Source organism: Cupressus sempervirens, chromosome 1 (genome assembly GCF_028749045.1).
Source record: "Cupressus sempervirens isolate cs-2001-9-10 chromosome 1, ASM2874904v1, whole genome shotgun sequence".
Lineage (NCBI taxonomy): Eukaryota > Viridiplantae > Streptophyta > Pinopsida > Cupressales > Cupressaceae > Cupressus > Cupressus sempervirens.
Window position 1 is genome coordinate 361305314 of NC_143118.1, and position 72089 is coordinate 361377402.

A 72089-nucleotide genomic window follows, 5' to 3' on the forward strand; every position below is an offset into this window, starting at 1 on the left:
GTGAACCCAGCTGAGGGCCAATTCTATTTTGTAATTGAGCTGTGACTCCAGCTGAGTGCTTGAATGCAAGAGTATTCCATTATTTTGTACTTATGCCTTTAACAAGGAACTTCTTACTTTAATAGTGTGAGAGTATTTGTGAGTACCATCCCCACCAGAGGTTTCCCTTAACCAAGTTGTTTCATCTACATATAATAAATTGGTGCCTTCTCAAACCGATCTTGCGGCAGATAAGTGGGAAAAACAATCTATCTGTATATGGTACTGCCAGTTTTCTAAAAAAGTTCAGCTTAATTGAAATTCGTTGACCAGATTCCATTTCAAAACTTAAACATTAAACTGAAGCTGCATTACAAAATTCAAATGAACCACCTGCCTTTAAAAGTCTCAAAACAAATCTCATTTTTTTATAAAGCTACATGAGACCACAGCCTAATTATGCAGTTGCAACTTCATTGCCATAACATTTACTAACATCATTTTGATTTCTATTTATTCGGCAAATTTATTACCTCAGATTTTTCTGGCACACAAAAAAGAAAATAAACAAAATTGCATGTGTTCTAACAAAAATATGCTCGTCAGCTCACACATATGAAATGGTGCTGTCAAATTACAGCACATGTTGCTTAAAAAGTAGCTCGGAAGACGGAAGAAATGCATAAATGAGGGATGCTGCTCATTTTTTGCTCCATTCCTAAAAAATTAAACTCACATTTTCTTTTAAAGGTACATCACGGAAACTTGACTGGAGCTGGCTGCAGTGCTGTCTCAACAAGTTCTTTCTGCTCTTTAGCATGGACCTGACTAAACCCTGTCGCTGTAGCAGCTGATGGAGCTCGACCAACATACTTAATATCTTCAAGTGTACCTCGATCTACAGCTCTCATAGCAGTTAGCAGTCGAGGAGTAATATAATTAAAAGCTCCCATATTCATAGGCTCTTCTTGGCACCAGACAATTTCTGCATCTGAAATAAGTAAAAAATTTAAGAAAATGCCATTTAGTTGTACAAATTTGTTTTCTGTAGTTTTTTTACATGCTCATTCTGCACATTAAAGATACGAGAGCATCAAAACATATTTATTGTAGTTTCACCATGCAGGGGAACATTTGGTTAAGGCATGCATTCTACTTGTAAGATTAAAACATCAAGACTTACTTGGATACCGCTTTAATTCTCGCTGGGCTAGATCATAGGGAAACGGGCATAGTTGTTCAACTCGACAAATAGCAACATCTTTCCTCCCAGTTCTCTGCCTTTCTTCATCAAGTTCATAGTAGACCTGAAGGAAATAAGGGGGATGGTAAAGTGGCAATCAGCAAAAGTAGGGAGTACAAACAAACATGGGGCCAGCAAAGCAGTATATAATGAACCAGTCACAATATATCAATTAACCACAACCCAAGTCATTCTGCTACCTTTCCAGAACAAAGTATTAGCCGCTGGATGCCTTCCTCTCGATCTGAATGGTCATTTTGATCCTTAATGAGACGCTTAAACCGAGTACCCTGCTTGTCGAACCCTGGATGACCTTGCACATCATCAAATTCTGATAAATTTGACTTACAGTCCTTGTGTCGAAGAAGATTCTTTGGAGACATCACGATCAGAGGTTTACGGAAGTCCCGGTGTAGCTGGAAATATATACAGATCAATCACTTTAGAAAATGAATATATCTATAAAAAAAAGAAACATTAGCCTAAAATGCCACCCAAAACAGAAGTTGTGATGAAAACAATCAGTATAAAAACACTATTTGTAATTGCAAAAATAAATGACTTCTGAAACATGAGATCAGAGGACAAGTTATTTTTAACCTGGCGACGTAGAACATGGAAGTAATTGGCAGGAGTTGTCACATTTACAACTTGCCAATTGCACTGTTGAATTTGAGTGCGTAATGTAGAATCCATTTCAGGAATCACAAAAGGATTGTCATCGCTATTCTGTACAATATGTTAATGGAAAAAGAATCAGTCCAGCTAATTACTATTAAAGTACTGTTAGATATACAAATGCAACAGCCATGACAAGATATCAAGGCATCTCCACACTAAAAAAAACTCAGTATGGCACATTGAAAATTCACACAGATGGTCATTTAATAGCATTTTAAAAAATAGGCTGTGTAGAGGATGGAGAACTTTGTTGAAAAAAAATAGAACCAGCATAATTAGCTAATGTTGTGCTGTCGCCAGCAAGCTACTCTATTTACAACAGATTCTATAACAGCTAAGGCAAAGACTAGTTGCATTGATGTCAAAACATCCTGAGGTAGCAAATAGACCAAAGTTTAAAAAGATTACTCTTTTAATAGGAAGATAGATAACCTCCACTTTAAAATTATGAGGAAGGTAAAGCCGGAAGCTAATTACTCTTAAGTTAAAAGAGGGGTAAAAGACATTTAATTATCTCTTTAAAAAAATTAGAAAAGGTTTTAAAGATGCACAATCATCAGGTGAAAAATAAAGAGTAATTAACTGGACAGAAAATTAGCCAAAATTTTAATCAAATAAATGAAAAAGCATGATGATTTGTAAACCATCCCTGTAAAAACTATGCATATTTTGTAAGAATCTTGTAAATGGCATGTATAACACTTGAAAAAGGTGGTAATACAGTGAGCCAGTTGGAATCAGGGTGTATCCAACCTAGGGTACATGGTACACTTCCCCTGGAGGCCTTGGCTTCCTAAAACAACATGATAGGTGCTTTTAAGAATATTAAGAAGCTTTCAGAAGCATGTGATTCCAAAGATTTTATATTAAGCAGCTGACTTAAAAATTCAAGCTCCAAAATTTCAAGGAACTGGTGGTGTTCTAATTATTATTTTTGGCAAGAAGGAATGCTAAATCTACAACTCATAACAAAATCTAAATATTTATTGAAAATAAACTTAAAATTAAAGCAAAAAATTTAGGAAGTTGATGGAGGCAAACTTTCAGCCCCACCCCAAAGACACACCTTAAAATTTAGAATCTAAAAAGTCAAGGTTCCTATTATTGTCTTGGACAAAATTCTAATTTCTTATGTACAATAATTTTCTTCTTCTCATGGGACACCCTACTCCACAATAGTAGCTCCATGGGGGAGTAGATCCTTTTTCATAAGGAATAAAATGTAAGTGAAAAGGAGAATATATGTAATATCCCCTTTCTGAAATAGGATTTAATAATAAATATATAAATATAATATAATTGACAATAAAATAGGGGTTAAAATATATTCAAATCAGAGAAAAACCAGAACAAGGGCACCAACCAGCCCTATCAAGATCCACCAAGTGGCTAAAATAATGAGACAAATCTGAAGGCAAATGACACTTATCGACAATATTCCAATTTTGCATGTGTTTAGTAGACCAATTAGCAAGACAATCCACTACACCATTCAAAGTAACAGAATCCAAAGAAGCACACAACTTGAGAATCTGATTAACAACCAAAACTAACTGCCAACAACCATTCTCAGAATGTTGTCGAGTCAACAAATGCACCACCACCTGTGAATATGTCTCACAGATCCTTTTCCATCAAGAACACAAGCATGCTCCACAACATAAAAAATAATTGTTGCCTCCATCAAATTGTTAGTATGATGGCCTTTATAAATAGAGAACATAAACTGATCATTCCCCAAACTACATCTACCAACTCTACCAATGCAAGCAAAACCTGGATTTCCCCAAGAAGACCCATCTGTGTTTATTTTTAAGAAAACCTTGTCGAGGCGGACTCCATCTCCCCACCCTGTTAATTTTTTGAAGGCGGCATTGGCATCTATTCCTCAAGGGTGGGCTCTTCTGAGAAGGAATATGAAGACCGGTTATAATAAATGACGTCACTAGGATCCACAGTTTTAGAGAAATAACATTTAGCTAAAACATTTTCTGTGTGTGTATGATATTCCACCACAAGTGGTGAGCCTCCAACCACACATCCTGAAATATATGACAATTCTTCTCCAACCATACATGCCAGATAATAAAAGAAGGGCCAAGAGTCCAAGCAACTTAAAGAAAATAAGTTTTGACGGGAGCCTTATCCCATCGATCAAAAACTCATGCAAAGAAGGCACATGCCAACAAGCTTGAATCCAAACATCCCACTAGAAGTGCCAAATATGTCTAGTGAAGAAGCACACAAAAAAGAGATGAGAGACTTTTTGCGCTATTATAGCACAACACACACCATGAAGGACCCTGAAAAGATTATCCCAAGTCAAGCACCAATTCTAGACCACCAACCACATGAAGAAATTGCACTTGGACCAAGACAACCTATGCCAAACACGTTTCCATCACGGAAATTGTATGTCGACCACCAACCACATGAAGAAATTGCACTTGGACCAAGACAACCTATGCCAAACATGTTTCCATCACGGAAATTGTATGTCCCCAAAAAGTTTGCCGCACTAATTCTGCATAACCTGCAGCAACAGAAAACTTGCCAGACAGATCATTGCTAGCCCAAGAAAGGACATCAGTTCTGCCTAAGTTAGGGCACTCCCTAGACACAAGAATCTAGGCCGGCTCTAGTCTATCAAGCTCAGATCCACCTGGAGGCCATTCAGAAGGAAGTTTCTAGCAGTAACGAACTGTCGAGTCACTATGATAGGCAATCCTATAATGATGAACCAAATACCAGCCAGTCATGGTAAAGATATCATTAAGGACATGGAGGGGATGAGAAGAAAGAATAAAAGGACAACCATCTCAAGAATCCACCCAAAAATGAGCTTGATATCCATAATGACAAATCCAAAAGAGTCCTTAAGTCCCAGATTTCAAAGTATTCCAAATCATAGAACCTCTACCCAACAGAGAAGTCAACGAGCATCAAACTAGTGACCCCAAGAGTATACAAGCCCACAATTGATGTTGACTAGTGCACCAACGCCAATATAACTTGGCAGCAAGAACTTTTCCATTTAGAAAAGCAGATCACAAACCAAGGCCACCCTCATTCTTGGGTCTGTACACAATTTCCCACTTAACAAGACTTATTTTTGAAGTGGATAAGTTCTCATTCCAAAGAAATTGATGAGATAGGGTATCAAATTCTTGAAGAAAATACATAGGAGCAGCTTGAATAAAACATCTATAAATAGGAAGAGCCTGAATAACTGACTTTTGAAAAGTAAAGTGAGCAGCAGAAGATAACTAACAGTAGGTCAAATAATTAACTTTATGCCACAGCTTGTCAAGAAAAACCTGCCAAGAGGACCTAGGATGTCAACCAATAGTAAGAGGAACGCCCAAATAAACAAAGGGGAGAGACCCAATCTAAAATATCAACAATATGCCTAGAGGGGTATTGAAGAAGAAGATGGATGACTTGTGCTATTAATCTTCTGGCCGGAAGCAATAAGGTTGATATTGAAGGCATGCCAGAATGATTCAGCTTCACAAAGATGAGCCAAGCCCATACAAGATGTGTCATCCGCGAACTAAAGATGTGAGAGCAAAGGCAAACCATTGCCCCACTGCCAACCATGAATCAAACCTTGAACAGCATGATATTTAAGGAAACGGCCTAGACCCTTGGCAAAAATACTGAACAAGGGGACAAAGTGGGAATAGAGGATTCCCTTGACGAAGGCCTCATGAAGCACCAAATGGCTCAAAAGAATCTCCATTCAAAATAAATCGAAAGAAGAAGAGGTAATACAACTCATAGCCCAACTCACATATTTTGTGCTAAAACGAAAGGCTAAGAGAACTTTCTAAAGACAACTCCATTTGACCCTATTGTAAGCTTTGTAGTAAACTTTGGTCATATCCAATTTAATAAGCATAGATCTCTCCTTAGAAGCTGCCATGGAGTGCATAAGCTCAAAAGTCATAACCACCCCATCTAAAATTTGTGTATTGGCCACAAAACCCCCTTGTTCCTCAAATATAACTAAAGGAAGACAAATTTTGAAACTTTCTACGATCAATTTAGTGATAATCTTATACACCACATTACAAAAGAGCAATGAGTTGAAAAAACTCAAGTTTGTAACTTTGTATACACCTTCCTTTTAAGGAATGAGATTCAAGTGTAGTGTCTGCCCCTAGGTTGCATTGTTGCTATCATGGTCGAACTCTTTTAGATTGGTTTTATGATGATGGTTAGTAGTATTGTTTTGAAACTATCAGATATTATGTTACAGATTCAGTTGATATATGATGTGATTACTTAGACTCTACATTTCAAATATGCATGATGATTATTACATTATTTTCAGTTATTGATGATGATTAGTTAGATGGTTATTATCACATGTGTTTTCTTATGGATACTTACCCCATACTTGCATGTGTATGGTGTGCGTGTTTGTTTCTTTTGTATGGCGTTTCTGATGTGGTTAAGGAAGGGAGTCGTACTCACCTGCTAGTCGGGATCTACACGATGCACCACTTCCTGCCATTGTCTGTTTAGCTTAGCATATATATATATAAATTGTATGTACATGCATGGATTTTATGCAGGTTGCAGGTACTGGGTATCACTTCCCTGAATTGCTAGGATGAACATACCCTATCGCATTATCTCAATGGTAAGAGAGGGGAGATAAATTCTCAAGTCCAAATCCCAAACCCTCAAACCATTTGTCCTAGAGAGGTAGGACAAGTATCTAAGATGTTTACCTACCGAATGTGTCGGATGACATAATTTGTGATTTTAACCCTTTAGACTAATTTTGTATGGATTGTTCTGTGATGGGTTTTCATATTTTATCTTGGAGGTCTATGGTGAATTTTCTATTAATTAAGTCTTAAATTAAAAGATTTAATTAATAATTTAATTATTTGAAAAAATTAATATAATATCATGATCTTTAGATATTTTGATTTTGATTAATTAAATGGGAAATTAATTGAGAAAAGAATTAAATAAAAGAAATTAAAATTAATAATAATAAAAATAATAATAGATAATAAATAAATAATAATAATAGAAATGATAAAAGAATTAAAATAAAAGTTGTAAGTCTACCTAGGAGTAAATGCACCTCTTGATTGCACATATGTCAACAACACAGGAGTTAGTGCACAAATTAAGCACATAGTGTCTACAACCTTGTGACTCATCTAGAAGGTTGGAAAAGACTCATGCTTAGTTGTCAACAACTTCTGGTTGTTTCTAGGAACATTCTAGGTGCTTCCTGAGAATTCTTTATATTCAAGCACTCCTAGAAGCTTGGAGAGCGTGTTTGGAGGACCCGGGAATGTTGGAGAAGGAAGGAGCTTGCTCTGTGGAATTCTGAGGAGAAGTGATTTAGCATCAGTGTCCAGGTAGACACTTGTGATTTTGACTTATGATATTTCACTTCTTGCACTTCCTGTCTTCTTTGTGTCTTCTGAACGCTTTCTGAGGATTCTATGCGTGAATGTTCTAGTTATATGCAATTTTGTCATGGATACCTAAATTGCCGTATGAGAAACCCCTACATGCGTAGATATGAGAATTCTATGGACTAGGGTTTAAAGGATTGTAGACCAACCTATTAGAAAGATTAATAGGTAGATCTAGAGATCAATCATTATAGGAAGAGGTTTTAAATTATAAAATTAGAAAGCCCTTTTTGTTGAAAAACTATGTATATGTTCTCTTTTAAAAATTTAAAAAAAATACAAATCAACATATATATATTTATTATAAAAAATGTTGTAATGTTTATTAACATCCTGTGTGTGTGTGTGTGTGTGTGTATTTATTTATTGAAACATTGATCATTTAATCACAGTGGAAAACATTTATTAAATCCGAATCCAAATCGCTTTTGAAAAGCATTATTAGAAAAGCATTTGTAAGAGAACAATTATTGAAATCGTTTTATAAATTTATTTATTTTTAAAATAATATATAATAACAATGGGGGGGGCGGAAGTTTACAACCCACCCCCTTTCTATTCATAGTTGGCGGCGGTCTCTGGCGCAGTTGTACTTGCAACTACGGTCGCAGGGCCGACTGCAGCCACAGCCCATTCGCACGGCCTAGTATGAAGTGGCAGTGGCATTAAACGCCTGCGCCCGTATTTCAAATCGCAGGGGGACAGTACATTTGTTATATCATTTATAATATGATATATATGCAATTCAGTTATTAATAGTATTTCGATTTGCAATAATTATTATTGTATAAAGTTTTATTGATAATTATATATATATATATATATATATATCCATTAATTGATTTTAATATTTGCTACTTTATAAATGTTATATGTTGATAATTGTTAAATATGAAATATCGATTTAATAATAATTTGTCAATTATTGTTAATCGAAAAGAGATATTGAATTCATTTAAATTATTAATTTGAATATTAAGGTATTAGAAAATAGTTGATTTTTAATTATTTTTAATTACTAATCAACTATTATCCATTGACCTGTTAACATAGTTATGTAATTATTAATTAATTTAATTAATGCTAGAATTGATTAAATTTAATTGATAATTAGGTTATACAACGAAGTTTTTTTTAATTGATTTGATTTAATTGAAAGTTGATAAGCCTTATCCTAATAATTGAATAAATGAAGAACCTTGTACGCTTGAAGTATCCTTGCAAACAGAAACTGAGATCTCCACACTTAAATCAATTATGCAATTTTAAGCAAACCCAAACATGTACTTGCGTTGTGCTTTCTTTATGCTTCTTGTTTTGGGTTTTTGGGTTGACTAGTTGTTGACCAGGTATAGGACGTCTACCGGAGGCTTGGGGGTTATGATTGTGATGTCATGATGATGTCTTTTGATCTCGATCTCTTAAACTCAATCATGGTTATGCGATGGTATGTTGATTGATATTGTTTTCAATCTTCTTGTTTAGGCGGTGATATATGTAACTTTTTTATGAGTTATCGATCAGTTGTATTTGGATACTTTCCAATCACTTGATGGAATTGAATTATTTATCTGATCTTGATGATGTCATGTTGTGACATGTTTTGACTCGACTTTTTCTGAGTCTTCGATTAGTATTACTTTGAGATGCTTTTGGTTGCTTGTTGACAACCAATGGATATTGTGATTATCAGTGATACCTTCAATTGCCAATAGAGAACCGTTGTGGTCATGATTATCTATGGATGCTTTTTATTTGCTCATGGAGATTTGATGCTCTTATTATGGATTATCTTTTGGTTTTTTTTTTTTCCAGTGGCTTGTATAGGACTATGGTGATTTTGTGATTTATGATTCCATGAGCTTAGGGTAGGTTCTCTACTTGTAGTGTCGGGAAGTGGCTTGCAATGGGGGCTGAGGCCCTAAGATGCTGTCAGGGTAACTCATTGTAAGTTGTTTTAATAAGTGAAAACATTACACCTAATACTGACTTAATGAACCTAATAAGATAATTGTTTGTTCTCGCCCATGCCTCGACTGCTAGTACAGACTAGGATGGAAGTAGAGAGAACGCTTGGTTGCGACCTTGCATTTCATAGTATGCCTCGTCTCTATGAGAGGATACTAGTGGCTGCATAGGGATCACTAGAGGGTCGGGTCTATTGGGAGACTACCAGGGTAACTCTAGCATGATCCGTGCGATGACACTTTCTCGCTTGCATAGTAGGTTTCCTACATGTCTTTATTGTGCCTCTGGGATTAGATGTCGATTTGTGTTGGAACCTTTGAGTTAGTATACTTTTAGGATTCCTAAACTTAGAGACTGTTTGTGCTATGTGGTTTGATATCCTATTTGGGACTTGAGATTATCTCCTCAGCGCGGTGGGAGTGGGCCATTTAGGTTCCACGCGGTCGGGTGGTAGTGCTTTTCACTCTTATCATTTGAGATCCGTTTGAGACACTGTGATTGATGCATTCTTTGTTGGCATCTATCTTCATTCTGTTCATGGATTATGATGGTGGACACGTATCCTTACATTGATGATTTGCATATGATAGATAATGTTATCTTATGTGTTACTTTGCATGTTAGATTTCTTTCTGCATATGATGTATGATTTAGGAGTGACATTCCTACTATGTTAATACCGATGTTCTCTTCGGTGATTTGGAATGTTACGCACGAAGGGATGGCTAGGGCCCACGATGGTCTAATGATGCTATTGACAGTTGGGAAGAACCGTGCACTTAGTTATGTTTGTGATGTATGGATATTTTTTATGATGGATGTTTATATCTTCTATGATGATGTATCATGTATGACCTGTGGTTTCATTTACTTTATTGCATCATGGACTAGAATTAGGATGAAGATGTACTTTATTTTCACATATGTATATTCTTTTAAGCCTTTCATACCCTGTGGCATGTACAGTGGATGATTAAGCATTCAGAAATGTAATGTATGAACGTTGGACTTATCATTATTATTTTATGTGGATGTGGTATTAGATGGAATTAATATTAGTTAATTAAAAGTGATTCAACGTTAAGGGATCCTTGAAGAATGTAACCTGTTATGTATGTTTATGATTACTTTCAGTTGAATGTTGTTATTGCTTTCGCTATTATGTTATGAATGGTTTTACTTCCATGCTTTAAAAAAAAAAATGTTACCAAACTTAGTGAAACTTTAGGTTAATTCTTTGGATCCCTTGGTAGGGCATTACATCAAGAAGGTAAACTTCAAGGCATGAAGCATTTGTTTACTAGAAAGAAATTCCCTAACACCCTCCAGAAGATCTAGCTTAATAATATCCCAAAACTCTTGAAAAAAATCAATAAGGAAATCGTCAAGGCCCAAAACTTTACCTTTGTTAATCCCAAAAACAACCTCTTCCACCTCTAGCATCTAGATCAAACAAATAAGATAAGTGTCCATCACATCGATGACAAGAGAAGGAATACAAGATAGGATCAAATTCTCCTCATCGGTGGCAAAAGGGGAATCATCGGCAAAAAGAGTAGAAAATGAATGTCGAGCCTCACAAGTCATGGCCAACAGAGTCAAAATCAAATTTCCATCTGGCATAACAAGAGGAGAGATACCCCTTTTGACGATGATCTTGGACAAAATGATGACAGAAAGAAGTTTTCCCATCCCCTTCTTGCAGCCAATCAATTCGGGCTTTTTGTTTCCAATAAATTTCATGGCTTGGAACTCAGCTTTCCTAAGAGCTTCTGAAAAACAAAATCCTGAATTTGGGATTTATCCCCACAAGGTGGCCAAGAAAAGCCTCCTTTCTGAAGTGTAGGTTACTGAAATAGGTCTTATTACATCTTCTGAGATGATACTTGACATATTGAAGCTTCTTCATAAAGACAAACATAGTTATGCCATTAGCAGGGCCACCCTCCGTCTACCTATTAGCCACTAAGGCATGTGAGGATGAAGGCCAAAGCCACATAAGCTGAAATTTAACAAGAGAATTATTAGGACAAGAGAGAGGAAAGGCAGATAATTTAATTGGTCAGTGATCAGAACCTCTCCAGTCCAAGATTTCAGAGCTAGTAATCATGCCATCACGGACCCAAGAATAGGACACAAGAAACCAATCCAACTGTTCAAAATTTGCCTCTTGTCCACTTCACCTATTATTTCAGGTAAAAGTCCCATTAGAAGGCTTAACATCCAGTCAAGCGAGAGAGTTAACTTGAGCCTGGAAAAGAATAGAAGTCGGGCCCAACCTAGGTAGCCCCCCTCTTTGCCAAACTAAACACAGAGTTGAAATCACCACCTAAGATCCAAGGAAGGTATGGAGCACATAATCAAAAATATCTGATGTGAGCCCAAAGCTGAGTTTTAGCACGGATGTCAATAGGAGCATAAACATTAGAAATAAGTATAGTCTCACCGAAGTATAAAGATGAAGCAAACATGGAGATAGAAGATCAACTAAAGATTCACTAGAGGGGAGAAATCTTACGAGGTTCCCAAAAAAGAGCCAATCCTCTAGAGTTACCCTGAGAACCGATACACTAACATTGACCAAAATACTACATATGAAAAGAATTGTAAAGCATGTCATCAACAGCAAGCTTAGTCTGCTGGACACAAAATATGTCTAGGGAATGAACCGCCACCAAATCTTGAATAGCCTTTTTGTAAGGAGATGTTATTCAACCCCCTAACATTTCAAGATAGAATAATCATTAAGAGGATTGGAAGAAGTGAACATTATCGGACTGACCACCCCAACAGATTTAGTCGTTTCTTGATCCTTTTTACAACCCCCTCCAGAGAAATTATCAACTGAAGCTTTCTTATGAGGGCATTGTTGTAAACCCAAACCCAAAGATGAACTTGTCCCTTCAATTGCACCTCCTTAGCCAAATCCACTAAGATAATGTCATCCTACATATCATTAAGAGCACAAGGGCCTCCTAGCACAGAGATATGAGAGCCATCTTGTGGTGGACCAACATGCTAACTCAAAGTAGAAAGTGTCATCACCTGCACAACATCCATACTCAACATAGTTGTCCCAGAAGAAACCTCAACTGGAATCCTTTCCTCCATGGCCATGGTATACAACACCTCAAATTGACTAAAGTTTTCCTCTGGTTGTCTATATTTGAAGTATCTCTTTTGGTCATATCCTTTGGCACAAGATTTAGTAGGCACAATACCCTCCTCATTTGGGCCACTTGCCTACATAGGGGTCTTACAATTATCACCCTTATCTGCCTATGAGGTTGAAGGTGGAGGAGAGCCTCCAACAGAAGTATAAGCATTCTTAGTAATGTGAGGGCACTCACGTTTGAGATGGCCATACTCATGATATACCGGACAATGAAAAGGCAAACATTCATAATCAATCTGTTGAATCAATGACCTAGAGCCCAAGCAGATTTCCAACGAATTGGACAAAGGATTATTTAAATCAATCTCAACACACATGCAGGCAAAATAAATTACCTTTTTGTCCAGGGTTTGTTGAGCAATTACAGCAAACTTACCAATCAGAGCAGCAATTTGTTTCAAAATATATTCTTGCAAAAGCTCAAGCGGGAGCTATGGTAAACAGACCCACACAAGAACCCTTGAAGGTATCTCTTCTATTGAATTAAACCCTGCATGTCAGAGTTTGACAAACAGCCCAACATGGTTATACAAATAACACCCTCCCTCAAAAACCTAATTCTTGTCAGCCATATTTGAGAAGATGACAAGAAAATAGATACAACCCACCTATCATTATCTCCACATCACCTTCAACCTGCCATGTGCACCGAATCCATTCCTCAAGTGCCAATAGGGATATACTGATTCATAGAAATTTAAAAATCAATGCATGTCGTCAATGAGCCCTTGGTCTACTAGTGAAGTTGAATGCCTCACAAAGAGCCCACCAGGGATCAAGTTTTGCTGAGTCCAAGGCTGCTTTGCATGCACTCTAGAAGACAACCCTGAAGGCAGTCTAGAGCCTGCAATCACCAAACTCTTTGAAACTCCAAGGTCCCTCATAAAAATTCGACCAGAATTGGTCAACACCCCACCAAAATTCCCCCCATTAAACTTGCACACCCTCAGTCCTGCACAAAACCCCACCCACGCTGCAACACTGATATAAACACCCACCAATTAATACCGTCACTGCTCAGGAAAACTAGTGCAATTGATAGCAAGCTCTACCATGCAATGAAGAGTTATGTCTCCCTCAACATAAGTTATAAAAGGGAGAATAGTTCATTTGAAAGGGGAATTGTGGAGGAAGGAAGAAAGAATGGAGCAAAGAAAATAAGAAAGCATCAACGTTAGAAGACAGAAATCGATAGAAGATAAGGAAGTGACTGTTTCAAAGGGGCAACAATGATGAAGGGTGGTGATCCTTTCGAAGGGTGGTACTTGTGAAAGGTTGTGACAATTATGAACAGGTGCAAGGATAGAAAGGGGAGAAGGTTTCAGTTGAAGATGAGAAAAAAAGGGGAGATCAATTTGGGGAATAATAAATTATTCTCAATGGAAACAATGAAAATGGGTACTCAATTCTTATGAAAAGCAGTGACCCTATCACCAATAACATATAATAAAAAAAGAATTCATTCCAAGCTTTGAAGGGAAAATGATAAATAAAAGCAGGTCAAAGGTAGACTTGGAGAAGAACAGAACAGCAAGTATGAAGTGATATCATTCCCTTAAACATCACAGAAGGCAATTCAATTAGCAGCAGTGCTCATAAAGAGGAGATCACTTCACAAGATATCAGCAATTGGGCACATATATGATAAATCAGATCGGGGATAACTATTAACTGTAGGCAATAGCATTATTGTACATTTGTGGGCAAATTTGAGGGTGCATCCAGATGCAGACATTGCAAAATGATATTCCAGTGGGCCCTGCCAATGTTGGAGTTGCTTGTTGCCTACAAGTTATGGTCCTATGTTATGCTAGTCCTCTGCCATCCAAAAGCAGTTCAATAAGAAAAGAATCTAAATCTGACACACTGGTAATTGTGAGAGGGATGTTATAGCTGTGCAATCCTTAGTCCTTGTGTAATCCTTCTATCACTTAATGAGGTTCATTGTAATATCTATGGTTTTTTATATGATGGGCTGGGGAACTTCTAAAATCCCACTTTAAACCTTAATAAAAATATATAAAATATTTATTAAATTAATGATTATTAATTATTTTCTGTAATATAATAATAAACAAATAAAGTTAATAATTTATTTATAAATTAATAGTTATATACATGATATGTTTTATTATAATTAGTATATTGATATCTCTTGGCATCCTTTAGATACACGTCTACAAGATGCTTTGAGGATTTTTCTTGAACTTTTGAAATTATTCTTGCAAGATATAGCCATAATTTATCAATATTTGAGACTTTAGTTTCAATAGTAAGTTTTTGGTTCAAGACATTAAATATTAGATTAGCACCGTGACAGACTTTGAAATTCAGTTAACTTCAGGTAGATTTGAGGTTCCTAAATGTCCTTGTATCAACAGTTCCAAGCCAGTTCACTTTAGATACTGATATTATTGCAGATTTTTATCTACAGCTAGCACCAGGTTTGTTTACAATAGCTTTCGTTAACTATACAACAAAGACTTATGCATATAAACAAATTACCTGGAGAAAACGCTCCAATCTTGCACTTGAATGTTCTGGGCCCTGTCCATCATAGCCATGAGGAAGAAGAACAACAAGCCCAGATTGACGAAGCCATTTTGATTCACCGCTGCTTATGAATTGATCGAAAATAACTTGGGCACCATTTGCAAAATCACCAAATTGAGCTTCCCACAAGACCAAAGAATTTGGGTTTTCCATTGAATAGCCCAATTCAAAGCCCAGCACACCAAATTCTGAAAGAGAACTGCAAAACACAAGAATCTTAAAGCTTATTCAGGCTCAGAGTAGAGAGCTCTAACTATATTCAACATTTAAAAGAAGTCCACAAAGAATCATTCAGCCATAAACCAAAGCTCATTCTAATGTTGAATACTCCTAGGGTGCTAGCCTACACCTGCAGGTTATTTACAAAGATTTACAATAACAATTCTTGCACTGCTGGAATGATATAACTTATCATGTCACATTCATTACTGTGTTAAGAAAACTACTCTACTTTTAAACAGGAATTTGTTTTCTATCTTGATTTACAGAAAAGTATTCCCTTTTTATATCAAGAAAAGTATTGTGAGAAGGAAACAGAGGTTATTAAGATGAGTTTATAGATTGTTTTGGTCTTGAGTCAGAAAAAGCAGGATGGAAAAATAATCTTGTCTGCCAAAGGAGTAGGTTTTAAAAGACTCAGTCTGTAGATAGAAGATAATGTTCTCATACAAAAAAAAATGAGTTTAAAAATAATCGGACTAAACAAATCCCTGTGCAAACACAATTTTCAATCAACTGATACTGGGTCATTTCGATCACACTAATTTGGGAAAGTTTGCAGTAGATCAGGTTTCACTTAAATACCCTTCTTTAAGACATTTTTTATTTCTCTGCTCCAAGCAATAAAAAGAGAAACAAATTGGTGATGCATGCACAAACATAGATTCATTATGACAAGGTGCCTGATTATCAATGTTTTCAGACATGTAGAAAAATGCAATTATCCAAATGGAGTATTATGTAATATCTGATCAAATAATATTCACTTTACTAATCTCAATGCTTTGTAATTCAATTCTTTTTGTTGCAAATCAGAATTTCTGAAATTAATACTAGATTTCCAAAAATCAGATGCATTGCAGAAATATTATACAAAACCTTTTGAACTATACAATGCAAACCACACAAATTTTATTTTTTGGTTGAATTAATAGCTGCTAAGGAGAAGCACCCAGTCTATTAATCAGGAAATTTTACATTTGCAGAGTAAGTTTATGGAGTCTACCTAGGATAGTCCAGTTATCAAACTCTCTGGCACCAACAGAGTAAAACAAGTAAGGCAGGAGAGGCCACCACAAACCAGTCACTAGAAAAGAAAAAGGTGACAAACTGTATACCATTAAGCAGTATATAAATATATATATATATATATATATATATATGCATGCATATTACCCAGTCACCAGAAAACTAAAAGATGACAGACCCTATACCATCGAGTATTTTCCAAGGTTGCTAGTCTTTTTCAACCTCCTCAGCCAAAGCTCTGGCTCGCTCGAACAATCAGACCACAATTCACATGGGAGGCCAAGTCTGCACTGTCAGACGAGAGCTCAACACCTCCAACCAATATCATCTCCTCCTTGATGATCCCATTCAAAACTGACTCATCCTCCTCATCATTATCGAGGCCTTTGCTTTGCAAATAGCTCATTATTCATTAAGCATGACCTTGAAGAGCTTCTTCACAATGTTTCTGGCAAATGTGGGCTCACTCTTCAAAGCACACGAGCCCAAATATGTGAATAAAGTAAACATCTTTACTTTCCTTCTGCACAAAGTGACATACAATATGATAATCTTGCCAAAGAGGAATCCACCTATCATGGTCAACATTTCTTAAAAAATAATCAAATCCTCCCAAACCTTTTCACATTAAACCCTAGCACCTTTCTTCGGCTCCCGCATTTCTATGATGATTGCTAAAAACCTTGCAACAACAACTACATCCAAATTGCTTAGTGCCTATGATATGCCCTTTTGAACTCCTCTACCAAAATGGTCACCACCGCGAGGATGGCAGTGACAATGCAGCCACGAAAAAAGTCTCTCATACCAAGAAGGAACACTTGTTTTTTTCTAAACAGTTGTAAAAAGTTCATATAAGAAAACCAATTTCGTGGCTGGATAGCCACTACCCCACAAGGACAACCAAACAATGCCCCCTGATTTGAGAATGGATTTAAGCCTCTTCTCAGAGACTTTACCAATAAACATCCATTGATTTTTAGGCAAAAGCATGATTGATGTATCCATATGGCGAGAATTAATTTCAACTTAAAGCATTGTCTACTAGATGAATCAATACTAACCATCTGGGTATTAAATAGCATCTCCCCAAATGTCTTCAACTCACATTCTACATCTTTTGAGTCAGAAGACAAATGATGACTTTGTAATCCTTATTATCCAAATCCTCACAAATCTGCAATAGTATTGGGATTAACATCATGTGTTTATCATTGCACATGCCAATGTATGCAGCTTTTTGTTTTGAGGAGACAACAGTAGGAGAGGGCGACACCTCAATCAAATCTCTCATGTAACCTCCCAATAACAAAATGGCATTGCCTTGTCATCATTACTAGTGCCAAATTGGAACAATCTACCAAGTACCCACCAATGATAATAATGGGACTAACACATTAACAAGACTTGTCTGCCACAAATCTGATGTTATCTACATCACCAACTTTATTTTTGTTTACATCTGATTTTGCTAATGGGTCCACTCTACACACTTGGTAATCCCATCTACCATATTGTTTCCTTCTCAAGAGACATGTGATTTTGAAGTTTGCAAAATTGTCAATGGAGTCCCAATTAGGTTTTAGCTAAGTTGCTGATTCGGGTTCGGGGACGGATTCAGGTTCAGGGTTCGGGTTTGTGGGTTCAGGCAAAAAAAAATTTCCCCATTTTGGTTTGTGGGTGGGTTTGTATGTATATATATATGTACGCAAAAAAAAAAAAAACTCACATAGTTGTAAAAGTAAAACTAAGTCATTCCATAATATGAATATATCAATGTTACTTGATTATTGATCAATGCCAAATGTCAAAGATAAACATTAAATACTCACTCATTAATCTATGCTGATGTTGTAAATAAAATCATACATTGAATTACTAAAATGCAAAATGGAATTTCAAAACATAGACTACTTCATCAGATTGATAGATAATAAATTATGACTTAATAAAGTTTGAAACTGTGAAACATAGTGATAAATCATAAATGACTCAATGAGTCAATGACAAATGTTTAAACATAGTTTATCAAAGATGCAAATGCCCTTCAAGGGTCAAATGGGTCATCAAAATATGAGGGATCAATGGCTTCATCCTCATCTATATCATTGACATTTTCCTCATCATTGGAATCCAAACCGGTTCCACAGCGCCAGATGCAGCCACATCTTCCTCCTCGTCCTCCTCAACATCTAGCAAGGCAATTCTAAATATATCTTGGACAGTCATATCCAAGACAGAAGTCTCAAGTAGTACATCCTACAACTTCTCTAGTCCCTTCTTATATCCTGGATCCTTGCGTGATAGGAGGCGCCAGTTGTTGTGAATAAATACCAAGTCCTCTACTTTCTTCGAACCCAATCGGTTATGCTTCACTGAGTGGATAAAGGAGTATGTACTCCAATTCCGCTCAGCAGCAGAAGAGCTCGCAACCTAAAGAGACAACCAACAAATTTTAAAAAATTAGCTAAGTAATTTTACAATACAATAGGAATTTAAGAGTGCTAATTCGACAAGCTAAGTGGCCACAAGAAAAGGAAAAAAAACTTAAATACATACTTGTGACAAGATCTTAATGGCAAGAGGTTGGAGGTACATGTAACTTTCCAATGGCATCCAATCTACTTTGGTCATTGATTGCATCAGGTTCTGCACTTTTGCTTGAGACAAAATCAACAAACTCTCTCCTAACATTTGATGCCACATCAGGATCACTAAAGAGCCCGTTAAGTGCCCTCTTATACCCAACAGCAACTTCAAGATCTCTATATGGTGCCACCACTCTACCAAGAATAGCAAGTATCTCACTGCTATAATATCTAGGAGAAAGTGCATATGCCAGGAGGTGTAAAGGTGGAGTCATCTTGTTCCAACGATGTAGAACAATTTTCTCCACCTTAGTGTACAAGGTATCAGGATCCTGCTCTCTCCTCTGAATGACCTGGGATGTCAAATGATGTACATGTAAGTTATCTTGATGTAGTGTTAATAACTTAATTAAAATCAAAAATCAAAATCTCTCAATAAACAAGGATAAAGTATTGTATAAAAATTTAAATTTACTGATTTCATTCTTTCTAGCATGGAGTCCATGGCATCATATATGTTCCCCAAACAAGGCTCATCTGTGTCGGCATACTGAAGCATAGACATGATGGGCTCGGTGAGTTCTAATGCATATTCCACCCTATTCCAAAAATCATCACTCAAGATCAAATCCTTTACAGTTTTGGCCTTTTCTGTATTAGCGTGCTTCCATCCACCCCATTTGTTGCTAATAACCATTTGACCCAATGCCTCTTTCACCCTCACAAGTCGTCCAAGGACGATTATGTGTGAAGCAAACCTTGTTTCAGCAACCTATTATCATGTTAATTCAAATTGTAAGTGAATATGATAAGTTGATAACACAAAAATTTAATATGTATTAAATTTTGTAAAGTATGACACAAAAATTAAAATGATAAATGAAGCTAAATAAAGTTTAAAATTTACCTTCAATAATTTCAAGCGAGAGAAAGTTCTGAAAATTGCTTGTGACATATGGTGGTTTGTCACAAACATTTGGATCTGCTCACCCTCCTCATACACATTTTTCATCCATTCAATTTGGCTGCCCATTGTTTTCATCACCAAGTTCAAGGTGTGGACAGTGCATGGTGTCCAAAGGATATGCTCATATCGTGCTTCTACCAAAGCACCTGCAGCCTTACAAACTTTAGCATTGTCCGTTATTACTTGGACAACATTGTCAACTCCCACGGACTCTATGGATTCAATGAGAAGTTGGGCAATAAAATTTGCATCTTTTACTTGCCCTTCACAATCAACCGCCTTCAAAAACATTGCCCCCTTAAGGGCAAACAACAATCACATTTATTAGTGGACAATATTTGCAATCTTTCCATCCATCAAAGACAATGCTCACCCCCGTTTGGATCCAAAAATCTCTTATTGGTTTGAGGAGGTTTTCTACATTCTTTCTCTCCTTATGCAATCTGGTGGTTCTCAACTTTTCATATCCAGGGGATTGGTAACCATGAGGTGCATCATTTATTGCTTTCACTATCTCTCTCCAAGAAGGGGATCTCACAAGTTTGAATGAAACACCATTTGTAATGAGGCAACGCCCAATCTTTATGTCAGCAATTTCTCTCTTGTCATTTTCAAATGTCGTATCTAATGGGCCTCTCTTGCAAGATGCGGGTGTTTCTATTTCATCTTCATCCATAGATGGGGTAGGTAGGAAGGGATGTGGTTTATTGATTGTTTGAGAGGGTGTTGTTGGTTGTTTTTGCTTTGACTTATCTTTTTTTGCCTTTGACACTAACCTATCAGCCTCTTCTTGTTCTTTTAACATGCCTGCTATTTGAGAAGCTGGCAACCCTTTTTTACCTCCCTCTGGGGGCCCCTCACACATGAAAATCCCTTGACCTGGTGGACCTATCAAATGATGTTTAACCCGGTAATAGGAGCTTCTATATTGGTTTTGGCAAAAATTGCATTTCCATATATACCCTCCCCCACCAGCACATTGCTCAATTCTTGTTGTATACTTCCACAAAGGAGAGCCTTTATCAATTTTAAATCTTTGGGATCCCACCCCACCCACTGAACCCTGACTACTCATTCTTGGATTCTTGCAATCTATAAAAACAAATTTAAAAAAACATTTCAAAACTTATACAAAACTTGATAAAAATTTAGAACAATAAATATAAAAAAAACTAAAAACAAACTATGAAAGAAGCAAAAGGAAAAATCAAATGCATACCTGGAGGCTGGAACACTCAGCACTAATTATTTGAAGGATTTGAGACTCCACAAACAAACTCTAAGAACCTTCTCTTCAAACTTGCAAAATGGCCACACCAAAATGAGAGAGCAAAATGACAAAGCAAATGAGAGATTAGATGAATGAAATGCATCTAACAGGCCTTACTTTAGGGTTTGGCAAAAAAAAAATTAAAAAAACATATTTTTTATGCTTTTTTGGGCCACTTTTTGGCCCCACCTGTCGTGGGTCCAGGCAGGGTCCGCGTTTTAGCCTACGAGTCCGCCCAGGTCTATGGGGCGGACCCACGGGCCAAAACACGGACCCTACCCGGACCCGTCGCGGACCCAGGCTCGAATCCAGACTCGGACCTGAGCTCCAAGGTCCGAATCCGGCAACTTAGGGTTTTAGCCATCATCGCAGTTTCTAGTTGGGAGCTGAGCTCCACCATATGGATTTAATAGTAATTGCAGAATCACCTTTGAGATGAATTCAACTAGCTTTCAGTTCCATTCCCAGTTCTAGGTCAAGAAGTTGTTAGTTGTGACTCCTAGGAACTCTGATTTTTCTGCCAGAATATTGCCATTGTGATCACTTGCAATGCATCCTACATCGCTAGGTCCTGAATCACCAGCAGAGGCACCTTCAAATTTTATCTTTACCCACCCTTGCTCAAGTGTCTGCCAAATGGGGGCAGCCCACACAAATTATTACTTTTTCCTTATTCAATGAATTACACAAGCAATTCTGACATCGCAAATCTCCACCAGCATGTTCATAAATAACAGCAAAAATAAATGGCACTGTCCTAGGTGCTAAAGAAGCCGCATAGATCCTCAAGGAAAGATGTTGTAATAATTGCCTAGTGCACAGAAAATAGGTGTTATGGAAGCCTCCAAACAATCAGAATCTCATTTTGATAGCCTCCAAACAATAAGAATATCATCTTGATAGCTGCTCTAAATCTGCAAGGATTAGTGCTGATTAAAGTCACCTAAAACCAGAAATATGGCATTATGAGAGCCACAATAAACCATGATTTCTGCGATGAACAAACTCAATTCTAATTCATAACTTTACAGTTCAACTTCAAATGCAGTCTTTGAGTGGGATTGCACACATGTGAACTAAACAAACTCAATTCTAATTCATAACTTTAGAGTTCAACTTCAAATGCAATCTCTGAGTGGGATTGCACAAATCTGAACTATTGGTTTCCATCCTCTAAACTAGTGATGGAAATCAGGGTGTTTCCATCCTCGAATCTCTAGTGATAGATGAACACGACATCCAATCTATTTTAATTTTATATAGAACCTCAGATGGCCAACTTTTCCTTCCAAAGAAAAACACCTTTTCAAATTCTAAGTGCCTGTTCCAACACCACTTAGGAGGATTAAATGAAAGATAATAGATTTGTTTTACTTACCAGAATCTTCACTCTAGGCATCCACTTTATCCAAACACTTTTTAAGTGAATATATGAACAAGTAAAAACCTAGTTAACACAATCGTGCCCTAAAGACCGGATCCAGATTCGGATCTGGATCCGGATTCTTCCAGATTTTATTTTTATTTTATTTTTCTTACAATCAAAATGGCTTTGATTCATAGATTCATTCTATGAAATGAATTAGTTTTAGAATTATGCATATTATTTTCATTTTTTAGTATGCATGTATGTGCGTGTGTGTATTCACAAATCCTCTGCGAATCCTAATTGGGAAAAAAAATCATGAATCCACAGATCCGATTCATGTGCCCGAATCGGATTCCGTATCCCAAATAAGCAACTAAGCATAAAAATCATAACCAGAAATGGGAAATGAGCTTAAGGATCATTGAAAAAGGGGACATGACAAAAATACCAAAATGAATGGAATAATATGAGAAAATTTAAAAAGGACTTTATATTTTAAAACTTTGGCAAAAGTAATGGCACACTTGTCAAAAGATAGTACCTAATGCAGCAGTATAAACATTGGACTGCTTTTCATATGTAATTATAGCTAGCTTTGTGTGTGAGGACCAGTGAAATGCAGATGTATTCAGATGAGGCGGATTGATGTTAGTAGTCTGTCCTCATGGTTTTTTCCAACCACAATTGAGAATCAATATCTTCAGACTTCAGGTATGTAGATAACAATTGTTTACTGGAAGGTGGTCAATGTAAAGGCTGGAAAAAATATCAATGCAGATGGATGATTGTTTTTCATAACGCATATTTTGCATACTAAGGCAGGCCAGTTAGATTATAGGTTGCCAGATACAAATGATTGTGAAGATGATATCATCAGAGACAATTTCTTTGGTACAAGACATGCATATAGAAATTGTTCAGGTGAATTAGGAATAAGCTGTAAAGTGTTGCCAGTCTGATTACAGCATTGAATGTAGTGCAATAAGAGGCCCAAATAAGCTTGAGACATAGGGAGAATTTGAACAATTTGGCCCTCCACTTAAAGGGCCTTGCAGTCTTGAATTTTGTGTTGATGGGTTGAGTTGTTTCAATCAATCTTAGATTCAGATGTTGACAAATATATCAATGCATGTAATAATAATGTATGCTGGATGCTTATTGTCTTCATGCAAGCACTTGTGATCACAAAGCTTCTCTTTTTTATGAAGATCTAGATTCTAATGCCATAGGATGGTAATAATGTGCCTGAATTAGACATCTCTGCAGGCTATTTGAGCGACAAATTTTTCTTTTTGGTAGGCTTCAAGGATACCTAAAACAATGAGTCAATTATCTGATCACATAAGTGAAACCCAGCCTCAGATTCAAAGTAATATATCTATTATCTGGAGTACATTTTCTACAAGTTATTGATTTAACAAAAGCTAAGAACGAAAGACAAAACTGGCAACTGCATGATCCAATTAAAACATGAACTTTCCTACTTTGCTTTTCTCAACTTGAGACATTTTTAAGGGAGCTAGAAACTGTTTTTTGCAGCTAAGCTCTACAATGGCTGTACATTTGTTATCCCTCCCCATGAACCCCATAGTTTCTCCCAAATGGAACTCCTAATAAGCATCCAAACCATTCTAACCCATTCTACATGGGGTATGTTGCCAGCAAAGTAAACAAATCTACATCCTAAATTATTGTGTGTGTGTGTTTATGTATGTATGTATGTATGTGTGTGTGTGTATATATATATATATATATATATATATAGAGAGAGAGAGAGAGAGAGAGAGAGCTAAGCTCTTTACCCTGCATTGTACACAGTAATGGAAGGAATGTTAAGTTCTCTACAAGTTTGATTAGATGGCTTGTCATCTAAAGGAAAAATAGTAGTCCCCCATACGAAGCCTGACAGAAATTCAAAGTATTATTAATTAAAAGCCAAGCAGGAGGAAAAATAACTCTCTAAACTTTGAGGGAGAAAAAAAAAAGTAAACAATGAACTTTAAGTGTGAGAAAAAGCACTCAAAGGCCATTTGAGTGATGACTTTTTCTTTTTGGTAGGCTTCAAGGATACCTAAAACAATGAGTCAATTATCTGATCGCATAAGTGAAACTAAGCCTCAGATTCAAAATAATATATATTTGTTGTTTGGGAGTACATTTTCTACTAGTCGATGATTTAACAGAAGATAAGAATGAAAGACAAAACTGGCAACTGCAGGATCCAATTAAAACATCAAGAAATTTCCTACTTTGGTTTTCTCAACTTGAGACATTTTAAAAGGAAGCTCGATACTGTTCAGAAAAATTCAGAATACAAAAACTATAAACAGGTACCTGATATGAAAACAAAAATGTTTATCTAGGCAAAAATTGTACTGCTTATAGGCATTTAAGTGAAAACGTTTTACCTTTTTACAAACTCAAGCAATATTCAAAGTACTTTGGTAAGTGACGGTTTCTCATATTTTTATTTGGAAAGCATAAATGCACTTTTTGGTTAAACTTAGTAAATTCCTAGTAGCATCATAACCAGGAAATTTTAGTAATTAGTGACAAAATTTGTCAGAAACAAACTAGTTGGTGTCTCATCAAGGACCTTACACTAAGTAGACATGTCAAACAACAGATGCAGTTGTATATTACAAATTTACAAGGTTACACGGGGACAGGGGTACTTTGGGTACTTTGGGTACCGGTACCGGTACTGGTACTAGTACAGCTATTTTTCATAATAGGGGACGGGGGTACTTGGTTATCAAACTTAATTTTTAATTATACTGTTATATTCATAGAAAATCTGAAATTATGAGCCATGAAAAGGTTTTTTTAAACAAGAACAGTGATAAAGTTTGCTAATCTAATGTATTGCTTTCAGTTTCAAATTGCTGTATGTTCATAATAATAATATATGATAACTATTTAGATGCATAACAGAGAAGGCAGACTTTAAACATGAACAAGATCATAAATCATATGACAATGACATATTGCAAATGATAAACTTCTGACTTGAACAGTGCTAAAGTTTATTGTTAATCAATATTGTATCAAAGTTCCAAACCGATTAGGTATTGAATTAAGCTTGATAAACAACAAGCTGATACGCAAACAAAAAACCAAAAAAAATAATCAGAAATCTTAATGAATGTCCTTAGCTATGATGCTCTCCACCAAGTACCCGGTACTTAGGATACGTGTACCCGCTACTTGGGTATGTGGGTACGAGTACCCATGCAACCTTGCAAATTTATAACCATATCTGTATAACCATAGTTACACCGGCCTGGGGGATGCGGGGATGGGGGACAAGTTTCCGGGATGGGGGGACAAAGGGGGCCTCAATTTGGGGATGGCAGCGGGGGACAAGGGCGGGGGGGGGGGGGGGGGGGGGGGGGGGCGCGGGGGGAGAGACAAGGGATATATAGTATCTACTATACATATGATACTTAAAATGCTAATTATGAAAAGATGTATAACAATATAAGACATAAATATGAAGTATAAGTTCATCAAGACCACTACTGCTAGTTTAGTTTTACATTGAACAATGAACAATAAAAGAGATCCAACTTCTAACTTCTAACTTCTATCAAATAGATTAAATAATCAAAGATTCAAGATTCAAATTCAAAAGTCATAGATATCTATTATCAATTTAGCAAAAGTATGAGTATCACTATCTCATCAATCATTCAATGTCATCATAAACTTAATTACATCAAGTAGCATCAAGCATAATATGATCACAATGTTCAATGGTTCAAATTTCTTGCTGCTGTTGCAAAAATTGGAAAACCATGAAATGAATACAAATAAGAAAACAAAGAGATTTAGTGAGATTTCAACCTCTAAATAGGCCCCACATACCCTAGGGTTAGCAAACAATATAAACTAATATATTAAAACCTTTTAATTTATTTTTGTTTGCACTTTTTTGGGTCCTAAAACAGGGGACGGCTGAAGCTGGGTTGAGGGACGGGTTCCCGTCCCCAAGTCCACAGCGGGAACACGGGGACATCCCCCTCAGGTGCAGCAGGCAAAAATGTCAGGAATGCGTCCCCGTGCTAAAATGTGTGTAACACATTACAAAATGCATGCCACTCTACTCAACTAAACTGCCAAATTGATTCACAAAATACAAGAAAATACATTCATTGACATTTCCTTTGAGAACACTTCTCACATTCACAATTAAGCAAAACCTTCCACAAAAGTTCTATGCAATGTATAACCTAGCACTGAACTTTTGAAATTGAAAAAAAGCAAGTCCAAAAGAGTCAACGATGATGAATTGTTAATCACATTGTAAGTAGTACACAATGACATGATTAGTGTCTTCAAAGTAGTTCAAACCATTTTAACCAGTTCCGGTAAAAAATGTTGCCAACGATTCAACAAAGCTCTCATGCTGAAAGCATTCACATTATTCTAGGATGCATGCAAATGATTATTGTTTAACATTACATAATCATAAAGACCACAAGCAAACAATGTGCTTGACCAAAAATCAAATACATCTTGAATATGAAATAAGCTATATGTGACCCCTTAACAAGGATTATTACAGGCAGATTGCCAAATAGTCAATAACACATGTCAAAAATTATGCCATAAAAGGTGCACTATTAACAATAAAACTTCAATATTGCAGGTAAGATAATAACATCTCAATCTGTCAATGATACAAAGGTTCCAAAATACAACCAAGTTTCCATAAATGCATTCTCTGTTACAGTTTTACACATAATAACTTAAAAGGCATATAGCAGCAAAATAATCATTTCAAGTTCAATTAGAAGAAAAATGAATAAGCACAGACCTTGGTTGAAGATTGTTACATACCTATTGCTCACAGTAAACATCTCTTCATTTTGGTTCATGACAACATGGTCTAGAGGACAATATCTTGCACCTGTTTCTTGGTCATGAACAACTGCATGTCGGTGACTGAAAGTACCTCTTTCAACATCCTGACCACTCAACCTCACATGATTACCCTCTACTAGGAGTGTTGCAAATGCAAGTGCTTCACCAACAGCCCAATCGACACCTTCTTCTTTTTCAATCATTTGTGAACGTTGATCGAAAATCCTTTTTACAGCCCTGTGAGGATTGAACGTTTCTGGAAGAGTAGTTATAGCTTTCCCAACATTTTTCAATATCTCTGGTTTGACCCTACAAAATACACAAATGATCAAAAACCCTAAATAATAGAATGAACCTACAACTCAAAAGAAGGTGTATGACCATCTAAACTTAAGGTATGGAGTCAAATACCCTGTATTGCGTCTACGGGACAATTGTTCTGGTGATTTGAAGCCAGTCCAATATGCTGACAGCCAATCTCGTCGGTTTGGCACGTATTCTTTACTGTTAACAAACTCTTCATTTAAAATAGAATTAACTTTAGAGTGCAAAGCATCAATTTCTTCCTTTGATAACTGCCCTGAAAGGATAAGCTGCTCTTCATACACATCAACTGCTCGTGGATGATTTTTTATCACCTGTAAGAAAAATTTAAAAGCTAAAGTATCAGTGAGAAATTGGACAGAAACCACAGCATAAAAGGGCAATATATGCTGAGACTACTTCACAGATTACCATTGAAGATATTGCTCATAGCAAAAGACCATGATCAACAAAAGGCTCAGGCAGGAAATATTTATAAAGCCTAAAAGAACTTGAATCCATGCCATTTACTGAAACGTGACCTAATTTACAATTAAGATCAAAACAATCTAAAAGCAATGTAAAGTATAATTAAAACCAACAATTATTTATAACAATATGCTTTACCCTCTATTTAACAATGAGATCAATGTATAGATCTGTCTGCATAACTTATTGCATGTATTCAAGCAAAGAAATTTAAAAGTTGGAACTCAACTACCATGTTCAATGATGCAACATCCATATATGCTCTTTATGTGTTACATAATTCAAGTGCTCATCTATTCCTCAAATATTATATTTTCATTCCATAATATTGTTTCATCAGTGAGAATGATAATAGTGCATATTACATGAAACATAAAACCAACAAATGCATACCTTGTACATTTTAGGTTGTGTGAAAGACGGCTCATCAATCTCATTGTGTCCAAATCTACGGTAGCAAACAATATCAACAACAACATCAGAATGAAAAGTCTGACGCCACTCAGCAGCAAGTTCGCATGCATGCACCACAGCTTCCACATCATCACCATTCACATGAAAGATAGGAGCATTCAGTGCTTTTGCAACATCTGTACAATATTGTGAAGATCTACCAGACATGGGATCAGTTGTAAATGCAACCTGATTATTGACTACAATATGAATAGTCCCTCCAGTTGTGTAGTTAGGGAGAGCACTCAAATGTAATGTCTCGTAAACCACACCCTGTCCAGCAAAACTTCCATCTCCATGAATCAAGATAGCCATGTTCTTCGTCCTCTCCTTATCATTTGAATAATACTGTTTTGCTCGTGTTTTCCCAACAACAACAGGATCAACTGCTTCCAAATGACTGGGATTAGCAACCAGTGAAAGATGAATTCTTTTACCACCCCTTGTAGGTCTATCATACGATGTACCCAAATGGTATTTCACATCCCCTGTTCCTGTGTATGATCCAACTTCTTCCACAGGCTTCGTGCCACCACTAAACTCGCTGAAAATCTGTCTCAATGGCTTCCTAACCACATTGCCCAGGACATTCAATCTTCCTCTATGAGACATACCAATCACAATGCTTTCCACACCCATGTCAGATGATCTATCAAACATCTCTTTCATGCCTGGAATCAATGTCTCCGCACCCTCAAGACCAAATCGTTTTGCAGCAGTCCACTTTGTTGCCAAGAAATTCTCGAATTGAGTACTCCAAATAAGCCTGTCAAGTATAACATGCCTTCGTTCAGGACCATACATGCTGGGTACCACAGTCTCAATCTTCTCCCTCAGCCAGTTGCACTGATCGCGGTCTGGTATATGCATGTATTCATACCCAATTGTGCCACAGTAAGCCTGCTCCAACCTATTAAGAATCGATCGCAGTGTCTGCACAGGCCGGTTTTCAGACAAAAACCCAGACATTTTCCATACACCAAGAAAAAATTCTCGATCTAAATCAGCTTCTGTGAATCCATACAAACCCGGTTCCAAATCCAAAGGAATTTCTCTCTGCTCCAAACCGAGGGGATCCAGTTTTGCCTTCATGTGCCCATTCACCTGATACGCCCTCACAAGTAGCAAAAGCCTCATGCTTTCCTGGATTGTTTGGCCTGAAATTCCAGGCGATGTCGCTGCTTGACCGACAAAGTTTCTGAAGAAATTGTCCCATGACTCGTCCACGCTCTGCGGATCCGCCTCCCATGCCCTTTGCAATTCCTCCAAATAAACGCTACTTGTCCCATCCAGAAAATTGTCGGTAAGTCTCGACAGTGGCACAGCCCTCGGCACAGAAGCCGCTTGCTGGAAGTTTTGGGGCGTGGAGTAAAATGATCGGACTTGTGGAAGAGTCCACAGAGATCGTTTGGCATAACTAGTTTGCTGAGCCAAGCGTATTCTCAGGGCTGCTCTGAACATTCCCGAAGAAAGCCTCTGCAAAGACATGGCTGCCAATCCTACGCTTTCTAGGTTTACGAAGATCAAATCTTTAGTATTTAATAGAAGGCCGAAATTTTCCCCGACATCAATTTACGCCTGAGGGTAACAAGCTGTTCAATTTCAGACGAATATAACAAAGGCTCTAAGAAATAAGGGTTTCAAATTCTAGCATTTCAAGGACCAAGCCCCCAAGTCCACAATAAATAGTTTAATTTTCTCTGGGATTATAGAATTCAATCATTGAATTCACAAACGCTGCCACAGCTCCTTTGAAAATCAATTACAAAAACCAACTGGCAAGATGCATTAGCGTCTAAACGAATGGATCCCACGCCACTTTAGCAAGACCTAAATTTATAAAAAACAAACAAAAAAGGAGCAAAATTTAGACTTCATGATTTGCAGAGTTTAGATTGTAGAGTATAATCTAAATCTTTCAACATTTCTAAATTGCTTCTAGAAAGAAAGAATTGAGGATCACTTGCCCTCGATTGATTTATTTGATTCCTTCTCTTTGAGGGGAAGAAGACCGTTCGACGCAGAAGCTATTCAATGCAAGAGGATAAGAAGAGCGTCAATATTTTTACCGTTTCCAATTTGAAGTGCTGTCAGAGCTTTAAACGTTCATGGAATCCAACATGGCGCGTTTTCTCTGATCCGCTTGTGCGGGCGCTTAAGAAAAATTTGCATGCATTGACGTGTATCTGTGAAACGGAAGGCAGAAATTGAAGTTCCAGAAAATGCTGCGTAGAGGCAAGATTTAAAGGGCAGAAAAAACAGGGTAACGGCACAGTGGGACCAGGACATCACACGGGAGCATCACAATGGGACGAGGCAGCAGACACAATACCAAACAGGCTCGTTTCTAAGGGAAAAATGACGAGTGGGCCCAGCCCATAGCAAAATAGTGGTAGGCTTTTAAGTCAGGGGTTTCAAGGTGCGCTTTCCAATTTTTTTAGTTTTATATATTTGCTCTTGTTAGTTTTGTTTCGTCCTTCTTTCCTTTGATCAGTAGAAAAACAAATCGTGGATACACAAACAATGGGAAAACAAACGGTGGATATGCAAGCTATGGGAAAACAAACCATATCATTGGTAAAAAACGGTCAAGAAATTCTGGTGCACTTTGAAACTAACCATTTAGGTCAAGTCAAAATGGCATCACTCGACAAGACAGGGAAATATATTTGGGTCAATGTTAAACAATTCAAGGGCATTTTAAAACATTGACTTGCTCGCTTGAAAGGGTCACATGAAAAGTAGAAACACAGGCAGAGATTGCATAAAGCAGAGAAGAAACAGAAAGATGTTGTCAAAATGTACACTCCTCCACACTTAGATGGTGACAGTCATTTGTGTGGTAGCAACAACTTTGTTGATTCTGTCACTTACAGCCCTACCTCCACACCTCTCGCTTGGTGCCCAGATCTTTATGTGCAAGAACTATTGAGAGCCAAGAGGAGGTTGGAACTCCTAGAGGCTAAGGAACAAGAAAGTTACCATAATATGCAGGTGTTAATTGCAGCAAATAAAACTCTTGCAGATAATAACAACATTTTAAAAGCTCAAATCTCAACGCTGCAAGAAACACTTTTAGCAGGGAAGCTTGAATGGCAGAACATGAAGGATGAATAGAAAAACCTGAATGCTACATTGAAAACAAACAAGGTCACAGCAAATACCGAGTCATCTCATTATAAGGAGAGAACAATTCTTCACACTAATTCGTTGGGAAAGGTAGGGGTTGAAGAGGAGAGGAGAAGTTTTTCAGAAGTCACCAAAACTTGGGACAAAAACAGCAAACACCTTGATATGGCAAGAGAAGAGGCAAAGATTCGTGTGAATACACAAGATGCAGAGGTCAAGGAAAGGTAGCGTAGGGCATCCAATATAATTATCAAAGGGATAAAAGATTATGGAGAAGGCGAACACACCCTGGACTTAACGAGGGATTTTCTTCAAGATGTGTTGTTGTGGAAAGGACAAATCTGTCAAGCTTGGAGGGTTGGCAAACCACGCACTGAGAGAAATAGGCCAATCAAGGTAGTCATGCCCAGCATTAGCGACAAACAAAATCTACTTAACAAAAAATAGCTCTTGAGGGGTTCTCGTTTCATTGTAGAGGAGGATTTAACCATGAGACAGCAAGTAGAAAGAAGAATGGAAATGGAAAAAATCAGAACAGTTAGAAATGAAGGCAAAAGAGCTTGGATGTTCAAGGGAAAAGCAATTATTGCTCATTTTGGCCACCGCTCCAATGAAGGGCAGCAAGAAGGCAACAAAGAGGTGACAACAAACACATTAGCATGCAGCGATACAACAAGATCAGCAATCACGCTTAGCGATAATAACTCAACTTCGAGTCTTTCACATCAAAACAAATAGCAATCAAGCTTAACCCAGGCATCCTTAAGTTTAGTTTGTTGGAATTGCAGAGGTTATCCATGGAGACGTGGGCCTGGGTTAGGACCTATTGCGGAAGGCAAAGACATTATTTGTCTCATAGAAACACATGAGCATGAGGGATGTAAGACTCCATTGTTTGAAGGCTACTGGAAGATGGCAGTGTGGAATGAGGCAGCGGAAAATGGTAAAGGTCATGGAGGTATAATGGTTCTAGTAAAAGAAAGGGAAGGTCGTGCCATCCAGTTGGAAAAGACAGATTATAATAAACAATTTATATGGATCAAAATCGTGAAAAATAACACTCTTATCAGGATTGCAGCATGTTACTTTGCTCCACAAGTATCTAAAACTTATAAAAAGTGTGGCTTAGATCACAATGACCCCTATGCCGCGTTAAAGAAAGATGATGTTATTTTTTCGCAGCGTGGGGATGTTCTTCTTGTTGGAGATTTCAATGCTAGGACAACAAATTGGCAAGCAAGTATTTTCAGCTCCAAAGTAAATGATAACCCTATTTGGCTCACAGAAGAAAGAAATCATCAGTGGGAAAGAATATCCGAAGATGCTAAAGGCTGCAATCATTTTGGGGAAGAATTGATCACTCTATGTGGCACATTTGATCTCATAATTTGTAATGGTATGGTTAGATGGGCTAAGTCAAGCACTTTCACTTGCAATGTGATGTCCCCAGAGTGGGCCCCTAACGGAAGGTGACGTAGGTCTGTCCGTGCGGTTTGTCTCTACCACGTGTCCGGGGTCCTCGCTAGCGATGCTATCCTGGGGTTGCCCCCTTAACGCGAGGAGGTGTCGTTTACTAACAGTCTGGGCTTTTGGTACAACGGTTACTAACTTGGTATCAGAGCCGGAGGTCTCGAGGTCGAGACCCACGGAGCGTGGTGGGATGTGATGTCCCCAGAGTGGGCCCCTAACGGAAGGTGACATAGGTCTGTCTGTGCGGTTTGTCGCTACCACGTGTCCGGGGTCCTCGCTAGCCCGGACTGTTAGTAAACGACACCTCCCCGCGTTAAGGGGGCAACCCCAGGATAGCCCCGCTAGCGAGGACCCCGGACACGTGGTAGCGACAAACCGCACGGACAGACCTACGTCACCTTCCGTTAGGGGCCCACTCTAGGGACATCACAGCCCACCACTCTCCACGGGTCTCGACCTCGAGACCTCCGGCTCTGATACCAAGTTAGTAACCGTTGTACCAAAAGCCCGGACTGTTAGTAAACGGCACCTCCCCGTGTTAAGGGGGCAACCCCAGGATAGCCTCGCTAGCGAGGACCCCGGACACGTGGTAGCGACAAACCGCACGGACAGACCTATGTCACCTTCCGTTAGGGGCCCACTCTGGGGACATCACGTGCAACACATACAACGGGGCAAGTGTGGTAGATTATGTAATTTGTTCGCAGAATTTGTATGAAAATATTGAAGAAGTTGAAATTGGAGAACACATTTGGGATCTCAAATCATATCATAGACCGCTATACGTAAATTTGTATTGGGCAAAGGATAGGCGAACTGGAGCAAAAACCCAAGGCCCTCAATAACCCCCTTCTCAGGGCAAAATTTTGTTAACTTCAGAAAATAGTAACACTTTCAGAGCTACTCTTAAGGAACTTTGTAGGGGACACCCTATGTATAAACATGGTGTTAACAGTTATGATTTATCAAATCTGATTCATGAAGCTCTGTCAAAATGCAAGAGAGCAAAAAATAGAAAATCTGAAACTAATTGTTTTCTAGCCAATGCCTGGTTTGATAAGGAATGCAAGAGGGCTAGGAGAAACCTAAGAGAGTCAAATAAAACTAACCTTGACATTCAGGCCTACAAACAGATCCTAAAGAAGAAGAAAATTGATTTTATGTTCACAAGGAGAGAGGAGCTAATTTTCTTGGGCAGAAATAACCCCAAATGTTTTTGGAAAGAACTCCAATTAAGGAGCAAACAAACTAAAAATAATAATATTACTGCCACCCAATGGTTTGAATATGCTAAGAAACTTTATGAACAAGAGGGTGGAGTGGGACAGCCACCTTTGGTCAATGATGATACAAATCTTTTCACTGTGTAAGAGATAGAGGCAGGGATTAAGAAGTTAGGTGGAGGTAAAGCAAAAGACCTTGGTGCGCTCCAAGCAGAATATCTGAAATGGGGTATGAAAACTCTTGCACCGCACATCACTAAAATTTTCAACAAAATTTGCCAAGAAAGGTTTCCGAAAGATTGGACAATCAGCCTTGCAATACCACTTTTTAAGAGTGGTGATGTTAAAAATCCCTCCAACTACAGGACTATAATGATCAATCCCCTCTTTGCTAAACTTTTTGGCAGCATGATAGAAACTAGGATTAGCAAATGGGCAGAAGAAAACCATAAACGTGCTAAAGGGCAAGCTGGTTTTAGGCCAAAACACTCGACAGTGGATCACTGTGTCACTTTGAGACATATTATTGAAAAAGAGTGGGAGAAAAAGGAAGAGGTATTTTGTTGCTTTGTCAACTTTAAAAAGGCTTTCGACACCGTTCCGAGAGACAAGCTTTGGTTTAGGATGGAAGAATTGGGGATTCCTATGCATCTCAGAGCTGTTGTTCATAGGATGTACGAAGAGGTGAAAGTTAAAATCAGAACTTCAGATGGCATTTCAGAATGTTTTAAGAGCAATATCGGGGTCAAACAGGGCTGCCCTTTATTTCCTACTTTGTTTGGTTTATATATTGACAAACTGGAAGAGTGGTTAAACACGCAAAAGGGTGAAGGCATTCAGCTAGGTGAATTTGTTATAAAGCTGCTCCTATATGCGGACGATCTCATTTTAATTGCCAAATCCGCTTGTGGTTTGCAAGATCATCTATCTTCTCTTGAGCGCTTTTGCGGTATGGTGGGGATGCAGGTCAATATCAGCAAGACTAAAGTTATGATTTTCTCTAATAATAAAAAACAACACCAACATGAATTTTATTACAATGGAAGTGTTCTTGAAGAAGTTGCGGAGTATAAATACCTTGGCATCGATTTCAACAAAAAACTAAGCCGGTCTAGCTGCAGGTATAAAAGGATATTAGGTGGGTGGAAGGCTTTTTATGCTCTTCAGAATAGGTGTCGTGAAGCAGAGTTGTGGGATTGGAAAACTATTCAAACCTTGTTCGGTCTTCTTGTGCTGCCAGTTGTTCTTTACGGGTGTGAATTATGGGCCAGCAACACTACTATAGCACAATGGAAACAAATTGAAAGAATCCAAAAGCGCTTGATCACAAGCAAGTTTAAAATCAAAAGCATTGTTCATATGATATCATGCTAAGTGAAATGGGGGCTGCTCCTATTGAGGCACTTGCTATGGTTCGCCTTCTAAGCTATCTAAAAAAAATAGAAAAAATGGAAGAGGATAGATGGCCTAAAGTGGTCTTTAGTGACACACTATGTAAGCGAAAAAGGACATGGATGCAACAAAACATCAAATGGATGAGTAAATGGAATATTCAATTCAATATGTGCCCCACAAATAATAAATAAATAAAGGTCTTTGTCATGGAGAAATTTTACAAGAGAAATTGGGGAAGCGAGATCGGAAGGAAGAAATTATATTATATAAATGAGTTCAACCCCGCTTGTGATCAACTCCAAAAAGCATACATAGGAGCCAACATTTCTTGGAGGGCTAAAATTCTTATTGCTCAGCTGAGAACCAACTCTCACCAACTTCGTTGTGAGACCGGACGTTGGAAGAGGCCAAAGGAGGCTTGGGAAGAGAGAATTTGCAGATTCTGCAATTCTGGGAAAGTGGAAACTGAACAACACTTTATTTTAGAATGTGAAGCCTACAAAAGTAGTAGAGATCAATTTGCGGACACTATATGTGACAGTTCTTGGCATAACCTATTCAACGAAGAGTACATTAAGCAATTGGGTGGACTCATCATCATCCTGCACAAGCAGCAAACATTGCTACTTAAATCTGCTTGAGTTGTCTTGTTGTCCCATAGGCTATTTTTAGTCTCGTGGACGTTAAAATTTTATCTATCTATCTTATTCGATTGGTGAGATCTAAGTCTAATTTAAGTCGCCAAAATTCGGTCATCTTTAGGGTTCCATGAGATGGCGAGAATCCCTGAAAACCATAGGAAACGTGAGACACAATTAAACATATGGGCAAATGAATGAAAAATGAATAATGAATAAGGATTTAAATAATGTCTTCGAGGCTGAAGCCTATGGGACCTCCCTCCTAACTACAACCTAATCTAGTTATAACTCAAGGGGTGTTGACTTACCTTTGACTCTCTACAGAAAAGGAACTCTAGTTGTGTGTGATCTCATATGATGTGATTGATTCAACATGTGTTACAGAGCGCGCAGTCGAAGGGATTTCCCAGGTAAGGTTTCTCCTGACTCGCATCTTTGAGGCTGTACAGAGCGCGTAGATTGCAGGGCTGTGCTTTTGAGTGAATGTGAACCCTGAAAGGTGCGTGCACATTCTTGAAGCGCCTACCAAGGAGAGTTTTGATCCGCAATCAGCAGACACCTACAAGGCATGGGGTCCACAAGGCACAGGATCAGGACAGGAAATAAGGAGGGAGAGAAGGAAATAGGGACGCAGTCTCTATCAGCGGATTAGTGCAGGGGCAGATTTAAGGGTTTGATCGGTAGTCTTGGCAACTGGTGGGACCAGTCATCCAGTGCTAAAGGCTTTGCTATTACTAGTGGGTCCATATTTGCGAGCTTCCAGATGATGATTTTGTCTGCTATGGTGTTCCTCTCTTTCAGTGGGCTCTAGTTCGGTTCCATTTGAAGACAACATTATATGCCTCTTATAGGCAGACAGGCAGATCCTAGGTATGCCTTTTCCCTTTTTCTTACATCTAATTTTGTACCTATTCAGGCTTCCTTTGTTACTTCTCCTGGCATTGGTAAATTTACAACGGTAAAACACCATAAAGAATCTATAACAAGGCACCAGTGAGAACAATATGGTCCTCATGGAAGGAACAAATGGGGAAATCACAAAAACATCTATAGAGAAGATACTTGTACATGTATCATTGATTGATCACCCAAAGATAAGAGAGGCACAGTCAGAACTAGATGGGTCCACCTTGCAAAACACAAGATCTAAAAGTAATAGGGTGGCAGAGAATCAAATAGTCAGGGCACTCATATTAGCAAAATGGCAAACAAGTATGGGAGAAGCTACAAAACATAATGACATCTCTAGTAACAGTGACTTGGTCCTGACATACGGGGATAGTTTAATGCACAACAACATCATCAAGTGGAATCAAGGGAGCTTCCTCATTCTTCTAGGACCTTCAGTGGGACACACGAGTTCATTCAATCTTGGAGGGACAAATGGTAATTTACCCACAAACACTTTGAGCTTCTCACAAGCCAGCGGACCACCCACAAGAGGAAACTACATCTATTTGAATGCCAAACAATATAAAAGAATAATTAGGTGGAGAAGATACGAAAGTTTAAAAATGCAAAAAGAGAGAAGTTAGCAGCTTTACTTCCAAAACCGATTCCACAAACCCCAGACAACGCAAGGGAGGGAGAACAAAGTCTGAGGCCGACTGAAATCTCTAAAACAATTAAGTGGTTTGATAATATTAGAGATATTAATGGTAAAGGGAAGACAGATAATTCTTAGGTAATAGACACAGTGGAGGATGGGCTGCCAAATAATTACAGCCCCACAAAGACACCTATGACGTGGTATCCAGACATCTTTGTGAACGGTTTGATAGCTATGAAGGAAAGGGTGTGGGCACTTGAAGAGAGGAGCCAAATAGAAAGTATCGCAATGAAAAGAGTTACTAAGGATAACTGGAAGCTGGCAGCGAAGGTCAAGTCACTTAGAGAATAAATTCAAAAATTGCAATTTAATATAGAAAAAGGAGAGTATGAATTAATATTGTTAAAGAAAGAAGTAGGAGAAAAGAGGGCAACAACAAGTACTACAGGAGAAGGAGAGGCTACAGAAGGAGACAAAAATCCGCAAATGAAAAATATACAAGATGCCATGGCCAATATGGAAATAAAAGAGAATCAACTTAAAGAACAAATCGAAGAAGTTATCGTGGGTTAACATAGTAAAGGGGCCAACAAACACTCCTATTGACAACATAGAAAAACAAGTTTGGAGACAAATTAGAGAGGAAAAAGAAAGAAATGAGAAACCAGCAAATATCGTCATCAAAGGGCTACGAGACTATGGAGAGCAGGAGAAAACAACGGATTTAGTTAAAGACCAATTAGACTGGCATGGAACAACCATACAAGTGCAAAGAATCGAAAAATGGATTAGAGGAGGCAAAGACAGACATGTTAGAGTGACAACGAGGAATACAAGGGATAAAAACAACATTTTCAGCAAGAGGAAGTTTCTTAGAGGCACACACATATATCTTGATGATGACCTCACTGTAACTCAGCAAGAAGGAAGGAGGAAGGAATGGGAAAAAGTGAAAACAACAAGAGAAAACGGCAAGTGGGCTTGGCTACAAAATGGCAAAGCCCAAATCAGTGACAAAATCACATGTAATAAATAGGAACTCAGGCCCACCCAAGAACATTTAACTATAGTTAGCTAGAACTGTAGAGGTTATCCTTGGAGAAGAGGACCTGGGTTAGGGCCGATAGCTAAAGATAATGACATCATTATGCTTACCGAGACTCATGAGCATGACAGATGTAGGGTTCCAGATTTTGAAGGGTATAAGAAGGTATCACTATGGAATGAGAAGATAGATAATGGTAAGGGGCATGGAGGCATCACCGTTCTAATAAAAGAAGCTTGAAGCAGATTTGTAAACTTAGAGAAAGAAGATGTAAACAAGCAGTATATTTGGATAAAAATAATAGAGAATCGGATTTCTACAAGGGTGGTTGCCTGTTACTTCGCCCCAAAAGGCTCAAAAATGTATAAAAAAACATAGATTGGATTGAGAAGACCCGTTCACTACACTCAAAAAAGACATAGCAGCCTTTAGCTCTTTAGGGGAAATAATGATAATAGGGGATTTCAATGCTAGAACAACAAACAACTAAACTCTCAATCTTAAGGAGAGTTACAATGAAAGTAGAGACCCAGTTTGGCTCGAAGAAGAAGGGACATAAAAATAGGAAAGATCTTCACAAGATAACATGGGAAAGATTAATCATTTTGGTGCTGAATTACTAGGTTTATGCTGCCTATATAGCATGGTCATATGTAATGGTATGGAAAAATGGCCTAAATCAGGTGGAATCACATGCAAAAGATACAATGGACAAAGTGTTGTTGATTATGTAATATGCTCGCAAGACTATGTCGCAAAGATAATTAACTTTGAGATAGAAGATTGCCCCATGGAGCTAAAATCTGATCATAACCCCGTCTTGATAAGGGTGGCCACTCATTTTAAAGATCAACATATTGTCCCAAAACCTTTACAAAAGAGGAAGATGATTCCGATCGACAAAGTTTTTATGACACAAGAAAACCATGATACTTTCTGAGACTCTCTTTTGTAGCTGTCTAGGGTTCCAGGAAACCATCCCAAGTCTGATAAACAACATTTCATGGACAAGGATAATCTTGTTCTTACTATCATTAAAGCACTGGAGGAGTGTAAAAGATCGAGGGCCACAAGAGAAGCCAAGAACACTTTTTCGGCCAATCCATGGTTTGATGAGGAGTGCAAAATGGCAAAAAAGAATTGGAAAAAGAACATGAATAGTGAAAGTAGAAAGGAGTATGATCAACTAATTAAAAAGAAGAAAGAAGAGTATGTGAACAAGAGAAGAATTGAGTTGATTAATCTTGGTAAAAACAACCCCATAAAGTTTTGGAAAGAGCTTGAGCAGAGAAAAACTCAGATAGAGAACAACATAACAGGAACCAAATGGTTGGAATATGCCAAGACTCTCTACGAGTGTGATCTAGGAGAACGTAGAACCATGGAAACAGAGACTACGGGGGAGTTATTCAGTGAAAAGGATATTATTCAAGGCATAAGGAGGTTAGCTATTGGTAAAGCACAAGATATAGATGGGCTACAAGTTGAATACTTAAAATGGGGTGCTGAAACCCTCACACCACACATCACTAAGATTTTCAACAGTGTCAATGAAGAAGGCTTCCTTGTAAAATGGACAACAAGTGTGGTGATCCCACTCCACAAAAGTGGAGATATAAACAATCCTTCTAATTACCAAACCATCATGATCAATCTGCTATTTGGCAAGTTATTTGGCAGCTTGGTAGAACAAAAAATCAACAACTAGGCTGAAATAGAAGGCAAACTTGCAAAAGGACAAGCAGGCTTTAGACTGAAACACTCTACTATAGATCACAACATCACTCTCAAACACTTGATAGAGAAAGTTTGGGACACTCCGAGGAACGAGGCTTTTTGTTGTTCCATGGACTTTAAAAAAGCATTTGACACAGTACTACGTAATGAATTATGGGATAGAATGGAAGAGTTGGAAGTTCTTAAAGAACTTAGGTCAGTGGTTTATAGATTATATGAGCAGGTCAAAGCTAAAATCAGAACGACAGAAGGGCTATCAAAAGATTTTGACAGCAACATCAGGGTTAAGAAAGGGTGTTTGCTATCTCCAACATTATTTGGGCTCTATATTGACAAGTTAGAAGAGTGGATAAACAAGACCAATGGTGAGGGGGTGCAGCTGGCCCACTTTGTGATAAGATTGCTCTTATATGCAGATGATCTCATAATTCTTACTAGAACAACTAAAGGTTTGAAGGAGCACTTGAAAGCACTAGAAATTTTTTGTCATGAAGTAGGAATGCAAGGTAACACTAGCAAAACCAAAATTATGATCTTCTCGCTAAAGAAGAATAGGGGCACACAAGACGAGTTTCTGTTTGAAAATAGCCCCCTTGAGCTTGTGGAAGAGTACAAATACTTGGGCATCAATTTTCATAACAAACTCAATTGGGATACTTGCAGATCGAAAAGGATCCAAGGGGGCTGGAAGGCGTTATACTCTTTAGAAAACAAGTGCAGGAACATAGAATTATGGGATTGGATGACCATGAAAACTCTTTTTGGTTTGTTGGTCACTCCGGTTATTCTATACGGATGTGAAGTGTGGGGTGGTAGTATGTCCGAACAAAAATAGCGGCAAGTAGAAAGAATTAAAAAACACTTCATCACGTGCAATCTTAAAGTCAAGACCTTTGTTCCGTATGAGATCCTTTTGGCGGAGGTGGGTTCCTTTCCATTAGAAGTCGTCGCATTGGTCCGGATGCTAAGCTATTTAAAGAAAACCCAAAGTCTGGAAACACATCATTGGCCCAAGTTGGTCATAGAGGAAAAACTTGTGAGGCGGAAAAGCACATGGATGAAGCAAAATGACAAATGGATACAAAAATGGAATATCAACATCCAAACTTGCCCAGATAACATTAAAGAAATAAAGAAGTTTGTCAATGAAAAATTTTGCAATATTCTGTGGACAAGACACATAGGGCGGAAATTTTTTTATTACATTAAAGAATTTAATCCCACTTCTAGTCATGATGAAAAGGCCTATATAAGAGCACCTATTAACTAGAAAGCAAAAATGTTGATGGCATAACTTAGAACTAGTTCACATCAACTGCGATGTGAAACTGGTAGATGGCAAGTTCCAAAGGAAGAGTGGGCAGACAGAACATGTTTATTCTGTAATATGGGAACAGTTGAGATAGAGTAGCACTTTGTCAAGGAGTGCCTGGCTTACAATGACATCAAATCTGGTGATACAAAAATACTACAGAACAAGGACTTCAACTATTTATTCGAGGAAGATCAAGTGAAGAGAACAACGGATTTGATTATCAAACTTCAGAGAACGAGAGACAAGTTAACCAAAACTTTGCAATTGACTAGTTTCGCTCCTGACTCGGGAGGGTGACTGTATGGGTCCCATAGACTACTTTAGTCTCGCGGACGTCATTAAAATCTATCATATCATATCATATCATATCACTCTTTGACTAATTCTTCTCTTCTTCGATGCATGTTGATGATCAGGTTTGCACTCTTGTACAACTATTTTTCTTCAAAGAGGTGGTTTAACCTATGGTTTTCTAATATCTCTAAATACCCAGACCTGATGTCATTGTATGTTGGGCATTCCATGACAAAGTGATTTTTCGTTTTAATGGCTCCCGTGTCACAGAATAGGCAAATCATATCTTCCCACTCCTCTTTTGGCACTCTCCATCTCCCTGTCTCACATCTTAGATGGTGAGAGCTAGTCCTAAGCTGGCCTATGAGCATTTTGGCCTTCCACTTGATATTTGCGCCTAAATACGCTTTTTCCTGATGACAAGTATTGGGATTAAATTATTTAATATAGTGGAGCTTTTTTCTCCCCATGTGCCTTGTCCACATGATGTTATAGAATCTCTCTTAGACAAACTTCTTGATTTCTTCAGTATTATCAAAGGAGCATAACACTAGCACTTGCATCCAAAGAAAATACAAGAGTTATGTTGATAGACACCCAATGTGATGTCATCTTATTTTTCTAATCATATGACTTAATTTATTGCTCTTTATTTTAGTCCCACCTATTATTGGCGAGACTAATGTTTTCACTTCGACCGCTTTCAATCAATTGTGTTCTTGGAAATAGAGCGATCACGTCTTCTCTATAGTCTACGGTGAATTATTTTATAAATCTATTTTTCTCCAAAATTTTCCTTTATTCTAATTGGTCATTCAAATTTTGGCCGGGGTTTTTTCAAATTTCTATTAAAAATTAAAGAAATGCCCAGTTCCAACCAATCATTTTTCAAATATTAAAACTCATATTTTCATACTTTAAAATTTCATGAGGTTTCATATTTTTCATACTTCCAAGTTTCACATGCTTGTGCTTAATGAAAGTTTTGGAAGGGGCTTCATATTTTCATACTTCAAAGTTTCTCATGCTCAATGAAAGTCCTGGAAGGGGCTTGTGCTTCAAAACTTCAATCCTAAGTAGCTAGTTCAATCATTGTTTAGCATGTAGTGCAGCTCTTGAGCTTGTGGCGTGGCTGCAAATGGATGAAATGAATTGATGTGTTGATGTGTGTGTTGGAAATATAAGAGGGGTAACTAAGAGGGGAGGGGTGAATCAATTACCACTAAAATAAATCTCATATCCCTTAGATGTCAGTACAAGACAACTCTGTGAAAACTTAACTCAGTTGATGCCCGACAAACACAAAAAAAAATGTTGTAACTCGGTAAACACTGAAATAGCTTGGAAAATGCATAACATAAAAATCTTTAAGATGTTATCTGTGATTAATATTACTTTAAATTAGTTGCAAACACATAAAAGAAATAGCATGAACACACTTGACACCAAAATTTCACGTGGAAACCTAATTTGAGAAGAACCACCAATTGCAATTAGTTAGTGATTTTCACTCTTCGGAAGTGAGTCCTGTTAGGAGCCAACCTTGTTAAAGGTTACAAAACACACTGTTAGGTGTGACCCTGTTAGAGGATTTAATCACCCTATCGGGAGTGGCCTTATTAGAGGTCTTTAGACACTTCAATAAAAATGTCACCTTGTTAGAAGATTTACAAATAGTTGCTAAGACAACTTTGTTAAGAGATTTAGATCCTTGCTACAATGGTTAGAGAGTAACAATGAGATGACCTAATTTCTGATGCAACTGAATTGTTAATTATAGATCTCAATTCTGGCTTGTATGCTTGATCCTTCTTGATTGAATGTATCTTTTTAGCTCCACAAGGATATTTGTTGATCCTTCTAATTCGCTTCCTCTTAGCATAATTAAATGTTCAATTATCTTCCATGCATTCTCTCCTTTTAATTCTCAACTTGATCTTATATTTATATCTTTCATATTGTCAAGTCAGCTAGAATATAACTTAGAATAGTCAATATTCATCTACTTAATTGGATAGAACCAACAGATAAAACAATTGAACTCAATATGCCAAAACAAGAAAATCCTTTGTTAGCCGAATGTGCTCAGTAGACACTAACTTAGAAATGATTTTCCTGTGTTAACCAATTGAACTCGATCAATATTGCATATTCGCAAAATTCCTTTGATAACCGAGTGAGCTTGGTTAACACTAGTTCAACTAGTTCAACTTTTGTAAACATTTCTTTGACGCCCGAGTGAACTCAGAAGATATTGTCTTTTGAACTAGACAAACTCTAGAATGCTCGATAGACATTAGAATATTGTCTTTAATGCTCGAGTGAGCTTGGCATACACTGATTGGTAATGATATGACATTTTGTGTAACATCAAAGACAATACACAACTAATCAATTGTATTCAACAATCTCTATCTTTGGCATTGATGACAACACAACATGTCATAACGCAATGAATTTTTTTTTTAAGAATAAAGTAAGGAATATATCTTTAGTTTTATTCTGATTCTCATCCATGAGAACTCTCTCTATCAGTGTGAACTCTTTCTGCCTTTAGTTTCTATCTCTGTTAGAAAACTTATGTCTGCAACAACTTCTTTAGATAGAAAACTTTGTTTTTTATATCAAACCGAGTTCATTCTCCCTTTTGACATGTCTTTCTCTTTTTCTTTACAAAATTTCTATGAGATATGACATCAAACTTCTCCCTCTCTAACATCTCATGCCAAAGACAATATTCAGTGAGTATCAATGTACCTTTAGTACTGATTCATTTGCAATATGCCCCTGTCAATACTGCACCAGCTGATTGATCTTCAACATGTTCTGGTTGATGCATCACTAAACTTCATTTAGTGAGCTTTAGATAAGGGAATCACCCCTAGATTACCTCTTAGATATAGAAATGCATCCTTAGGTAATGGCTTGGTGAATATATCTGCAATTTATTCTTTAGTATTTACATATTCCAATATGACTTCTTTATCTTGTACCAATTCTCTCAAAAAATGATATTTTATAGCAATGTGTTTTGTTTTGGTATGCATCACTGGATTGTTTGATATATTAATTGCACTGATGTTATCACAATGTATAACTATTGGATCCTTGATCTCTATCTTCATCTCTGCCAACACTTGTTTGAATCAAACAATATTAGAACAATTAATTGCTACTGTCACATATTTTGCCTCTGTTGTGGACTAAGAAATACAATTTTGTTTCTTGCTTGTTCAAGACACTAGTCTTTTATCAAGAAAGAATGCTCCACCATTAGTGCTCTTTTTGTCATCAATACTTCATCCCCAATTAGCATCTATAAATACTTTTAAATCCAAATTGCCTCCTATTTTGTACCATAAATTGTATTCTTTAGTACCTTTCAGATATCTCATGATTCTTTTGATTGTCATCATGTCATTTTTCTTTGAATTTGCTGAGAATCTTGCCACCATACGAACTGCTAATGCAATATCAAGCCTTGTATGCACTACATTACTACAAATTTTCAATCATTGATCTTTATGCGATCTGATCTACCTCCTTAGAATCATCATTTTTGGAAAGCTTATATCTAGTAGACATAGGGTTTCCAACTGGTCTTGAATATTCCATTCCAAATTTCTTTAGTATCTCCTTGATATATTTAGATTGAGTAATGTAGATACCATCTTTCTTCTATTGAATCTGCAATCCAACAAAGAATTTTATCTCTCCAAACATAGACATCTCAAATTCTTTACTCATTTTTTTTGAAAATGCCTTGCACAAGTCCTCATTTTCTATGACTAAAGTGTCATCCACAAATATTTATGCCAACAAAATCTTCTTGTTTGATCCTTCTTTGATATAGAGACTATTATTATCATTTGTTCTTTGAAAACCAATATGTACCAATTAGTTATGAAGTCTTTCATACCAAGCTCTAGGAGTTTGTTTGAGACCATATAATGCCTTCTGTAATTTGCAGACCATGTCTCTTTTGCTAGGAGCTACAAAGCCTTCAGGTTGCTCTATGTAGACTTCCTCATCGAGAATTTCATTCAAGAATGCAGATTTTACATCCATTTGATAAATTTTAAATCCTTTGTGTGTTGCATATGTTAGTAAAGTTCTAACACCTTCTAATCTTGCAACAGAAGCAAAAGTTTCACCATAATCAATACCTTCTTCTTGAGAATAACCTTTACATACTAACCTTGCTTTGTTTCTAGAAACTTCCCTATCTTCATTTAGCTTATTTTTTAATATTCACTTTGTGTTAATTACATTTTTATCCTTGGGTCTAGGAACAAGAGTCCAAGTTTTGTTCTTCTTTATCTGTTATATTTCTTCATTCATTGCTTCAATCCAACTTTCATTATCCAAAGCATCTTTAACATTTTTAGGTTCAAATTCAGCAACTAAACATGTACCTTTCAATTTGTTTCTTGTCTTTGTTTCATCTAATTTGTCTCCAATGATCTGATTAGCTGCATGATGTCTTCTAACATATCTTGCTAACACAAGTACTTTAGATTTGGAGATTGTATCATTGATTTCATCATGAACTTCATTATTAAACTCGGGTCCCACTATATGTAACTCGGGTCCATCAGACTCAATTTTCTCTTATAGTAGCTCAATAGCTTCTGACTGTGACTCAGGTCCTTTAGACTGTGGCTCGAGTTGCACTGTCTACAACTTAGTAGCTGTTGGAGATTTTGGGGACTTGGGAGGTGAAGCCTCCTGATAGGGTATCAAGTTTTTAGAAAACTAATCTTTTGTAATCCTTAGGATCTTTGTTGCTTTCTTCTTCACTCTTTTCTACAAACTCATCAATTCTCACATGTGCACTTTTCATGATTTTATGAGTAGATAAATTCAAATATTTGTATGTTTTACTTTTGCAGAAGTATGTTAGGAACATTCCTTCATCAGCTTTGACATCAAATTTACCTTTCCTAGATTCTTTCAAGATATAACATTTGCTACCAAATACTTTCAAGTAACTTACATTAGGTTTGTAGCTATACCATAGTTCATAAGGAGTTTGATTTGAGTCTTTCTTTAGTTGTACTCTGTTCAAGATCTGCATTGCAGTGCTGATTGCATCCTTCCAATATTTGATTGCAACATTCTTTTCTAGCATTAGTGTTCTTGCACAATCCATGATGGATACATTCCTTCTCTTAGCTATACCATTTTATTGAAGTGTACCAAGGGTTGATACTTGTCTTTTAATTCCTTTTTCAATGTAAAATTCATTGGAAATGAATTCACCACCTCTGTTTGATCTCAAACATTTCAGCTTCTTTCCAGTTTCTTCTTCTACTCTTACCAGATACCATTTGAATTTTTGAAAAGCTTCATATTTTTCTTTCAGATACATTACAGTCATCATTCTAGAATAATGATTAATAAAAAGAATGAAGAACTTATCTCTATTATAACTCTTTATTCCAATAGGTCCACATAAGTTTGTATGTACAAGCCTAAGACTTATTTAGAATGATAGTTATTACTTTTGAAACTAGTCCTTCCCATCTTACCAATTTGATAGTTTTTACATAGACCCATATCAGGTCTTCTCAAGCTAGGAATACCTCTCACTCTTTTGTTTTTGCTTATCTTAACCAAATTATCAAAGTTCACATGACATAATATTTTGTGTCATAACCAACTTTCTTCTACTTGAGCAATAAAATATGAACTTTCACTAAGATCTAGATAGAATAGATTATGTTCTGCTTGTTTGCCAAATCCAACCAAATTTCCTTTTCCATTCAGCAGTTTGGCCTTCCCATTCATAAATTCTACCTTGAATCTAATGTTATTCAATTGTGCCACACTCAATAGATTGTGCTTTAGTCCTTCAACCAATAAGAATTGTAACATATAAGTTCACTGGTTAATGAGATACATCTTTTATCTTTTATGCAACAAGGTTCATTATTTTCAAATCTCATACTACCATCATCATAATATTCCATGTGCTCAAACTTTTTTTTATCTCTAGTCATATGATGTGAGCAACCACTGTCAATAATCCATGTATCATTTTTGCTAACATGAGAGATAAGTGTTATCTTATCTCCTTCATCATCAGATTCATCTTTTATAGTAATGTATACCATTTCATCTCCACAATTATCATAATCTTTGGTCATAAAACAAGATTTCTTACCTTTGTCCTTGTAGTCCTTGTAGTTTTTGAATTCCTTCTTGCCTTTGTACTTATTACTTTTCTTTTCATCATTGTTTTATTTGTTTGGGCACCTAATAACAATGTAACCAACTTTTTCACAAAAAAAGAAGATTAGAGGTATCTTACCTTTGTACTTTCCTCTTCCTTTGGAATATTTCCTTGCAAGTAGGGCTTCAATACCTTCAAGATCACTATCTGAACTTTCTTCTTCTTCTTTACTTCTTGATTGATTGGCCTTTGATTTCTTACCCCTTTTCTTGAGTGAAAGCTTGGCTTCAAATGTAGACTCAATATTTTTGGAACTAGGAACATAGTTATCATAGTTATCCAACTCAAAAGCTATCAATCTTCCAACTAGAGCATCTAAAGTTATATTGCTATTTGTATCACATCTCATTTCTTGAATAAGAGACACTCTAATTGCATAGATAGGAAGAAGGGTTTTGAGTACCTTGCTTACAACTATTTTTTCATCAATATCTCCTCTAGATGCTTTGATTGCACTCACACTTGCTTTGATTCTTTCAACATATTTTATAATGTTTTCATCTTCTCTCATCTTCATCTGATCAAATTGTCCTCTGAGAGTTTTGGTTTTGGCTCTTCTTACATTTTCATCTCCTCCATAGATGGCTTTTAGTTTGATCCACATATCATGAGTTATAGTGCAACTTTTTACTTCATCAAATTCAACATAATTAAGAGCAGATGCAATGTCAATTATTATGATGTTATGATTTTTTTTCAACAATATTTTCAACTGATAATGTTCTAGTAGGAGTCTTGTATTTAGTGTTAAGATACTTACAACTTGAATCATTGATAGTTGCTAGATGTAACCTCATGATTATTTGTCATGCTGCAAAGTTTTATCAGTTTAACTTTGGAATCTCTCTTCTATAAGACATCATGATCTTTAGCTTTGGTCCTTAAAACCTTCTCTACAAGCACCAAATGATTTGATACCAATTGTTAGAAATATAAGAGGAGTAACTGAGAGGGGAAGTGTGAATCAATTACCACTAAAATAAATCTTAAATCTCATACATGTCAGTACAAGACAACTCTGTGAAATCTTAACTCTATTGATGCTCGACAAACACGTAGAAAAATGTTATAACTCAGTAAACACTCAAATATCTCGATATATGCATAACCTAAAAATATTTAAGATGTTATATGTGATTAATATTACTTTAATTTAGTCGCAAACACATAAAATAAATAACATGAACACACTTGACACCAAGATTTAGTGTGGAAACCCAATTTGGGAAAAACCACCAATTGCAACTAGTTACTAATTTTTACTCTTCTGAAGTGAGCCTTGTTAGGAGCCAACCTTGTTTAAGGTTACAAAACACACTATTAGGCATGACCCTATTAGAAGATTTAATCACTCTGTTAGGAGTGGCCTTGTTAGATGTTCTTAGACACTTCAATAGAAATGTCACCTTGTTAGAGGATTTACAAACACTTGTTAAGCCAACTTTGTTAAGAGATTTAGATCATTGCTACAATGGTTAAAGAATAATAACGAGATGACTTGATTTCTGATATAACTAAATTGCTGATTACAAATCTTAGTTCTAGCTTGTATACTTGATCCTTATTGATCGAATGTATCTTTTCAGCTCCACAAGGATATTTTGCTTATCCTTCTAATTCGCTTCCTCTTAGGATCACTAAATGTTCAATTATCTTCCATGAATTCTCTCCTTTTAATTCTCAACTTGACCTTGTATTTATATCTTTCATATTATCAAGTCAACTAGAATATAACTTAGAATAATCAATTTTCATCTCCTCAGTCAGCTAGAACGAATAGATAAATCAATTGAACTCAATGTGCCAAAACAAGAAAATCCTTTGTTAGCCAACTGTGCTCAGTAGACATTAACTCATAAATTATTTTTCTGTGTTAACTAGGTTAACTCAGTCAACACTACATATTTGCAAAGTTCCTTTGGTAACTGAGTAATCTTGGTTAACACTGGTTCCATCCAACATTTCCTTCATTAACCAAGTGAGCTTAATTAACACTCAACTTTTGCAAACTTTCCTTTGATGCTCGAGTAAATTCGACTTTTGCAAACTTTCCTTTGATGCCTGAGTAAACTCGATAGATATTGTCTTTTGGACCAAGCAAACTCTGGAATGCTCGGTAGACACAAAAAACTATCTCCAATGCCCAAGTGAGCTTGGCATACATTGACTAGTAATGATATGACATTTTGTGTAACATCAGAGACAATACACAATTAATCAATTGTATTTAAGAGCGTGTTGTTGGAGGTTTGTCCATGCTTCCACATTTTACATTTTGCATTTTTCCCCTATTTTTCATTTTAATTTTATCTGGGAGAAGTAGGATGATGGGGTGTGAGAAAGTCTTGAGAGATCTTTCCCCTCCATTGTGTAATGTTTCCAACAAAGTTTGGTTAGGTTGATTCCAAAATGGCCATGTTTGGATTGATTTTGCAACACTAAATTCATTTTTCCAAATGAATTAGTACATGTCTAATTAAATTAAATTCAATACTTTTTGAAATTATGAAAGGAAATGAAAGAAAAAAAATCACATTGAGTTGACAAGACTCTATTTAAAATGGAGAAATGTCTTATCTTTGTGCATCTACTATTGCCATGCCAACTAAGATAGACTCTTGGGAAACTATTATAAACCGTGTTTTTGCCACTGTTGTGGCTTTTCTCTATTGAAGCTTCATTATTTTGTACCATAGTTGTCCTCTTTTTTAGTACAATACATGCTAAAGATTCAAATTATAATAAAAAGTAATTGAATCAAAATGCAAGAACAAACTTAAAGTGCCTAGTTGGTTTTTTTTTGTGGGTAAAAACTCCTAGGAGATCATAATGATACTATTTGAATTTGTGCCATATGTTCCAAAGGAATTGCAACATGAATCTACATTTACATATATTATGAATTTACAGTACGAAAGAGGGCTGAAATTAAAGTTAGAAACAAAATTGATGATACAAGAATAATGCAATATGATGAGAGAAGCATGTAGCATCTATTAGGCCTTTAAATAAAAACATACATTATATAGACGAATAAATAATAAAATACCTTATTCAAAATCTAAAATAATCAAAACCAATTTCAAATCATATCAGTTGTGAATGAGAAATAGAGAAAAACATAGTCATTTGTGGAAACATTTATGCATCCAGAGCCCAACTCAAGTGTCTGTTGTCTTGTTAAGAAACTGTACAATTGAAGTTGTTGTGATTGTGCTTTCTTTGATAGTGTCTAAACCCGTCCAACCATTTCCTTGGAGTGTTATTATCATTCTTACTTTGACTGCTCACCAATTTCTTCTTTCCTCCTTTTTTCACCCTACTAAAATTAGTTAACAATGATCTAGAATTGAAATTCACAAGATTGCATATCAAAAAAACTAGAAAATTCATAGTTAGATCAAGCTTCCTAAACAAATCAGCAAGGAGAGCCTTGTCTACATTTTTAACCAATTATTCTCATAAGAATAGATTTTTCTAATATTACCACTAGCCATAGCACTGTAAAACAACAAAAATAAATAAAGGAATTGATGGCTCTTCATGACAACGCATAACTATGTTTTGCCTTAGCATTTTCCAAATCAAAAGTATATGCAAAATGTGGAATCATTGAGAAAGCACGTGGGCTATAGATTAATGTACAACGAGAAAGTTAAAAAATAAATATCCTAGTCTTCAATTTCTAGGAACCTAAAAACAAATAACTTTATGTCGTATATGTTATTTGGAATTCTTTGACTACAAATTGACATAACCATTTTGTTTATTTATTTATTTATTAGGGTTCCTACATAAATGATGATTCCTACATAAATGGTGATTAGACAAGTGTTCAAAATTCAATAACATTACTTAATTTGTTTGGAGCTAAAGTTTGATGTAATTGGTGATACATGAAAGTGATCAAATTTTAACAATTGATTATAAGATAATACTTTTGATAGGTAGTTTTATTTGATGTTGTAGAGGCATCCTGATTTTCAATACAAGAGTACTCATCAACACCAAGGCAGGCCTGAAAACAAAGGTCTTTGAAAGAGGCAATAATTGATTAGAACGAGGAATTCAAGCTTGGGTAAAGTTTATTAATTATAGTGAAAAAAATATGTGCTCTTGTTGCTACCTAAACATGTTAAATTTACATATTCATCCCATACTACATATCTTTCTCTTGTTGCTGCTCAACAATAAGCTTTAGCTAAGATAGTTCATTTATATATTGAAATCTGAAATAGTGAAACAAAGATTTCACTTTCTACCTTATACTGCAGTAATCTTTTGCTTTTATTATTTATTACATATGGGCAGCGGTAGCCCAATTTATTTTCCTACATGATGCTAGAATGTAAGTTTAGTCCTTGTTTCTTAATACAAATTTAAATATTATTTAGTAAGTACTCTTAGATTTCTTTATACACGTGCTTCTTTTATCTCTTTTGTACATTTCCCTTTATTGGGCTTAAGGGAAGAAATGCCAAAATCATCTCACAAACCTACTCGTTCGATGATGTGGTCATGTGTGGACTCGCTCTTTTGGGGTTCAACTAGTAATTGGGCCATGGTTTAATTATAGTTCTTCTCACAATCATCCTTTATTATTTACTATAAATATTATTTGAGAGTAAAAGTTCTACAAACTAAGGATTTTGGTGAAATTTCACCCATCTATGATTGGAGGCATTGTGCAAGGAATAGTTTTTGTTGATCTCAAATTGGTTTTGACAAGTAAGTGTGAACACACTTAAGTCATTTACTTAGTTCATGCTAAACTAGTAATATATGTCGAGTACAACATATAAATATCATACCATGCCGAGTTGCAATGAGTGTCGAGTCACTCATGTGCCAAGTCACTCAAGTGCCGAGCAAACAGACCATGCCGAGTGATTCAAGTGCTGAGTAAGATAGTTGATGTTGAGTAGTTCAAGTGCTAAGTCAAAAACAGAAATTCAATGTATGTCGAGCATCAGTAACTTCATATGCCAAATAACATAGATTCGACATATTTGTTTGTTATGGCACAAACAACTATGTAAACTATTTTAAAGCCGACTTAAAGATAGATCTCAATCTTTTAAAGATAAGGACGAATCTACATGCAGATTCCCTATGCAATTACATGCAACCAATCAAAAAATAGAAAGGTTTAAGCGGCAATATGGATGAATCTCAGTCATAGATTCATACCTAACCCTAAGCCACCAAAGTATTTATAAGGAAGACAAAGCCCTAAACTTTATGTAATGAAAAAGAAGGAAGATAACAAGGGGAGAATGATCAAATTGTTCATAGAGAATTCAAGGTGACTTAGCAGTGAGAATAAATTGCAGAATCAATTAAGTGTAGAATATAGGATAGAGGATACGACATTGACACGTCCAATCAGAAAGGATCAAAAAGGACATTGTGTGGATTTGATCTTTAATCAGGCAAGTAAGAGCCATTCATACGATCTATGATGAGCCATTTTAACAAGTGATTTCAGTTAAATCTCTTAGGCAGAGTAGTCCTAATAGGTTATACAAAATCCTTTAACAGGGTGGCATTCCAAGTGAATGACCTAAAGTCTTTTGACCAAACACACTTCTAATAGGGTGTTAAAATCCTCTAACAAGGTGGGACTTAATAGTCTCTGTAAGCCTTCAAAAGGGTAGGCCTTTCATAGGGAAGATCATGTTTCATGGTCAAATTATTGTAACCTTAGTTGGCTACACTTTATTGTTGTAGGAGTAAAGATTTGTGGGTGTCATCCTTGAACCGCCTCACAATAGGTGTATCATAATCATGCACTAGGCCTTGCTTAGGAATAATATATTCAAACTAAGGACTATTTCCCCACCATGAGGTGCATTTAATCTTATCAACCCAAGGACGTATACTTGAAATGGTCAGCATATTATGTGCACTAGGTCTCTTAATGAGTCACTAAGCTTATGTTGCAAGAAAGTAAAAATGCAAGGAAAAGAACTTACACTACTGCTGTAGGAAGGTAAAACACTTAACTCTATGAATATTGGAAATACAATGGAAAAGATAACAAATATTCCAACTTGGCTCATCCACTAAAATTGTTCTCACATATGCTGCAGGAACATTCACAGAGTGCGATGCTATAGGAAGGAACTTACTACTTCTACTTAAGATAATACTAATGCTTGAAAATTAATCTAATCTATCCTAATCTAATCCACCTCTCAATTGGGACCCCTTGGTTGACTTCTCTAAACTATTAACACAGGATAGAAGCCAAAGAAAACTATTTCATTCCATTTAGATATTCATTACATAACACAGAACTGTAAAACACAACTGTAAAAGTTAACAGTCTGCTCTCAGAACTTTTCTTCTTACTTGCTAAAAAACTTAACACACTGAGGTCTATTCCTACATATATAGGAGATCAACACTTTATTCCATAACAAAAAAGTAAATGTCCTAGCTTTAAATCTACAAGAGAGAAAATAGGAAGAACAACTGAAGGCGAGAAGAAGAAATAACAGCTTAAGGCGAGAATAATAAAGTCTTAACATCTGCTCGCCATAGAGTAAATGTAGTGAAGGTAGTGAATCTTCATAGCTCCTCCTTACTCGTTGTCATGTTTTCTGGAGCCATTACAACTTTCTCCACCATGGTTACTCCTTAGCGCTCACTTCTCCTTGAATGTTGTTGACGCCTAACTTTTGAATCCCTCCAATCATCTTTCAATCTTCATTAACAGGTTAGTTATGACACAAATCATGTTTGCAAATAAACATTTATCAAATTAAATTCAAACATAAGAACACACATTTTGATAACTATATGAAATATTGCATACTAGATATAATATGAGCAAAAGATGACATAGTTTCTACCCCATAGGTTCATCAAAGGTTCGGTAAACATAGGCCCATAAGTTTTTAAACAAAGACAAATAGAGTATCAACAAAGTATCTTAAACACCACAAAATAAAGGCAAATTTTAGTCTCATCATCAGCCCTTTGCCAAACTAATGCTTGTCTTCAAGCATTACACTTCCATGTTAGAGACCTAAACTCTCCAATTTCTGTCCTCCCCTTTCTGTTGCTCTTAAAAGTGTAGTAAAATCCTCTGGTTCTCTCCCACACTTCTCTCTGGTGATCTTCTTGCAACTTATCAAGTCTATCAACATTGATATCATACAAGGGCCATAGGAACATTGGAGGTTGCATTGTTAAAGGACACCACAACTCCGGTCTTGGCTGCTTTCCCAGTTCTAAATATTTTGGAACTCTATGCAGCACAACTTCCAAGTTAATAGGGCTATGTGGTTCTAATTTTTTAAGAGATTTAAGTAGTCTCACCCACCTGCTCCTTACACCGATCATGGCTCTCTGAAATGCAAAGTATGGAAAATTTTCATATTCAGCATAAATCTTAGTTCTAGCAGCAAATATCTTCTCCCTTACTGTTGGATTCTTGTTTCCATAGGTCAATGTAAACCAATCCCAGAGCATCTCTTCTGGCTTACTACTTTCTACTCTCAAAGGTAAAGGTTCTACTCTCTCCTCATCTCTATAGTCTTTCAACTACCTATCATAATTTGCTTCATTGGACATCCATGACATGAGAGCTTTCAAATGCATATCTCCTATGTAAAGCAAAGGATTCCACTTAGTCTCTACAGGAATAACAAAGTTATGAACATATAATTCACACAATAAGTTCTGCTGCCATGGTGGTAAAGTTTGATACAGCCCATAAAATTCCTATGCTGACTTAAACTCTGCATTCATATTCTTGAGAGTTAACATTAACTAAAACAAAAGAAATTTCTCTTTCAAGCAGAGAGCATAGACTCTAGGTGGTGGCTTACAAGCAAGGGCTTGGTCAACTAGCTTAAGGGCATGGTCCATGCGTTGTTTTTGGCTTTCTAGCTATTCTTTCAATTCTGAAATTTCCTCATTTTGTGATACTATAATCTTATTCATCTTCTTCTTTTCTTCTTTCAATAATGCTTTAGCAAACAAATACTATCCATAAAGTTGAAAAAGGAGCTTTTGCAGGGTGACAACACTATTGTCTTCTCCTTCATGATCCCTTTTCCTCCTTCTTTGTTCCTACCATAGATGCTTTGCCAAACTATTGATCCATGTTGATCTATGTATAACTAAGGTAGTATTTGGATCAACATACTCAAGAACTTCTTCATCCCTATGACTAGAAGTGTCTGGTAAATCTACTGGGGCATCATCTATACTTTCTTTAATTTCTTTTCCACACTCTATAGTAAGACTATCAGGAGTATTTGTTATCTCAGGATGAGGGGGAGAATGATCAGAAACAATTTGTACGAGAGATTCCCTGGTGGATGTTTTAGACAACATAGGATCCTTAAAAACCTACCTTCTCATTCTAGGGCTTCTTTGTACAGGGGTCTCTTCCAATGTTACAACCTTTTACCTACTTTTCTGCTTCGGTGTCACTATTGCAGGATCGATTATTGTAGGACCCTTCTTTGTTCTCTTTTTTTTTACAATTGTAGGACTTGGTTCTTGTTGAACATATGTTTCTTCTAGTAATTTTTGTTTCCTCTTAGCTTTACTGTTAGCAGGTTTAGGGATTTCTTGTATAGGTGGAGGCACATTTTCTTGAATAGGGGCAATTTCTTGTTCATTTCCTTGAGTCTTTTCAGTTTCAGCTCCTTGAATGTTTTGTTCTACAGGCTCACTACTGGGAGCTATGTTTTCCTCACTATGCTATTCACTAGGGCCAGCTTGGGGTTGCAGGGTTTTAAGTTGCACAAACTCATCCCATGTTAAAGGGGATATATCCCTAAGAGACCTCTCTATTAACAACTTAATTAAAGTATGGTGAGTAACATAATTCTCTTTCCCTTTTTGAGTCTCCTCCGCACTAATGCAAAGCATATTATACAAAAAATTCAGAATATTCACAGCAATATTATGCCTTACATAGCTAAGTAGCTTGAAATGATGTGCATGCAAGTGAGAAAATCTGCCTTCACAAGTAAAATACTTGATAATGTGCATCACTAATTCAGGGTATGGTGGTGGCAATGACAACCTCTTACATCCTTGTTTCATGACATCCAATTGAGGGTCATGTGGTCCATTAAATTGGGCCCTTGCCGACCTAACGTCATGTGTGCTCGGGTAGTGCTCTCCAACCGCAGGTAACCCTGTTACTTCTGTGATGCACTCCTCTATTGCAACTACTATCAAGCCCCAAATAGAAGCTTCACCCTCGTTGAATGTCCTAGTAAATTCTACAACCGCCTCTTTGTCATATGCCATTAAACTTAAACAATAACCTAGCCATCCACAAGCATTGAATCTTCTCACAGCTTCTACGTTGGAGAGCAACACAATGTGCTCTACCAGCTCTCTCCTTTGCAAATTCCCACCCATTTCTCAACACTTCCTGTACTACTCTATTTTCTCCCCTTTTTCTAAATTCAAGCTTCAAACTCTGTGTTATTCCTCAGACTCATCACACTACTTTACTTTAGGAAGCAATTAAGTGCCACAACAAATTGTTATGTACAATAATTAAGCTTTGAATGAAGGTAAATCATAAGTTTGTGTGGAAATCGTCTGAAAATAGGGTTCAAATGACGAAAATTTTAAAAATAGGTCACATCATAGCTTGACACAAAAAAACATTCAAAAATAGGGAGTACAACACCTTACTTTGCATACTTATTTCAACAAATTTTCATTAATAAGGGGTAATGTGAAGGTTTAGAAAATCATCACGGATAATCAAACATGCCATTGGATAGTATGACCTTCCCCCGCCCCCTGCTAATTTTAGACAAGTGTCCTCACTTGTCAGATCAGTACGAGTGAGGGATTGGCATACATCGCCATTATATATGTCATGCAGTATTAAATATAATTGACAAAATCTGTGGACTTATAAATGAAAGAAAATTTGAAAATGTTATACTTTTCGAGTTGATTGTCACACATACCAAAAAGGTGATGGAAATAATGTTAGTGGTAGCATCTGTCAGCATTTGTAGATTTTATTGAAAACATGGAAAATTTGATGATGTGGAAAGTGGGTGGATGGAAGATTGAGAAATGAGATGAGGTGGATGGGTGGAAGATAAAGACATGAGATGGAAAGAAAAAATGAATAGAAAGTGAACTTTATGCAAACATAAAGTTATTATTATGAGCATGCAAACTAAAAACTAATGTTGAAGAGCAATAGTTGAAAGGTTGACACCTTTGGCTGTAGGAAGAGTTGCTTGAGTTGTATTTGAATCTGACTATTGGAACTGCTGCAGGAAATCAGATTTTGTTTGTGGCCTTTTGTATAACTTGAGTCGATGACTATTGACTAACAATTTGGAAGGCACTTGATCAATTGTGGTTAGTTGCACAGCTCCATTCTCAAAGACATGACTGATTTCATATGGTCCTAACCATCATGTTTGCAGCTTCCCTGGCATATCCTTGAAGCATGAGTCATATAATAATGCCCAATCACCAACTTGAAATTGTTTACTAATAATATGAGAATCATGCCATTGTTTCCTTTGTTTTTTGTACTAGATCAGTATGTTCCAAAGCAGCTTTATGCATCTCATCCAAAGAGTTAAGATGCAAAAGGCATTCTCTTTGTGCTATAGGAAGGTCAATATCCAATGCTAAGGCTATCCTTGGATTTTTATGTTCAAATTAAATTGGAAGCATTGCCACCTTTCCATATAGGAGCTCAAATGGTGTGAATCCTATAATAGTCTTCTAGGTTGTTCTATAAGCCCAAACAACTTCTTGTAATCTGTTGGTCTAATCCCGACGATGCAAATGGACTATTTTTGTTAGAATATTTTCTAGCTCACGGTTTGTAACCTTTTCTTGTCCATTAGCTTGTGGGTGATAAGGACTGGATTTTCGATGCCTGATGTTATATTATTTCATCAATTCTGAGATCAGGTTGGAAGTAAACTATGCACCTTGGTCAGTAACCAGCTCTTTGGGAACACCATAGCGAGTAAAAATCTCTTCATACAAGAATTCAACAACTTTTTCATCATGGGCATGCTTCATAGCCTTAACTTCAACCCATTTTGTTAGGTAGTCAGTGCATACCAAAATATAGGACTTCCCATTGGATGGAGGATCAATTGGACCAATGAAGTCCATTTCCCATTTATCAAATGGTGTGAACACCATTTGAGGATTAAGAGGCATTTCATCTATTCTTGTTGGTCGACCCATCCTTTGACATTGGTCACACTTCCTTGTATAGTTGACTGCATCCTTATGAAGTGTAGGCAATAATAACTAGTTGTCAGGATTTTGAAAGTTGTCCTTTTGGCTACAAAATGTCCTCTACATGGTTCATTATGACATGCATGTAGAATGTCATATGTCTCATCTTCTCTCACACATCTTCTCATAACTTGATCATATCCAGTATAGAACAAAAGATTATCTATCTAAGAGAAACGAAAACTTTTCTCTACAAGCAACTTTCTTTCCTTATAAGAAAAATGTGCTGGTATCTTATTGGTTGCAATATAGTTAGCAATATCTGCATACCATTGAATTTGAATAGCAATATGAAACAAATGCTCATCCAAAAATGCATCATCTACCAGAGTACTGTCAATATCATCATGATGGATTCTTGATAAATAATCAGCTACAACATTGGCTTTCCCAGGCTTATCAACTATGGTTATGTCAAATTATTGTAACAATAGTAACCATCTTGCTAACCTACCTATTATAGCAAGTTTGTTCATGAGATATTTGATTGATGCATGATCAGTATGAACATAGATGGAATAACCAATTATGTAATGCCAAAAATTTTTTCAAGGCATATACTACTGCTAGCAATTCTTTTTCAATCACGGTGTAGTTTAGCTCTAGGCCATGAAGACTCTTACTAATATAATAGATGGCATTTTCAAGATTTTGGGATTTCTATGTTAGGACTGCACCTATGGCATAATCAGAGGCATTTTTATATATGTGAAAAGATAAATTCCAATCAGGGCCTTGTAAAACTGGGGCTGTGGTCAAAAGTTTCTTAAGCTGCAGGAAGGCTTCATCACATTTAGATGTCCAACTAAATTCAGCTTCTTTTGTAAGTAACTTATACAAAGGACTAGCTATTTTACTGAAATCTTTTATAAAACGCTTGTCATATCCAGCATATCCTAGAAAGGATATTACATCTTTTGATTTTGTAGGTATGGGAAATGTTTGAATTACCTCTATCTTAGCTGGGTCCACTTGTATTCTTGCAGCAAATATAAAATGACCAAGTACCACACCCTCCTGCATGAGCGTGAAACACTTTTCACTATTCAGTGCCAAATTATGTTCTTGACATCTTACCAAAACCTTTTCAAGATTCATCATTGCTTCTTCAAAAGTAACTCCAAATGTTGTGAAGTCATCCATGTAGATTTCCATACAATCATGTGATATATCAACAAAGATACTGATAATTGCTTGTTGAAATGTTGCAAGAGCATTACATAGACCAAATGGTAAAATAGAATATGCAAAAGTACCCCATGGAAATGTAGATGTGGTTTTATCTTGATCTTCAAGAGCAATATGAATTTGATTATAACCACTATACCCATCTAGAAAGGAGAAATACTTCTTTCCAGCTAGTGTATCCAAAACTTGGTCTATGAAGGGTAAAGGAAAATGATCTTTTTTAGTAGCCTTATTCAATTCTCTATAATCTACACAAATTCTCCATTTCCCTCATTTCTTAGGCACTATAACCAGAGGTGATACCCATTTACTATCAGATATAGGATAAATGAAACCAGCATCAAGCAATTTCTACCATTCAGTTTTGACTATTTCTCTAAGGCTTGGATTTATCCTTCTCTAGGGTTGATAGAGTGGTAGACAACCTTCATTAATGTATATTCTATGAGTACACAATGTAGGGATCAATCCTTTCATATCACCGTAGTCTCATGCAAAAGCCTTCTCATGCCTCTGAAGGAATCCTTTTAACTGTTCCATCTATGTGGATGTTAATTTGGGATTAACATGTAGTTTATGGCCTTTACTCAATTCAACAGTAGTAGTGAATTCTATCATAGCAACTTCAAAGATTGGACTTGCTTCTAATTCACAAGGGAGGAGTGAACAAAGAATTTTAGGTTCTTTGAGCAAAGTACAATTCTTATGACATTCTTCATATGTGATTAATTCTAACACAAAGCTTTTAGATACATCTTTCTCTACCAAACAAGTGTTAGTGAGGATACTCTGGAGTACTGAATCTTCTTCTTGCAATTTTAGAAAAGACTGTCTAATCAACATCATGAGTTGTACTATAGAATTTAACTCTTCTTCTTCATCTCCTAAATTTAGCCAAACAGATGTACTCAAATCTGGTAATGGTTGGGCTGGAGGATATAAATCAAATTGCTTTGTTGCTTGGCCATTTGATATGGTCATGTTCCCTGATCTACAACTTATATTTGCATCAACTGTGGCTAACCATGGTCTACCTAAGATGATAGGATAACTAGATAGATTGACTTTAGGGGACAAAATCATAAATTCTATAGGATACTCTAGAGAATCTAAGGTCACAACAATATTCTCTATCATCCCATCAGGAGTGATAGTGGAACTATCTGAAAGCTGCAGAATGGTTGGTCTAGGCCTTAATCCTTCTATTTGCAACTTCTTCATAGTATCCTTGGTCATCACATTTATAGAAGCTCCAAGATCTATTAAAGCATTTCTAACAAACTGACCATTTATACTGACATTCACTACTGGACTTCCTGGATTAAAATATTTTGGTGTAATCACTTTCCCTAGCATGATATCAACCAATTGTCCCACAACATGGACTGTGGTGGGGTCCTTTTTCTTCCTTCCAGGTTTCTTCAAGCAGGCTTCCCTGATAGCTTTTCCATAGACTAGAATGTCCTTAATAGCTTGAAATAGTGGTATTTGGACATGTATATTTTTCAACTGATCAACAATGTCAAAAGGTTGTTCCTTGGTTTGTTCAGGTTTCTTTTGTATCAATTGTTTTGGAAAAGGAGATTCTAATGTTGGCTGAACTAGCATTGTCAAGGAAACATTAGTTGAGTCAACAGGTTCAGCAACCGAAGGTTCTGATGCTGCAAGAGAGTCTAGTATTTCAGTTATAAGCGGTGGTTTAGGTGTTGGTAAAGTCATTCTAGATCTCAGATGTATATCTACAACACCTAAAGCATAAGCAGGATACTACTAGGGTTGTTGGCTATTCAAATTTGGTTGAGGTTGTGCAGGTAACTGTGTTTGCTTTTGAGGTCCAAGATTTGCAGGTGGTGGCATTAAAGCAGGCTATTGAACAGGAGGGGGTAATTGTGGAGCACCAATATTTTGGTTAGGCCATTGTTGAGATCCCTTCCATTGGTTTGTAGATTGTCAATTCCCTTGGGGTGGTTGTCATTGGTTTTGCTGGTTGTGCTAGTAGTTCTATTGGTTCTGTGGCCATTGGTTATTCTGTTGATTAGGCCCGGATTGTTGGGAATTCTCAGGCCATTGGGATTTTTGTGGGTTATTTTTCCCAGCATTGTTCCAATTGGATTGATTTTGTGGAAGACCTTAGGTATTACGGTTTTGCTATTGACTAACATATGAATTTGAACTTTGCAAGGGGTCTTGAGGCATACCTTGATGTTGGGCCCATGGTTGGCATTGAGCAACAAAGAATACTTGCTCATCATCTCCATCTATCTTGACGTATTCATTTGGAAGATGCTAGTTCTCCATGCTTGCAACCAATTTACATTAGCAATCCTTCTTTTGCTTCTGACAATGAGGATAGTACTCAACTAGTTGTAATTCAGCTTCTGCTTGCTTCTTCTTTGCAGTCATCATGTCCAATTGTGTGGTGACACCATTAATAATGTCTTGTTTGAAATCTGATAATAGATTGGATATCTCAAGCTTTGAAATGCCTTGACTGATCCCTTTAGTGACTGTAGAACATAGTCCTCAGCCTTTCTTCATAGTTGACCTTGAATAGTTCTGACAGATCTTTTTGAGGTCATCCCAAGAAGCTTGATATACATCACCACCAGCCATTAGGTCCAATGCCTCCAAACAATCATCATTCACACCTCTAAAAAAGACTAGCTTTTGTGAGTCTTCAGACAACGTGTGTTGAGGATTCTTTTGCAATGTATATAGAAAATGTGAAACATAGTCTTCTAGTGTCTCCTCCTCCTTCTGTGATATCTTGAAGATATCATCCCCTCTTGTACCAGATGCTTTACAATATTCTTTATACTTCTCCAAGAATAGAGCTTGCATTTCATCCCAAGTTGTGGCTACATTGGCTCCTAAGCCCATAAACCATCGTAGAGCTGATTCTTTGAATGTTGCTAGAAATAATTTAAGCTTATGGGCATCAGTGTTGTAGTCAAAACTATGAAAAAGTATGTCAAACTCAAACAAGAAAGTATTAGGGTCTTTGATTGCAAGGCCATAGAACTTTGGAGGAGCAGTGGGAGGTATGTTCTTGAGATTGGCATTGGTTACAAGACTTGGAAGTGGAAATGAAAAAGTAGGTTGTGCCATGACTGGTGGTAATGGATTTTGAGGTTGCTGCTAAAAAGGAACATTGGGCACTGGATGATTAACAACTGGTGGATTCAGGGTAGTGTTATCAAGGAAATTGGCCAATACTTCAGTGAAAGGTTGGAGACCAGATATATCTATGGGTTTAGCTCTTGATGATGATGTTGTCGAAAAAATAGGACTTGCGTCTTCAAAAGGTAACTCAACTTCTTCTTCTTCAACTTCTTCGTTCAAATTAACAGATCCTCGTAGAAGAAATCTATCATATTCATCTCGTCGTCTTCTTCTTCAATGCATGCAATTAAGCTTTTCACACTAGTAAAAAGAACTCAAACTAAAAACCATGACTCAAAAATGCTCCTAGCTTGACACCATCCTCGACAAACGACGCCAAAAAATGAACCGCCTTACAATAGGTGTATCATAGTCATACACTAGGCCTTGCGTAGGAATAATATATTCAAACTAAGGACTATTTTCCCCACCATGAGGTGCATTTAATCTTATCAACCAAGGGACGTATACTTGAAATGGTCGACACAGTATGTGCACTAGGTCTCTTAATGAGTCACTATGCTTATGCTGCAGGAAAGTAAAAATACAAGGAAAAGAACTTACACTATTGTTGCAGGAAGGTAAAACACTTAACTCTACGAATACTGGAAATACAATGGAAAAGATAATAGATATTCTAACTTGGCTCATCCACTAAAATTGTTCTCACATATGCTACAGGAACATTCACAGAGTGCGATGCTACAGGAAGGAACTTACTACTTCTACTTAAGATACTACTGATGCTTGAAAATAAATCTATTCTATCCTAATCTAATCCAACTCCCAAGTGGGCCCCCTTGGTTGGCTTCTCTAAACTATTAACATAGGATAGAAGCCAAAAACAACTATTTCATTCCATTTAGATATTCATTACATAACACAAAACTGTAAAACACAACTGTAAAAGTTAACAGTTTGCTCTCAGAACTTTTCTTCTTACTCACTAAAAAACTTAACACATTGGGGTCGATTCCTACATATATAGGAGATCAACACTTTATTCCATAATAGAAAAGTAAATGTCCTAGCTCTAAATCTGCAGGAGAGAAAATAGGAAGAACAACTGAAGGAGGGAAGAAGAAATAACGGCTTAAGGCAAGAATAATAAAGTCTCAACATTTTCTTGGCACAGAGTAAATGCAGAGAAGGCAATGAATCTTCATAGCTCCTCCTTACTTACTATTGTGTTTTCTAGAACCGTTACAACTTTCTCCACTGTGGTTGCTCCTTAACGCTCACTTCTCCTTGAATGTTGTTGACACCTAACTTTTGAATCCCTCCAATCATCTTTCAGTCTTCATTAATAGGTTAGTTATGACACAAATCATGTTTGCAAATAAAAATTTATCAAATTAAATTCAAACATAAGAACACACATTTTGATAACTATATGAAATACTGCATACTAGATATAATATGAGCAAAAGATGACATAGTTTCTACCCCATAGGTTCATCAAAGGTTCAGTAAACATAGGTCCATAAGTGTTTTAACAAAGACAAACAGAGTATCAACAAAGTATCTTAAACACCACAAAATAAAGGCAAATTTTAGTCTCATCAATCCTCACCCCAGTTTTACCTTCTCATTTGGAGGGTTTTTGAGTAATCATATTTGATGTCAAGCATGTGTGTTTGATTACATGTTTTAGATACATTTACTTTACATGTTATTTTAGTTTACATATTGAATGCATCTAATGAATGGCGAAAGTTTTATTGGTTGAAGTTTGAACTTGTGATTCACTCGCCCACCACCACACCCCCCCCCCACTCTAAGAATTTTACCTTTCCTATTTGTAATTCTAACAATTGGTATCAGAGCTAAGTTCTTAGAAGGAGAAGCTTTGCAACTTAAAGATCTTGAAATGGAAGTCTAAAAATTGGGAAAGATTATTGAGAATCAAGGAATTGAGATACAAATCATTCTACATCAACTTGATGATGCCAGAGAATAGTTAAAAAAATCCTTAAAAGAAAGGAAAGAAATTTCCATTGTAGAGAATGACACACAATACAAAGAGATCGACACCACCAAGCTATTTACAAGTGGAGACTCCAACGAATTTGATGTAGCAATTGTAGATCTAATGGAAAAGAATAGAGTACAAGTTTAGGAGTTCAGAAATCTCAAGCCATGATATTATGTGAGGTAACTAAACAAAATAAGAGAGCTATAGAAGACAAGGCCATGATTGAAGAAGACAAAGGAACTCTAGGAAAAAAACTGGAAGAGAAGTCAATAGAGCTAACCAAAATCTCGAACATGTAATTGAATACCTTAAGCCAAACAATGAATACTCATCATCAGTTGAATGTTAAAGACATTGAGATAATTGCATTGAAGTTGCAGAATGAACAACTGCAAAATGACTTAAGAAGAGAAAGAGAGATTGCTGAAAGTTTCAACAAGCTAAATGAAGCCGTCGAGTACTTTGAGCAATTACTGAGATCCCCTAGATCCAACAATGATACATCAAGATTAGACTACACAAGCACTAAAGAAGGAAAATCATCCAAAGTTGTTGAAGAAAAGAACAACAAAGGTAAGAACTCCAAACCTACTTGTCATTATTGTGGTAAGAAAGGACATACTGCTAATGTGTGCAGGAGAACGAATGCAAATCAACATGTCAAGCCTAAGAACATGACTCATTGTCATAAGTGCAACAAGCAAGGCCATCAGGCACATGAATGCAAAACTAGAACTATGAATGCACCAAGATTTGAAGGTTACTACTACAACTGTCAGAAATATGGACATAGAGCCTTTGGATGTAGATCCAAATCCATGTGGTCAGCAAACAAGCCAGAAAAAAGAAAGAAGTCATGAACACTTTTATAATTGGGATTACAACACAAGACAAAGTTGTCATTATTATCGAGAATATGGACATATCCCTGAGAATTGCATTATGACACACTTCAGTGGTAACTACAATAGATGGTTAATTCAAACTAATGTTTCAGCTATTTGAAGACTGGTCACATCAGTAAGCATTGTCCAACTAGGTCAAAGGCACCCAATTGTGAGTTTGATAAAGGAAAAGGAAAAGCATATGTTGAACACATTAGAGGTAAGATGAACAAGACATGAAAAAAGAGAGATGGATGCAATACATCAAATGGAGCAGGGATCACTTCACCTAATAGGTCAAGTGGTCACACCTCATCAAACTAAGCAAATAAGAGGTATGAGGGACTGATACCTAAAAGTTATATCATACATCAGTTCCAAAAGAAAATAGCACTGTAAAGAATAGATTAGCATGAATAAAGATGCAAGATGTTGTGAAAAGTTCAAGGTTAAATCTTTAAGTTTTCATGTTGTTGCCAAGTATGGAAAGTCTTCAATAGATACCAAACGAAATGCTAGTTAATGTTGAAATGCCAAACTAAATCAGTAGATGCCAAGTCCGTAATAGCTACCAAGTGAGGGTAATGTCAATAGATGCCGAGTGAATCAGAAATCATGTTGATGTCAAGTTGACAACTGTACAAACATCAAGCATAAAATGCAAAATTTTGAAGGGTACATGGTCGATTTTCACTCATTTTTTCTCATTTTGAATTCAAGCAAGAGCAAGTGGAGCAGGAGGTGACTCAAGAAATTTGTTCAAGGCATTCACAAAGATCACAGTAATGATTTTACTCCAGCTCTCCAAGATTTCCAAGGTATTTATCATAAGTTGAGCTATACAGTTTGTGTTTACATAAACCCTAGTTTATCAAATGGTGTCTAGTTCAAGAAATGTAGAAGGGAAAGAGGTATTAAATGTCTAGCTAGTCAGTAACCAGGTCAAACAACCTGTATTCAAAGAAATCCCTAACATAGCTTATAAGCAAGACCCCTTAGGCGTACTATTGTTGATCCCTCCCTAAGTGATTATGATCAAAGATGTCAGAAAATACTATAATTGTAAGATAGGAGGAATAGGTGATACAAAAATAAGAGAAACCTACAAGAAATTGTGTGAAAATGGTATTCTGAAGGAACAATTCAAAATAGTTGAAAGAAAGGGTTTGACGCCTGCCCTAGATTTTCCCATGGTGTTCAAAATAGAATGGATTAAGATGGTATTGAGCAGAATACACGACAGATCCTTGTGACTGGAAGATGGAACAATTAAGATTTTAAAGAGAATAATTCATAGGATAACTAGCTACCCAACCCTAGATCAGCCTAAGACTTTGCGAAGTGACTCTAAAGAAGTTATATAGAAGAATACAGGAGCAAAGTAGAACAAACGAGGGATGACAATAGACACTATCACCGACCCTCTACTGCACTTTGCCATTAGGGTAATTTCTCACAAATTCTATCAATCTAGCAGATTGAATAGAGTACCTTGTATTGCAGTAGATGTGGGCTACAAAATTGTGAAGAAGGATCATACCTATGATCTAGTCGAGCTTCAATTGCAACAATTGATGGAGAACCTTGGAGTCATTAGGAAAACTAAGTGTGAATAGTGCAAATTTGGATCAATACTTTTATGTATATTCTTTTATGTTCATAATACTTTTCCCTCTTTTGGCAAGGTGAGTTGGAAAACAAATAGATCCATAACAGTTCAGATCAATGAGTACATTGAACAAATGGGAGAAAATTTTGAAACATTGATGACAAGTTACTTTGAAGACTTCAAAAATTCAATGAAGCAAAGAATGAGAATACCTGTCTTACTGATTGAGTAACATTATAATGATGCATGTTTCTTAGTTGATGTTGATTACACTTTCATATAGGCTATCATATGAAGAATCAGATGGTTAAGACCACTTGGTTATGAAATCAATGTTGGTGAAGCATCTGCAACAATTATAACACTCCTAGTAGAGGAGATTGATAAAAGTGCAAAGATATTTGGTAATTATGATGTAATGAAGTCAAAAATTGAAATGGAGTTGAAAAATACCTCCACATTGAAAAAGAAAGAAAAGCTAGTAAAGAAGCTTAAGGCTAAATTTGCTGAAGGAGTAGGTGAAGAAGAAGAGGAAGAGTAGGAACAAACCCAAGAAGCTCTTGCATTAACCTGAGGCTTGGGAGAGGATAAGGATGAAGAAGAAATAGAAGAAGTTGAGGAAGCACCAACACATGTGGAGCTAAAGAAAAGAAAGGCTAAGGCAAAGCCTGTTGCTAAGACAAAGGCAAAGAAAATTGTAAAACCAAGCCTAGAAAAGCCAACAACACCTGTCACCAGAGCAAGCACATGGGCTACCACACAAAAGGCCAAGGAGAGAACCAAGTAGATTGAACAAGAAGGCCAAGTGAAAAAGAAGTAGAGAAGGAAATATATTGCACAACCTAACTTAGATGATGAGAAGACTGAATTAGATGATCTAAGACAATTCAAAGTGATAAGTCATACACCACTTTCTGATTTTGAGAATATCTCTAAAAATGTTAGAAATAATGCAAACTTATCGGGTTTGAAAAATATTGATTTTGAAAAACTTGGAAGAGAGGAGAAGAATTTAGTAGAAGTGTCAATATATGAAATGATGTCTAAATTCAAGAATACTCCACTTGGATTTGATAATACTCTACCAAAAGGTCTATATGACATTGTTGAACAAAAGTGGAATTATTGCTTAAACTTGGAAAAACAAATCAGAGAATCAACATTAGCCCAAGTAATGCTAGAATTGACAAAAGGACAGATTACCAAGGCAAACAAGAAATATGGAGGAAGGTTTGCACCTAAATATAGAGCCTTCAACATTCTTCAGAATAACATTGAAGATGTTGTAAAGAAATCCACCCTAATGTGGAAATTAATTTATGGACTAACAACTGTTAAATAAGGAGAAGAAGATCCCTTTGAGGGTAGAAATAATAATGATGAAGATGATGACAAGGAGGTTGTCAAAGAAAAAGATAATATAGTTGAGGAGGAAACACAAGAGAAAAATGATGACATGACTACAGCTGAACAACAACAACAAGAACAGAGTGTGCAATACACACAAATGTTGAGTGTCATCCCTCCACATGACATCAATGAAATTGCAAAAAATGTAATTGTCAATGATGTACCTAACATTTAAGCTCAGAACATAAATCCTTTAACTATAGAAGATCTAAAAAAGATACTAGACCAATCTACACTACAGACAACATTATGTGAAAACCTAGTATTGGTTAGTGTAGATGAGCTTCAAAAGGTAGTAGCTGATATAACAAGGGATAAGGTGAATACAAAAGAACCACCTTTTGTCATCCCTCCAGTTACATGTGATCAACCTTTGATTCAAACAACAACATACACATCTATTAAGGTTGATACAAGTGTTAAAGTAGACATAGTGGAGCAAAGGTAGACTGCCAAAGAAGAAAAAGAGACAACAACAGAGCAAACTGGATAGATAGATGCATATGTACCTAAGGCACAAGAACAAGGAGCTACTCAAATCATTATGATTGATAAGAGAAAATCTAAAGAGAGTAAGGATATACTGAAGGAAAAAGAGTAAGAGGCCATTCAAGCATTGGTAACTTTACCAACATCTGACACATCTCCTACAAAAATACTTCAAAAGCCGAGCATAGAAGCTGTACTAGTGCAAATCTCAGCACCAGGCTCAAGCTCTTCAAAAGTTAATAAGATAATTTACTATGGTGACATCACTTTAGATGAAGAGATAATTATTCCAAAGTATGATTATGATACAATGAATATAAAGCAAATAGGAATTTTGCAACAAGCTTTGGAAAAGAAGAAGCATCAAGAAATACTTAGAAAAGAGTTTAGGCAAAAGCAAGCATTGCAAGACATTAAAGACATTTTATTAGATGCATTCGGCTTGCCTACACCTGAAGAAACAAAGCCACTATTAGAAAAATTGTCAAAAATTGTAGAAAAAGTCAATAATAAAGATATTGACACAAGTGCAAAATTTCTTGAGTGGTCAGAAAAGAAATTCCAAAGCAAAGTGAACAAGAAGATATCTGGTGAGATAACACTAACACAAGTTTCACTATCAACAAAGGTTGAGGATGTGAAGAAGGTACTTGAGAATGTTTTCTCATTGTACACTAAATTGTGTGACCCTACACTCTTCACCAAAGAGACCAAACATAGAATTATGAGTTTGGAGTAGAATTTAAACATTTTAGGTACACAACTACCTCAAAACCCAGTTTAGAGTGAGAAGCATTTTCATGCATTGCTTCAGTCATAGAGTCAATTAGTTGTATTAACAGCATAAGAGGCTAATATAAGAGCCAAGTTGACAAATATTCAAGCCTCACTTACCCCACACATGGAAATTCTTCACAAAGAGATATGCTATGCATAAACTTTATTGAAGAAAGACCCCAATCTTTCTACACTAGACAACCTAGTCCACCTTGCAGTCAAGCTGGCAATCCAACTTAAGTCACTGGATGTTGCATGTGACAACTGGGATGCAGCTCTAAAAATAATAATGGAAGTTCATAAATCCTTTTTGGAAAAATACACAATCAGTGTATATCCCATTTGACATAAGTGTCAAAAAAGGGGGAGAATAGAGAAAAAGGGGGAGTAAGATAGCAAGGGGGAGCAAGGAGTAAGCAAACAAAAGGGGAAGAATAATGAAAGGGGGAGTCAACAAGAAGATGCAAATAAAGAAAAGGGGGAGCAATAATAAAGAACAAAAATAGAGCATCATAAAGAATAGAACAACATACATAAGTATAAATGCATTGAAGTCAAAGAATATCAGTAGAGGCAAATCTACTTAGAATGGAGAACACATTTTGGATATAGAACTAACATATTAACTCAGGAGGAGTTATAAATTTTGAGGTATATAGGTTATTACAAAATTTTGAAAATTTGAAGTTTTG

At 36.5% G+C, this 72089-nt stretch overlaps 2 protein-coding genes across 3 annotated transcripts; both read right to left on the minus strand.

The window, feature by feature from the left end:
• Window positions 1–466: 466 nt before the first annotated feature.
• Window positions 467–30970, minus strand: LOC149577748 (uncharacterized). 2 transcript variants are annotated; one of them, XM_089825489.1, is made up of 9 exons: window positions 30567–30970; window positions 28540–30429; window positions 27766–27992; window positions 27331–27663; window positions 14999–15245; window positions 1823–1951; window positions 1423–1638; window positions 1163–1286; window positions 467–970 (listed from the first exon to the last, which is right to left on the minus strand). In XM_089825489.1, exons 2-9 carry the CDS (start codon window positions 30085–30087, stop codon window positions 735–737), a joined length of 3060 nt encoding a protein of 1019 aa, XP_089681615.1. In that variant the 5' UTR covers window positions 30088–30429; window positions 30567–30970; the 3' UTR covers window positions 467–734. The 2 variants fall into 2 exon arrangements, with proteins under 2 accessions (XP_089681615.1, XP_089681623.1); XM_089825497.1 differs by having other exon boundaries at window positions 30669–30816.
• LOC149577749 (uncharacterized) lies at window positions 18218–20930 on the minus strand. The gene is made up of 3 exons (XM_089791394.1): window positions 19790–20930; window positions 18854–19654; window positions 18218–18727 (listed from the first exon to the last, which is right to left on the minus strand). Exons 1-2 carry the CDS (start codon window positions 20138–20140, stop codon window positions 19298–19300), a joined length of 708 nt encoding a protein of 235 aa, XP_089647520.1. The 5' UTR covers window positions 20141–20930; the 3' UTR covers window positions 18218–18727; window positions 18854–19297.
• Window positions 30971–72089: the final 41119 nt, after the last annotated feature.

Excerpts from the sequence above, each read along its gene's own strand:
- LOC149577749 (XM_089791394.1), bottom strand. The coding sequence starts at position 20,140 with ATGTTTTTGAAGGCGGTTGATTGTGAAGGGCAAGTAAAAGATGCAAAT. Across the intron at positions 19,655-19,789 it reads CTCGCTTGAAATTATTGAAG|GTTGCTGAAACAAGGTTTGC; the intron begins GTAAATTTTAAA and ends ACATGATAATAG.
- LOC149577748 (XM_089825489.1), bottom strand. The coding sequence starts at position 30,087 with ATGTCTTTGCAGAGGCTTTCTTCGGGAATGTTCAGAGCAGCCCTGAGA. Across the intron at positions 27,664-27,765 it reads TCCCGTAGACGCAATACAGG|GGTCAAACCAGAGATATTGA; the intron begins GTATTTGACTCC and ends TGTATTTTGTAG. Across the intron at positions 1,639-1,822 it reads TCCATGTTCTACGTCGCCAG|CTACACCGGGACTTCCGTAA; the intron begins GTTAAAAATAAC and ends ATATATTTCCAG.